This window comes from Mus caroli, unplaced genomic scaffold, assembly GCF_978045245.1.
Source record: "Mus caroli unplaced genomic scaffold, Mus_caroli_1 scaffold_10, whole genome shotgun sequence".
Classification (NCBI taxonomy): Eukaryota; Metazoa; Chordata; class Mammalia; order Rodentia; family Muridae; genus Mus; species Mus caroli.
The window spans coordinates 34,565,028-34,624,746 of record NW_028227265.1 but is presented as its reverse complement, the minus strand read 5'-3'; the positions used below and the strand labels follow the sequence as shown (position 1 = coordinate 34,624,746).

At 50.5% G+C, this 59,719-nt stretch overlaps 2 protein-coding genes across 3 annotated transcripts; one reads left to right on the top strand and one right to left on the bottom strand.

Annotated features, from left to right (window-relative positions):
• Positions 1-20,039: 20,039 nt before the first annotated feature.
• On the bottom strand, positions 20,040-35,299 carry Ccdc102a (coiled-coil domain containing 102A). Of its 2 annotated transcripts, none has more exons than XM_021170791.2 (9): positions 35,218-35,299; positions 30,317-31,042; positions 28,682-28,908; positions 26,980-27,088; positions 25,477-25,593; positions 24,911-25,120; positions 23,152-23,322; positions 22,473-22,576; positions 20,040-20,561 (listed from the first exon to the last, which is right to left on the bottom strand). In XM_021170791.2, the coding sequence occupies exons 2-9, from the start codon at positions 30,896-30,898 to the stop codon at positions 20,432-20,434; spliced, it is 1,650 nt and encodes a 549-aa protein (XP_021026450.1). In that variant the 5' UTR covers positions 30,899-31,042; positions 35,218-35,299; the 3' UTR covers positions 20,040-20,431. The 2 variants fall into 2 exon arrangements, with proteins under 2 accessions (XP_021026450.1, XP_029336646.1); XM_029480786.2 differs by lacking the exon at positions 35,218-35,299 and adding an exon at positions 34,556-34,731.
• Positions 35,300-40,862: 5,563 nt separating this feature from the next.
• Adgrg5 (adhesion G protein-coupled receptor G5) lies at positions 40,863-59,351 on the top strand. Its single transcript, XM_021170722.3, has 12 exons — positions 40,863-40,982; positions 50,609-50,695; positions 50,762-50,837; positions 51,141-51,297; positions 51,729-51,848; positions 52,316-52,432; positions 53,618-53,770; positions 54,467-54,588; positions 54,840-55,108; positions 55,793-55,910; positions 58,685-58,962; positions 59,215-59,351. The coding sequence occupies exons 2-12, from the start codon at positions 50,632-50,634 to the stop codon at positions 59,313-59,315; spliced, it is 1,575 nt and encodes a 524-aa protein (XP_021026381.1). The 5' UTR covers positions 40,863-40,982; positions 50,609-50,631; the 3' UTR covers positions 59,316-59,351.
• The last annotated feature ends 368 nt before the right edge of the window (positions 59,352-59,719 follow it).

Below are 59,719 nucleotides of genomic sequence, written 5' to 3'. Positions count from 1 at the left end.
CGCCTTCTGGCTTTTGAAGGATACTTCATATACATGGTGCGCATATACACTTGTAAGTTAAACACCCATATGCATAAAATAAAAATAAAAAAGTCTTTAAAAATAATTATATTGTAAACGAGTCTCTTCAAGATAGCATATAGTTACAGTGTATTTTTGACCTGAATATGCTGGTCTCTATCTTTTTTTTTTTTTTTCTTTTCCTGAGAGACAGGGTTCCTTTTTGTGGCCTTGGCTGTCCCAGAACTAGCTCTGTAGACCAGGCTGGCCTTGAAGTCAGAGATCCACCTGCCTCTGCCTCCCCAGTATTGGGATTAAAGGTAGGCACCACCACTACTCAGCCTCTATTTTTTTTTTTTAAGATTTATTTATTTTATGTTGTGAGTACACTGTAGCTGTACAGTGTAGGTTGTGAGCCACCATGTGGGTGCTGAGAATTGAACTCAGGACCTTCGGAAGAGCAGTCAGTGCTCTTAACTGCTGAGCCACCTCACCAGCTCCCCAGTCTCTATTTTTCAATTGACAAGATTAAATCACCTGTATTTAATTACTGATGTACTAGGGTTCTGGTTCACTGCTTGTTGTGTTTTGGGATTTTGTCCATGTTCTTCATTTCTGCGCTTCCTTTTGTGGCCTTCCTGTGGACAACTGGAACTTTTCTATTTCAGTTACCTATTATCCTCTTCTTTTTTCAATGCTGGGAATCTGACCCAGAGCCCTGTGGATGCTACGAAGGTCCTCTGTGTTAGAGTTATAGGCCTAGTCTTAGTTTTATGTGTGTGGTGTATATGCGTGTATATGTGTTCCCATGTGTGGTTTTTCATGTTTATGGAAGGCTGGGGTCCACGTTTGATGTCCTCCTCAGTCACTCTCTGCCTTATGTGTTAAGACAGGACCTCCCACGGGACCCTAAGCGCCCTGTTCCGCTAGTCTGTTCTGGAGATCTCCTGTCTCTGCCTACTGCCCACTGGGATTATAGAAGGGCGGCCACTCTCAGCAGCCCTTGTTACATCCATTCTGTCAACTTGACCACATCTGGAATCAACTCCAGTGCAAACCACTCAGCACTACTATGAGGGATTTTCTCCAGATTGTTTGAAGCAGGAAGACCCACCCTCCATTCGGGCAGCACTTTCTGGTAGCAGCTCAGATAAAAGGACACGGAAGAAGAAAACTGCTGTTTGCCTGCTTGCTCACACTCTGCCTGGCAAGTTCATCTATTCCGTTGCTGAAGCATCTTCCTCTGGTATTAAAGTCAACTTCTTCGAGATTCCAATACAGACTATAAAGATCAGCAGCTGTCCGAGAATCCTCCCGAACTCATACATAGAAAATAAACAAATCTTTAAAAAGGTTTTTGTGAAGTTATAAAACCTGGTGTTGGAGAGATGTCTCAACGTTAAGAGTGTTTGCCGTTCTCCCAAAGTGTCAGAGTTCAGTTGTCCACATGTACAAGTAGGTGGCTTACAACTCCCTGAAACTCCAGCTGCAGGGGATTCAATGCCCTCGTTCCTGGCACCTCCAACAAGACCTGTACACATGTATGGGTGAGCCCACGTGTACACACACAGAGATAAGTGGTCTAGGTATGCTGGCACATACCTTTAATCCTAACTCTCCAGAGGCAGAGGCAGGTGGATTTCTCTGAGGTGTGAGGCCAGCCCGGCCTACACAGTGAGTAGCTGGGACTACATAGTGAGACCTTCTTCTAAAATGAGATTAAAAACAAGAGGAAATATTAATATATAACAATACATATTTGTAACTTTAATTCAGTCAATACCTACTTTTAATGATGGTTCTTAAATGCTTTAAGCTCCCTTGTAGCCCACCACCTGCGAGAGGAATTGGAAAGGAAAGGATACAGGGGAAGTGGATCTGTCTAAAAATGGTTCTTTGGAGCAATTGCCATTAGTGTTGTCTGGAAATCAGCAGTTCAGTTCATAGGTTAGCAGCGGCAGCTCCATCCACTCACAAACATTTCACGGATACACCAGCAGTCCAGTTCCAGTAGTATTGGGATAGCAGCAGTGGTGTCAGGATGTAGCAGAGACAGCCAGGCCTCAGTCGAATCAGCACAAGTCAGCAGGAAGCCAGGACCAGCAGGGATGCCAAGAGAAGTTCTCTGTGGTGCCTTTCTTGACAAAGGGGAGATCAGCAAAGATGTGGGACCAAGAAGCATTGCAGAGCTCTACCAGCAAGTCCAGCCTCTGTCACTGTCTGTTGACTCCTATTTATACTGCCTCTAAACACCATGTGTCCTCCACCGGTCTTAGCAAAACTCCACATGAGTCTGTAGCAGCTGACATCACTCTGCCAATCACCCAGAGTCTGTGGAAGTGGCAAGAAGCCACAGCACACCACCAGGAGTTTTGGGGTTTTTTTTTTGTGCATTTCTCTCTGTGGAGTCCTGACAAATGGAGCTCAACTATGCAATGTAAAGTGGACCAATACATACGTGTTGTTAGCAAAGAATCCTTCATCATGTGTCCTTTCACGTGCTTGCTCTAGCAGAACATCCTGTCTCCTGTGTCTGCTTCAGTGAAACGGTCCTTCATGAGTCTGTCTTAGTGAAACATTCTTTCACCCGTGTCCCACTCAGGAGAAAACTCCTTCACGTGTTTGCTCCAGCAAAACACCATCAGACACAACTGACTTTCCAAAGGACTCTTAAGTTTCCACTTCACACATCATTGTATATTATTACTATATGCTAACATATAATATGTAAGAGTAGGAAAGCCATTCCTTTTCCCATGTTAGTCCCCATGCTCTGTGCACCTCCTGTTGTCTATAGCACGCTATTTCCTTGCTTGTTTGGAGAATGGTAATGATGGATAGAAGTTGTTAGTTTACGTTTATGGTAAAAACATGAGATTTGCTTTGTACTCTGGAAGATCACTCTCCCTGGACGTAGGATTCCGGGCTGACAGCTCTTTTCTTTCCCCATTAGGAAAACTATTATTCCATTTCTTTCTGGCCGCCATGGTTTCTGGTAAGAGATCTTCTGTCGCTGGCACTGCGCCCCATAGGTAATACATCCATTTTATTTTCCCGGCTGTCTTCGAGGTTTTCTTCTTTGGCTTTGAGTCGTTTAATTCTGTTGAGTGATAGATTTAGCACTGTCCTAGTTGAGGTCCACTTGGCCTCCTGAATCTGGAGGTTTGTCTCCTTTAGCAAAGCCCAAGGTTTGCCATCAGCCCCCTGTTCTGCATTTTGCCAGGGGACTCTACTGACACAGTTATCAGATCGTTGCTCTCCTAAAGATCTCTGAAGCTGTGTTCACTGTTATTTTATGTTTTATGGTGAGTCCTGCTGTTCTCTCTTCCAGTTCAGAGAGTTTTCTCTTTAGCTCCTGGTTTCTGCAGCTCAGCCACCCGCAGGGCTGTCAGTTGCAGTCACTGTATCTTTTCCATTCTGAAATTTCCATCTGGAGCTTTTTTGTTTCTTCCGTTTCTTTAAAAGAATTTTTTGAAGAAAAAAAAAAGTGTGGGTTGCCTATGTAAATGTCTGTGCATTACATGTGTGGCTGGTGCTTGCAGGGGCCCAAAGAGAGCAGATACTGATCCTTTAGAAACTGGAGTTATAACTGCGAGCCACCACATGGGTGCTGGGAATCGAACCCGGGTTCTCTGGAAGAAGAGCCAGTGCTCTTTGCAGCTCTTTACTGAGACTTTCTACTTTTGCGCTTGTCTCCAGCACCTCTGTAGTTGCGCACTGGATCATCTCATGATGACCACTTCTGCTTCCTTAATAAAGAATAATGACAATTCTGTCATTTTAGCATTGGAATTTATTGATTGTGTTTTTAAAAACTCAGTTCAGGGGTCTTTGGTTCTCTAGATAGGTGCTTTGAGGGGGGGGGGAATCCTGCTTTTTTTTTTTTTTTTTTTTTTTGAGACTCCAGGTGTCACTTATGCATTCCTAGTCAGCTGACATTCCCTGCTCTGCTCTGGTAGGGCAAACCTGAGCCTGGTGGAGCACAAGCTCCTCACTTGCCTATGCTGTCACCTACCCGTTGCTCATCCCTGTAGGCCAGGGCAGTACAGTCCCATTGACACCACTGTGGGTGCATGGATACCTTCTGACCCCTGGGTCACAGGAAAGTACCCCCATCCACTGTGCATCCTCTGACAATGACTACAGAGGGGAAGAACTGAGACAGCTCATAACTGCCAGGTTGGACAGCTCCACATACATAGATGCCTCTGTTTCCGCAGCAGGAGGACTTCATTATTAGCTGGTAAAAAGTTGGGGTGCTTCAAGGATAGCCTCGCAAGTACAGAAAACTATAGGGTTCCTTGCTAAGGTCTACTAAGGATGGAAAATCAACTCCAGATTTTTCTTTCCTGTGCTTTTTGTCCAGAGTAAGGTGATGTTAAGTAAGACATGTTGTCTCGTGAGGAAGCCTCTTTCCTGGGACTTAGATTAGAGACAGGCTTTGTGTATTTGCTCTGTTTGTTCTTGCTCTTATCCGGGCCCACAGCACCTCGGGGTTGTTGGTATCATCAGCTCCACGTGCAGTACAGAAGACAGAACAAAAGCCAGGGAACTCCCTGATGTGCCATTCCCTAGCCTGGGAGCCTTCTCTCTGCCTTTCAGCATCTTCTTAGGGTTGTTCACATATCGCTTCTGGTGTTATTAATTGCACTTAGTGGAAGGTATAATGGAAACACGGGTCTGTCCACCTCCCCAGAAACCGCTCACTCGGGGGTGGGGGGGTGAATGGGAACACCATCAGTGATCTGACCTTGAATCAAGCAATTAGTGTCTATTAAATCATGAACCTAAAAAAAAAATCATGAGTCTAATGGTGCTGGATTGAGTGTGTGTGTGTGCTAGTGGTTGTCATTGTTGTATCATTGACGTATAAGAATTGACATTTCAAATGTGTTGAGTTTGACATAGGTATACACTCATGAAACTATCAACACATTCAACATGGTGAACAACATCTTCTTTTCCTCTGTTCCCTTGTTTGGCACTCCCCCGGCCTTGCCATGTCCCAAGTATCCACATGTTTGTAATATTGAAAAACCGAGCCAGGTAGTGGTGGTGCATACCTTTAATCCCAGCACTTGGGAGGCAGAGGCAGGTGGATCTCTGAGTTTGAGGCCAGCCTGGTGTTCAGAGTGAGTTATAGGACAGCCAGGGCTACACAGAGAAACCCTGTTTCCAGAAAGAGAGAGAGAGTCAGAAGTTCAAGGCCAGCCTCAACTGTGTAGCAAGGTCATGGTCAATCTGTGCTCTCAGTAAAATCATCAACAAAGGTGACTATTTCTAAATAATTATGAAAGGTAAACATGAAAGAAACGAGTCCAAAAAAACAACAACAACATAAACTGAATAATTTCATACACATGTGTACAGACAGGTATACGCATACACAATGCATAGGTACACACATGTATAACCTATTTTGTATATACATATACATAGCATATCTCCATATGGAACTGTTTCATTCCTATACCATCTAACATTAAGTATTTCCAAACAGCTATTTGAAAAATCTCCCAACAGGGCAGGTGAGATGGCTCAGCAAGCAAAGTCACTTGTCAAGGCTGGTGACTTGAATTCTCTCCCCAGGACCCACATAGAAGGAGAGAATGATCCTGACATTTGTTCTCTGACAATAAACAAACAAGTGTTAAAAAAAACTGTCTTTAAAAAATCTTGTCCAGACATGGCACGTGTACAACTTTAATATTAGCACTTGGGAGGCAGGGACAGCAGGTTCATGTCCCTGAATTCCAGCCAGTGGGGCTACATAAGTGTGACTCTGTCTCAAAAGAAATAATCTCCCCAAGGTCCACCTTCAGTCTGCACTCTGAAGTTGCACACCCTAAGTGAACTCGTAGGGACTGGAGAGATGATGAAGGCTACTGTGGATGACTAAGGATAGACTTCAAAGGAGACCAGAGGGTGTGTCCAGCCTCAGCCGGCTCATCCTCTGCTTACAAGGCCATTGGCAAGTCTTTGCCTGCCTCAGAACCCCAGGCACTCTTGTTTACAATCACAGGTGAAAACAGGGCTGAGATTGTTAACAGCCCCAGAGCTGAGCAGGGGAGGACGGTGCGTGCTCACGGGGTTGGGTAGTCCATGCTAGTTTCAGTTCAGCGCCAGTGCCGTCAGTGCCGGGTTGGGCTGGGGCTGAGCTAAACGCTTGGGTCCTGGGTAGCTCATGGAGCCACTCAGCCCCCGTATGCCCCTTTTGGAGGTCTATCCGCCCCACCAGACTGACCAGCTCTATTGTACATATTTCACTCCTGCCTCGGTTCCCTTCAGGCCCTGTAGCTCTCCTCTCTAGCTCCCCCAGCCCACTTTGGCGGGAAGAGACCCTAGAGTTAGAAAGCAATGCCCAGGGGGACTGAGGTGGTGAAGACTCTCAGCTTTGTGCCTCTATTCTCCTCTGAGTCCGTGGAGAATGAGCTCTTGTGGTCCGAAGAGAAGCTGTGCTCAGGAAGCCAGGAGAACCCATGAAGAATAGGGTTGTGTTCAAGCGCATGGAGTTGGGGAGTCAGGGCACGGTTCTACTCCTGAAGACTCCCCTTCCCTTCTGCACTTCATCTGTGAAGTTTGTCATCTGTGAAACAGAGGGATGATGACGACAACGACGATGATGATGATGACATTGACGATGACGACAACGATGAGGATGGAGTATTCTCTTGGAATGCTGAGAAAATATAATCAAAAGCCTTGGGATAGGACCTGGCACTTGTAAGAGACTCACCCCCACCAAATACTTATTTTATTATTTTTATTTATGAGTGGTGAGTGAATGCCACTTGTACACAGGGCCCACGGGAGATGTTTTCAGATCTCTTGGAGACAGTTACAGGTGCTGTGTACTGTCTGATAATGGGTGGTGGGAACTGAACTTGGGTCCTCTTCAAGAGTGGCAAGGCTCTCCGCCTCTGAGCCATCTGTCTCACCTGTGTTACTTTATTTTTTAAATTTTATTCTGCTTTTTAATCATGTATGTGTGTGCCTGTGTGAGTGTAGATGTTGGATCCCCCGGAGCTGCAGTAATAGGTGTTATGAGGCTCTGATGTGGGTTCTGGGAACTGAACTCTAGTTCTCTGGACTTTGGGAAGGACAAGCTCTTAACCTTTGACCCATTTCCCCACCCCGCTTTGGCTTTGAACTTGTGTCAGTTACTTGCCTTTGCTGAGTGCTGAGATTGCAGATCTAGACCACCATATCCCGCGGAAATGTGCTCTTTCACCCCAATACATCCTCCCGCTCCTTGCCATGGATTATTTGGGGGTTGGGGTGGGGAGAGTGCCCAATGAGGGACTGCTTACCAGATCCTGAGCAGCCATGTGTGCAGTAGGCAGCCCACACCTGGGGCTAAGCCAGGTGTTGTGCTGTGACAGGGTGAGGAGAGGCATCAGCCTTGGGCACTGGGAAGTATCCTTGAGAACGGATGGAGGTGATCAGGGCCAATCCAGCACCATTTGGAATGGACACCATTGGGAGCTCAAAGGGGGTTTCTCACCCTGCTGTGGCAGTCCTGAAGTCACCAAACAACTGTTAAGAATGTGTGGTGCCTGCATGTGCTGTGAGGGCAGTCATTTTTATCATTTGTAATTCTCTCTGGGCATTTGTGAGATTCCCCCACCACTCAGGACCTGGAAGCCTTTCTCTGAAGCCTACCCTTCAGCTCCCAGACCTCACTCCACATTTGTTCCTCTCAAGACAGCTAGTGAAGACTCTTTCCCCACCTCACGCCAGTGGGTATTCCCCAAGCTCCAGACACTCTGGCCATGCACAGTTTTGCCAGATTCTAGCACCTCCCACCATTCACTCGGGTTCTAACTTCTGTTGCTTCCTCTTCCCTCTATTACCCTCCTCCTCTCTCCTCTCCTCTTCTTTCAGTACCCAGGCAAGCAACCTACCACTGAGCCACATCCCTAGCCTCTGTCTAAAACCAATCTTTGGACGGGCAGTGGTGGCACACGCCTTTAATCCCAGCACTCGAGAGGCAGAGGCAGGCCGATTTCTGAGTTCGAGGCCAGCCTGGTCTACAAAGTGAGTTCCAGGACAGCCAGGGCTACACAGAGAAACCCTGTCTCGGAAAAAAAAAAAAAAAAAGAAAAGAAAGACAAAACCAATCTGTCTCTCTCTCCGTCCTTTCTCCCTCCTCTCTCTTCCTTTTTCTTCTTTTCTTCCTCCTCTTTCACTTAAAAAAATTTATCTTTGCATTTGTTTTTGAGACAGGGTCTATCTGTGTAGCCTGGGCTGGCTTGGAACTCACTCTGTAGATCTGGCTGGCCTTGAACTCAGAGATCAGTCAATCAGCTGGGATTAAAGATACGTGCCACCACAGTTTGGCTCTTCTTTCTAAACATTTGTGTGTGTGTGTGTTCATCTGTGTGTCACAGCATATGTGGGGGAGGTCAGAAGACAGCCTGTAGAATTTAGCTCTCTCTTTCCTCAATGTGGGCCTGGGGTGTTCAGGCTTGGTAACAAACCCCTTTACCCACAGCGCCATGAGCCAGCCCCATGCTCAGTTCATTCTCCTTGTTTTTTTTGTTTTTTTGTTTTTTTTTGTTAAAGGATTTTATTTAATTTTGTGTTCTGCCTGCATACATGTAAGTACATCTTGTGTGTGCAGTGCCTGAAAAGGTCAGAAGAGAGCATGGCCCTCTGGGGACTGGAGTTGCAGAGCATCCAGTGGTGTTCATAACTATTTGTAACATCAGTTTCAGAGGCTCTGACCCCTCTTCTGCTCTCCATCAGCCCCAGACGTGCCTGTGGTGCTTATACATACATCATACATACACAGACACATACATGTGTACATGTAAAACACTCATACATTAAAAGAAAAAAGACTACAGCAAGAATTAGAGAAGTGTGAAATCTTCCCAAGATTTTCTCCTTGAAAACAGTCCAGAGAAAGGGAGAGAAGGAAGTGAAAAAACCAGGTGTGGTGGTGAAGGCTTGTAACCTGCTAACAAGGAGGCTGAGGCAGGAGGATTATGAACTTGAGGCCATTCTACATGGCACAAAGAATTGAAGGCCAGCTTGTGCAACTTAGCACAGAACTCCTCCTCCACTTTCTTTTAAACTCACTATATAGGCCAGGCTGGTCTTGAACTCACAAAGATCTGCTGCCTCTGTTTCCTAAAGGATGGGATTAAAGGTATGTACCGCCATGCATGGCCAGACCATATCTGAAAATAATTCTCTGTTTTTAAAGGACCGGGGCTTATAGCACAGTGAGAGCACTTGCCAAAAACAAGTCCTGGATTCAAACTTCAGTACTGCAAGGGGAGAACACAAGAGAACAGCAAAAATCTTTTCAGGACTTGGACCTGCTGATGGATGCTGTGTCTCCCCAGGCAGTTAGGAGTTCACTGTGAAACATGGCTCCGGTGTCCTGGGCCTCCCAGCCTCTACCCTGAAGAGGCAGGGCTGGTCCCATTTCACACAGAGAAAGTGAGGCCCAAGAGTAGAAGAATCTACCCAAAGAGAAACGGCTCAGTCAGTAAGGGGATCATGGTCTAGGAGGATCATGTGATCCCTAGAACCCACCTGAAGAAAGCCAAGGCAGGTGTGGTGGCACAATGCTTGTAATCCTGGTGCTAGAGAGGCAAAGACGGGAAGCTCCCTGGGGCGTGCTGGCCAGCCAGTCCAGACTGCTTACTAAGACCCTGGTCAATGAGGTGTCCTGTCTCAAAAAACAAGGTGGACGGTGTTCTTGGGGAAAGATACCTGAGTTTGACCTGTAGCCTAGATGTGTGCTTACATTTACACACCCACACATGAAACACACACACACGCACACACACACACACACACACACACAAGAACGCGCCTAAAATAATAGTTGCTCAGAAAGTGAACCGGTGAGCATGAAGACTAGTTCTCCAGGCCCCAACATAGTCTAGAAGTATGGAAGTTCTTGCTTGAGTCACTCCCACACATGGGCCCTCCTGCAAGGCCCTTACTCTCTCCCAACAGCCCAGTTCTACCATTGGGCAAAGAGCAGGCTTGGCAGAGCCACACCTAAGAGATGAAACTGGGAGCCACGCAGGAATCTCCAGCTCCCAGCCACCTAGCACAGCCCCTAGCTTGCTGAACTCCTTTAAGTGGAGCTGGTGAACGGCCAGTGTCTTTGAGATCCCAGGCTCCTCTGGGCAGGAAAGCTGACATTCCTGTCCCTTGGCCAGTTCAGACGAAGCCCCTTGTGTTCCCCAACCCCAGCTGACAGTGACACAAGCCAGTCTCCTCAGGAAACTTTACATCAAAGGAGCCAGACCAGGAGGGGTGGAGAGGAAAGACGTGGGCCCCTAGCTGCTTCTGCTTCCTTCCTCCAGGAATGCTGGTGAGGGGCCATTTCTATTTCTGATGGGGCCAGGAAAGCAGTCCTCAGGAAGGAGGCTCAAGACAACAGCCCATCCCTCCCCCAGCCCAGAGCTCTCAGATCAGCCTCCCAAGATTACTGACTTGAGCATATGTGTGAACGGAACAGCAGGAGGGACAAGCTGGGGTGAACATAGCCAGCAGTCAATGCACACCTGAGCACTGGTTTGTAGGCTAGGTGCGGGGTCCTAAGGCCATTGTGGTCCACAAGTACAACACATATTCTGAGTCCATAGTCTAGGGCAAGAAATAAGCCTTGATCTCAGCACCTACTAATCACAGGCATAACTCAAAGAAGGGTGAAGAGAAGAGAGGAGTGTGGTGTTGATAGAGGTACAGGGAGGCCAGACTTACAGTGGAAGAATCTATTAATGGGAAAGGAGAGCAGTTAGTGACCCACGTGAAGAGAGAGGTGTTCTGGCTTGAAGGAACAGCACAGGTAAAGGCCCTGTGTCAGATATAAGCATGGCCTGCCCCGTAGCATGAGAAGAAGCCTGAGCATGGAGCTTGGTAAGCCTGGCCATACAGGATCTCAAAGGCCGGTTTAGGGATCCATCTGAAGAGTAATAGATTGCTCGCCAAGCTGTTCCATAGAGAAGAGGAACAGACTCCACTAGCATCTTGGAAGACAACCCTGTGGCTGCTTATAGAGAAGATGCAGAGGGGCCTGCGGTGAGCAAGACAGGAAGTGGAGACAAGCCCGTGGAGAAGGTGTGTTGGGAGGGCACAGCAGGAAGATCTCACCTCTTCAGGAAGACAAGTATCCTGATCGTGGAGACTGGCTCCTGCAAGCCAAGAGATTAAAAAAGAGGTCAGAAAAGCAATGACCTCAAGACTTCTATTGAGTGTTGATCTCTGTGTCTCTGCGTCTGTCTCTCTGTCTCTGTCCGTCTCTTCCTCTCTCATACACACACACACACACACACACACACACACCACACACCACACACACACACACACACACACACACACACACACACACAGAGCCCAGCTGTATGCTTCAAGCCTAACTTGTCCCTCTGGCCTTCCTCCTCCTCCTTCAAAAGGAGTCTTTGTGAGTGTCCGAGTGCCCCACAGAGGACACCAACACCCCATTTCTCCACCTCCTTGTGGTCTTTTTGCTTTTGTAAACACCACCACAGTGAGCACTTGTGTGGCTGAATATTTGCTCCCACAATTATAGACGGTAACTGCTCACACATGTCCTGGGGTGATATGCCCGAAAGTGAATGGTCTTTGTTCTTGCTGCATTCTGCCAGACTGCCTTGTTGCCATCTAAGGATAGGTATCACCACTGAAGGAAACCTCTCCAATGCCTAAGGTCAAAGCCCTTATACCTTTAATATGAATTCCTGGATGATAAAGAGCCCAAACCCAACAAGTTGACCAAAGGCCACTGTGCTATTCCTGGGCCATTTAAATTCCTTCATACTCCTACTCTACATTTCACACGTGCCTTGGCCAACGGTTGAGTGGATGAAGGTAAAATGACGTGTATTTGGTTCACAACCGAGTCTTATGAACATGGGGATTTGGGAGCACCTACAAAGGACTCTCCCCATTAGTTAGCAATTACATGGACTCTTCGGGTTTCTATTCCTGCATGAAGCATTATGACCAAGAAGCAAGTTGGGGAGGAAAGGGTTTATTCAGCTTACACTTCCACATTGCTCTTCATCACCAAAGGAAGGCAGGACAGGAACTCACACAGGGCAAGAACCAGGAGGCAGGAGCTGATGCAGAGGCCATGGAGGGTTGCTGCTTACTGGATTGCTTTCCCGGGCTTGCCCAGCCTGCTGTCTTATAGAACCCAGGACCACCAGCCCAGGGATGGCACCACCCACAATGGGCCCTCCCACCTTTGATCACTAATTGAGAAAATGCCTTACAGCTGGATCTCATGGAGGCATTTCCTCAACAGAGGCTCCTTTCTCTGCGATAACTCCAGCTTGTGTCAAGTTGACACACAAAACCAGCCAGTACAGATTAGCCTTAGAGGGCTGTGTATGGGGAATTGTTTGATTGATTGTTTGGTTGCCTGGTTGATTGATTGGAGGCTCTCTGTAGAGCCAGCAGAACCATGTTGGCATCGCCCCAAAGCTGTTTTGCACATAGGTTCAGTCCTAGTGAATCTGGGATCAGCCCTCAGAGCCAACCCACCCTCTCGGTACTAGAGCAGTGCTAACCATTGGACCTGTGACCAGCAGAGGTCTGGGGAGGTGGGAGGGGCAGAAGCTGCTTTCACCTCTCAGCCCAGCAGCCAAGGAAGGCAGGGGAAGGGAACAGGTGCCAGGAGTGGGTGTGGCCACGACCATCAGTGTGGCTGGGGAGGATCCAGGGTCTCTATTTAACCTATTCCTTGGGGCTTTCTGCTGCTCCTGCCTTCACGGAGCTTGGCTAGGTCTGGGAGAAATGTGTGAGAGCAGTGTGCTGGCCTCACGGGGACTTCCCACCACCTTTTAGAGAGTCAGCCCCAGCCAGCTAGCATCCAGAGCTAAAGCTGGCATCATGGCCATGGCCGCCAGCTGTGCCCCCCTGGCGCCTTGGCTGGTGCATCTGCATCACTGTGTGGCAGCCCTTCCACTTTACGAGGGTGTGCTTATCCATAAAAAAATTAATGGTCCCTGCGAATAAAGAGGTACGACAGCAGTGGAAGGCTTTTTAGACAATCAATTAAAAGCCTAGGAGAGAGATTATCTCATTGAAATATCAATTTTTAATAGCCCTGCATCTTTGAGTTTCCTCTAAAAAAACTTTGCCCAGGCCATTAGCCTGCTTGCGTCTGACTTTGACTTCTGCTGCCTTGAGAGAGCAGGGGGCACTCCCCATAGCTGGGCCCGAGCAGAATGCAAGTGCTGGCTCACTTGTTCAATAGCTCGTTCGCTTATTTACCCACCCGTTCATCCTGGGGAGTGAACTCAGATGGCCTGGGGGTAACCTGGTGAACCAAGAGAAGGAATCACAGGTGAGTGAGGGACCAGGAGGTCAGCACAAGCCAGGTGACCATGTCAACAGTCACAGAAGGTGAAGCCAGCTGGAAAAATGATTATCAAGGAGAAGAAGAGGAGGAGACATGGAAGACTGGAGCAGGAGTCTGGGTGGCTGGTGTAGCTGGAAACACTTGTTACCTCCTTGTCCTTGGGAAGTGGCATTTGAATGAGACTAGAAGCAGTTGAGGAAGGAAATGTCCTGTGCAGAAGGAATAACATGCCTAGTGGCTCTTAGACAGAAAGGGGTTTGGGGTGTTGCAGGTCCCCGAAAGGAAAGGAGGCTGAGGCTGGAGTGATGAGGGGTTGGGGTGGAGCAGGAAACCTGGAAAGGGAGATTATGAACCTCCTGGCTCTGCAGGTCCACGAAGGTGTGTGTGGTACACTCAAGTGCCCCATGAGCCTCTGGGACTGTGATGTGCACACACCTGCTTTGAAACCCAAGTTTGAGTTGTGCTTCCAGCTGCTAAGACGCCCCAGGAGGTTGCTAAAAGCATTGACTTGAGTTCTTCACCTGCAAGGTCGAAGAACAACTTGATTGTCCCCTTGGGCAGTCGGGGTGTGGCAGATGACCGAGACAGATGGCCCCACCCAGCACCTCCTCTCTTCTGCCCATCTTCTCTTGGCAGCCTCTTCAGTTTACCCCTCAGGGGTTTTGGGATCAGATAAGCTCTGTGTGATGACGGGTTCCCACCAACCAAGTTCCCAAGAAGATAGCTACATCCCCAAACTCCAGCACTCCAACCGGCAAAGGGGGCCACAAATAGTCAAAACTGATTGCTCCCGTCCTTCTTCATGGAACTAACCTCCAGACACCTAAGTAACCATCAGGTTGGGGGTCTGAGATTGCACTGAGAGGGAGAGATTGGGTGGGGCTGGGTGGGGTGGGTCTGTTTTTGCTCCTGGTCAGGACTCCAACCCTAATATGGACACTTGCATGTTCCCTTTCTGGACAACTGACTTTCCACACAAAGGGGACAAAGGTTGAGAGGAGACACACTGCTGAAGGCTTGGCACATGCGTCTTCTCTTTTCCTATAGGCTGTCGCCAATGTGGAAACCGAGGCTCGGAGACTTGAAGTTTCTTGCTTAGTTAGTAGTGTAGGCAATCCTCATCTACTTGATTGCTATCTTCCTAGTTTATTCCCCACCACCCCTAACCCGTTTGTGTGTGTGTGTGTGTGTGTGTGTGTGTGTGTGTGTGTGTACATGCACATGCGTAGTACAAGGTCATGTACATGAAGACCGAAGATCAACATCAGGTGTCATCTTCAATCACCCTTCATCTTTTTTTGTTTGTTTTTGTTTGAGACAGGGTTTCTCTGTGTAGCTCTGGCTGTCCTGGAACTTGCTCTGTAGAACAAGCTGGCCTAGAACTCGGAGATCTGCCTGCCTCTGCCTCCTGAATGCTGGGATCAAAGGTGTACACTACCCCTACCAGGCTCCATCTTATTTTTTGAGACAGGGTCTCTCACTGAGTTAAGAACTCACTTGTTTAACGACTCTGGCTGGCCAGTAAGTCATTAGATCCTTCTGCCACCCAAAGCTAGAAGTGCAGTCATACCTGTTTGTTTTGGATTGTTTATTTGGTGTGTGTGTGTGTTTTGTTTGTTTAAATACAACATCTGATTATGTAGCTCAGGCTGGTCTTGAATTTTCAGCGTGAGCTCTGGAGTACAGGAATTACAGCCTGGAACCCCCATACCTAGCTTGCCCGCTATCCCTTTCTAGCTGCTTTTATGTCAACTTGACACAAGCTAGAGTCATCAGAGAGGAAGGAGCCTCCGTTGAGGAAATGCCTCCGTAAGATCCAACTAAAAGGCATTTTCTTAATTAGTGACCAATATCGGAGGGCCCAGTCCATTGTGGGTTGGGACATCCCAGGGCTGGTGGTCCTGGGTTCTGTAAGAAAGCAGGCTGAACAAGCCATGGGAAGCAAGCCAGTAAGCACCACTCCTCCATGGCCTCTGCATCACCTTCTGCCTCCAAGTTCCTGACCTGCTTGAGTTCCTGTCCTGACTTTCTTCAGTGATGTGGAAGTGGAATCCAAATCGACTCTTTCCTTCCCAATTTGCTTTGGTCATGGTATTTTGTTCAGCACAGCAGTACAGGTGTGAATCCCCATCCCTAGCTCCCCCTGTCTAAGACAGTCTCTCCCTTCTTTGTGGTGCTGAGGGTGGAACCCAGGGCCTTGCACAAGCCAAGCAAGTGCTCTACCACTGAGCTCAACCCCTTGAGTTAATTGAATGCAGGAGGAGAAATCAAGGATCAGGGGCTATTGGAAGGATCTGTGATTCTCAGGATGGAGCCACAGGGTTAGGGATAACCACGCTAGACCTCAGCTTCTAGATGATGAAGTTCCTAACTCAACGTTTCTAAGTGAGAGGGTGGAGTCAGGCTTGGGATGAGAAAGGACTCTGCAGCATACCCAAAGCCTGGTTGGTGGCTGTGGTGGCATCCTTAGCTCAGTCCTCCTCCCCTCCTCATCCTTGCCTCCCTTCAGGAAGAAGTTAACCAACAACTCAGAATCAGGCCTCGGAATCTCCTGGATCCTAGTCCTGACCTGTCACTCACTGGCTGGCCCCTCCCTTCACGGTCTCAGTTTTCCCATCATACCCACCTTCCAGGCGCTTGTGAAGGTTAAGATTCAACAGCACAGGTGGGAAGGAGCATGATTGCAAAGCCTCCCTCTCCTCTGCTGGGGCTGACCCAGGAGTCCTGTAGTCAGGACCCCCTCGGAGATTGAAGTCCAGTCCAGCTAAGGATAGATAGTTCCTAAGCCCTTGTGGTTCAGTCTGGAATCCAGCATCCAGGCTGACCTGCATCAAGGTTACTCTGGCCACAAGGCTAGTTCAGAGATGGTCTTTGGGAAGTCAGCAGGGGAGGGGGAAAGAGGGACGTCCAGCAGGAGGGCTGTCTAGACTAAGTGTCAGGGTACTAAGAATACTTAGAAGACGTGCTCAAGGTGAGAGCTGGTTCCCGGGTGTGTGGATGCAGCGGTGGACAGCCATGGCTAATTAATTCTTGGGTGGGGAGGGAGCCCTGTCCCTGTGAACCAGCAGCTCTGTTTACACCACGGAGATCACCAAGTGCAGCGGTGGCTCTGGACTGGAGGAGGGCTGGAAGGCCTTTCCAGGGAGCCCCTGCTCCCTTGAGAGGCACCTCCCTGGGGCCAGGGAGGCAGCTGGCATCTCACAACCCTGCAATTAGTAGATAAGGTCGCAGTCTTCTGCTGATGGTGGCGGGGAGAGCGGTGGGAGCGGCAGGTCGAGCTGCAGCTGGCTCCTGGGCGCTACCTCTACCTCTGCCTCCAGGCTCCACCCCATGCTTCAGAATGATTGGCTGGAATGGCTGTCTGTCAGCCTCCCAGGTGGGCTAGGCACTAGGCTCTTGGATGGCTGTGCAGAACAGTGGAGGAAGGTGGAAAGAACGTGGGCAGTGGTCTCATAAGAGGTAGGCTTGGCCAGCCCATGGGTGTGTTCCCCTTTGTACAGAGAAACTACGAGAAGACACATAGCCAGTGGAAGTATGGGATGGACCATACATATGTCGTGCAAATCTGGGGGTATTCCAGGGAGAATGCCTAATAAAGTCTTGGCTGGAGAGCAAGGGCAGACTCTGGGGTTCCACACACAATGTAGACGGATGAACCAGACCTAGGATGCAAGCTCAGCCTGTCGAAGAATGCCAAGGCCTTGGATGAGGGGTGTTGAGGGTCTGGGTAGCTGCTGCACAGAGTCCCTGGGCTGCCTGCTCTCTCCAGCAGATACCCCCCCCCCATAACAAAACAAAACAAAAACCAAGTAGCCGTGGTGGGCCAGATTCTGGCTTCAGTTTTCTGTTACTTAGTTCTCCATTCTCCCCCACCCCACCCCACCTCCACCACCACCACCACATTTTTCAAGATAGGGTCTCACTATGTAGCTCTGGGTATCCTGGAATTCACTGTGTCAAGCAGGCTTGCTTTGAACTCATAGGTCTGCCTCCCTCTAGGAATAAATGCTTGCAGCCCTACACTCAGTTTATCCTTCCTTTCTTATCCCTACGTCCTTCCTTCCTCCCATCATCCCAGGACACTGTGGTTGGTGGGATGCAGTGAGGGTACCAGACAAAACAACCATTAGCACTAAGAGAGAAACAGGGAGACTGAGGCTGTGAAGGGCTGTTGGGGGACGGTAATTCTGGGCGGTGTTGGGAATTCAGCCTGGCAAGAACTAGGTAAGACAGCAGGCTCCTTATCCTGGATGGGTAGCCTGGGCAGACTCTGCACTGAGACTGCCCAAATCAGGATGAGACCGTGGCTACTCAGCTGTGTGGTTGCGATTGCTCCCTCTGAGCCCCTGGATTCCGGCATAAATGGGACAGGGATAGTGGTATACCTGTCTCACTGGCTGGTAGGGAAGCCTGGGGAAAGCTGCCTGTAAAACTTTTGGCAGTCACCCTTCCAGCAACCCAAGTGACAAGTGTTCTTGGCATGGCTGCACCTCACACTGGCTGCCTTCTGGCTCCCCCTTGTAATGTTCAAAAGGTACCCTGCCCTCAAATGGCCTCCCTAAGAGATAAGGCTGCAGGAGCTGGTGGGGTCTGAGGCACAGAAATGCCTCTTACCTCCTGAGAGCAGCTGTAGTAGCCACATGGGAGCAGAGGGGACGGTGTGGTCAAAGGTGCTGACAGCTCAGGAGAGGGAAATCCACATTTGGATGGGCAGACTTCCCATGACTAATATTAGCAGCACATTAAAGATTTTCCTTAAGGCACCATGTGAGCCAAGGCTAATGCTTCGGTGCGCCACGACCCCTGGATGACTTTCACTTTAAGTAGCAGTGACCCATGAAAGGCCGTGAGCAGCGCCCAGCCCCCAGCCCACCATTCCCCAAGCCTTGCTCCGCAGGCTTCCCTTTCCCAGACCAGATCCTCTGTGCACCAACACTTCTCTGAGAGCAGCCTGGTGGAGAGATACAAACACTGTGAGGAGGCCCCTGTTCCACACTATCTCTCTGGAGGTGCCAGGGAGTCTGGGGGAGCCAGGCTCTGCTCTGTGTCTGGGAATGGCAGCTGTCAGTGAGGGCCTGGCTTCTAGCTCCTGGGGGGTCAAAGGGCAGCACTCTCAGTCTTTTCTTGGCCTATTTCCTGTTTGAGAGAGGAAGAAGAAACCTCCCTGGCAGGAGAGGGTCCTTTCCTGCTGGGCTGCCTCCTGAGGACTGATTTCTGGCCCAGGGTGGGGGTGGGGTCGGCCTCTTCTTTTCCTTTCCTCCTTCACCTGCGAGTCCAGGAGGGGCCTGGAGCCTCTGACACCCCACCAACACCGTCAGCTAAGCCTGGGGATGACGCTGGGCTCTGGCTCCCTGCTGGGCCCCTTAGCACCTTAGTCCCCAGGGTTCAAGGCACCTTCCTAACCAGATGACACAGTGTAGCCTGCAGGGACCTTCCTAACCAGATGACACAGAGATAAAGTCTTTATGGCAGTGAACCCTTTCCTGAACTCAGTTTAACTTCTCTTTGTGCATGGCCTGAGCTTCTCTGACAACCTCCCTTCCCCCCGCCCCCCGCCCCCCAATACAAGAAGCTACCACCTGCCTGATGGAGCAATCCTCACATCTCCAGAGCCTATCAGGAGAGCAAGATCCCTGAATTCCCCTTGACTTTAGAAAAACAAAACAAAATTGGGGGTGAGTAGTGGAGGTGGATTCAAGATGGGGTTTTCTGTATAACCCTGGCTGCCCTGTAGAGCAGGCTGGCCGTGAACTCAAGAGATCCGCCTGCCTCTGCCTCCAGAGTACTGGGGTTAAAGGCATGCGCCACCACTGCCTGGCTAACTTTAATAAATTTAAGTGTCTGCTGCTGTGTCTCCAGTCGCCATCTCCTTCAAATTCTATATAAATTTGCTAATTAGGTTTGGGAAATTAGATGTCCAAACTGCAAGTGCAGCCTGGCTGTGGTGGGGCATGCCTGGAATCCTGTTACTTGGAGACCCGAGGGAGGAGGACTAAGTTCAAGGCCAGTCTGCCATTCAGGTTCAGGCTAGCCCAACGCTACAAAAGACCCTACCTCAAATAAACAACCAAAGAAGAGGGTTTCTTGCATCTCCTGTGAGTGAATTTCCGCCAGTCTCCTAATCCTGCTGCAATCAGCTCCCCACCCTGCTGGCAAATCCTCCTGCGATCCAGGGAGAGTAACAAAGTTTTGCATTTACAAAATCGATTATTACTATTATTACTAGGGTGTGTGCACCTGTGGAGGTCAGAGGCCTTTCCATGGAGTTCATTCTCTCGGTCCACCTTAACTCGGGCTCCGAGGATCAAACCCAGGTTGTCGGGCTTGCATTACAAGTGTTTTTACCCAGTGAGCTACAGAACACTAACTTCCAGATGGGAAACCTGAGGCTCAGAGAAGGTGAGTGATGTCCCTGCGGTTGCACAGTCCGTCAAAGGTAGAGCAGAGGTTTGAACCTATGGACTGAAGTCTCTTCTTATCCAGATAAGAAGGGTACCACATTTTCTTGTTTCCGGACAGACTGGACACCAGACCCCTCAGCTGAACTGGTACTCAGTCATTCCTTCAACAATCTTGGACTCTGGTTCAATGTTAGATGCAGGATGATGCTGACCTCCCCACCCCCACCCCTGCCTCCTTCCCGAGTCTCCTACACTTTCAGAACTCTGCCTTGAGAGCTTGAAGTCCATTTATTACAAAAGTCTGAGTTCATATTCATGGTATCTTACTATGAATAGCCCCTTCCAGACCACCAAGCCTCCCTCACCATGTTCCATCTCTGCACGAAATCCTGTGCAGGTGGGGTCTTAAGATCTGGGTGCTGGGCTGTCAGTTGGGTCCAAACAACCCTGGGCATATATACAATATACATATCCAACAGGCTCCCCCTTCACAGGGGTGTGAGGAGGTGAAACTCCCGCCTTCCTGGGAGAGAAGGAAGTGGTTTGAAGCAGGGGGGTGGAACCCAAGTGAGTACAGACAGCGAAGATGGCTGTCAGGGTTTGAGAGGATGCTCCGCTGGGCATCTGTGCTTTGGGGTCCGTCCGGGGTCGGTCCTGTTCCACCCTGGATGTCCTAGGCCACCTGGATTTGCAGGTCCTCATCCTCATCCAGGTCGCTGGCTCCGTCTCCGGCTTCCTCCGTGCCAAATCGGGTACTACGAATCTTCCCAAAAAGGGGTGCGTTTTGCTGCTGCCTGCGGAGCCTGAGGGGGTGGGGGGTGGGGTGAGAGGTCAGAACAGGCATCATAGCGCTTCTGTGCTGGCGGTGGCTGTGCCCTTCTGAGCTGCAATGTACTCTGAGGTACCCGTGCTCAGGTGGGGAAACACTATCGTCAGTCACCTTAATTTATGTATGAGGAGCACGAGGGAGTTAAATGACTTTCCCAAAGTTGCTCAGACAGGAGTCAGTGGGGATTGGGCTCTGAGCTACAGTCCCAGTTCTGGTATAGACTGCAGACTCAGAGAACTAACTGAGATGGGTCTGATTCCTCACACGGATGCAAGAGATCAAGGAATAGAGCGCTGAGCACACTACGTTCTAGTGTCTGCTCAGACAGACCTTGCCCGTTTGAGGAGGAGGAGGAGGGGATGGAGGAAACACACTGCCCCCAACAAGGCAGTAGCTCCGCGCATCTTACTGGAAGGCATGAATTATTAACGCGGCAGGGAGGGGTGGGAGTGCGGCTCCATTACTGCACGGTGATTTAGTGCCCTGTCCCGGAACATTAAAGCAAGAAAAGTTACAAACTAAAATGAGGCAGCAATCCTGGGTGGCCCTGCCCGCCCCCGACAGAGGTGCTGGCGAGGCTGAACAGAGCCAGGCTGCCCATTTTGGGAGTTTATGGCTCCCCAGGAATGTGGCTGAGACTTCTGGAAAGCCCCAGGCTTAGTGAGTGGCCTGCTGAGGGGGGAGGGGGCGATTGACTGCAAGGGTTGGACCTTGCGGAGCTGGGCATCCAATAATCCTGACTCAGGTCCAGGTCCGTGCCTGGGCCCTGTATAAATTTCAGATGTCACTTAAGCTATGGGGAAACTGAGACCCTATAGATTATGCCACACGACCATGAGGCCTGGCTCCAAAGTCCATCCTAACCACAAGCTCTCAGCACACAGCAGCACTAAGTAGATGCTCAATAAACCCATTGCTGATAACCAGGAGATCCCACCAGTATATCCCCAGTCAAGTGCAAATGATGTCCCGGCTTCTGTTGGCTCAGGTGCCTTTTAAAGATTCAATAAACTCTCTCCACTTTCACAGTGACTGATCTCCATTTTACAGATGGGGGAAGCTGACCCAGAAGCGTTCAGAGACCTAAGGTCACTCAGCCTTTCCACCTACCCAAAAAAATCTGGCTGCAGGCCCCAGGTCCCTCCACCCACAGGTTAGAAGGCAGGTATGGGTGTAGCCACGCTGGCCCAGTGGCCCTTGGGGCTTCCCAGCTATGACTGTGAGGGGCTCTGCCTGAGTGCTTTGCCATGACCAGGTCGTCTTGGAAGTGGAAAGTGTGTGGAGAAGACAGGATTTAGAGCTGGGACAGTGGGACGGGGAGAGGAGAGGTGGCAGTGGGGCGGGGACAGGAGAGGTGGCAGTGCACCATGAGGGAGGATCTAAGTGCCTCTCAGAGGCTGAGGGTTCCAGCCATAGCAGAGGGATTTGGCCCATCACTATGCTATTTCCAACCCTTCAACTTTTCATATTCCTGTTGTCCCTGGGGTTATCCATCCCGAAGACCGGGGAAGATGGTTCTGTTTCTTGCCAAGGACTCCCAACATTCACTAGCCCTCTCCAGAGCCTGGCCTCCTTGGCAGTTGGCCCAGAGCCTTCCTCCTTGGCAGCCCTCCACATACTCACACCACTGCTAGCCCGCCCGCCCAACTGAAGGAGACAATTCCAGAGCCCACAGCTGAGCTGTCTTCCTGCAGCCACTCCCCTCCAGCTTCCTGGCCCTGGCCCTGGCCCTTCCTGTTTGGAGGGGACAGGATTCTTGCCCCAAGAGCTCTTCCTTCTTGTTCTCCCCCGCCCCCCCCCCCCCCGCTCTCCTGAGGGTTCTGGCCCTTGCCCCGTGTGTGCCTTTAGGATCCCTCCCCTCCCCCAGCAGAGCATCCTTGCCTACCTGGACTGCAGGTGTTCCAGCTGCACCTGTAGGTTTTCGCTCTGTTCTGTCTGCTCGTCCAGGGACCGTTGCAGCTTCCGTGCCTGATTGTGGGCCTCGTCCAGCTGGGGTGAGCAGGACAGAGGACATGAGGAATGGCTCGGGCCTGGCTCAGCCACTTCCCCTGTTCTGTTCTGGAACCGTGTCTGATCCCACTCTTGTGCTTGAAGCCTTGCCTTAGGACCACTTCCATTCTGATTTCCATCCTTGCAGGCCACCAGCCTCCAAATCTACCGAGCATGCAGCAATCTACCCAGCACCCACCCAAATGCCCGGCCACATAGCCTTTCACCCATACTCACCTGCTTCTCATCAGATGCCCTTCCTCCTGTCCACTGACCCACCCAGTTACCAATCTGTGTGTGTACCCGCCATCCACTAGACACCTGCCGCTCTACCTCATTCATCCACTCTGCTCTCCATCCATCTGTCCATCTAGTCCTCTGTGCATAGGGGAGTCCTCCTGCCTTCTACCTAACCATTTACACCACCACTCACCTCCCTGGCTCATTTACTCAGCTCACCCACTTTCCTTTCTCTCCAGCTGCCCTCACTTCCTGTCTCAGGTGCCAGGGCCCCAGCATACAGGAGCACAGGTGGGGGTGAATGGCCCGTTCTTCTCAGGCCTATTCATACTTACCTCATCCTCTGCCTGGGCCAGCTCTTTCTTGAGCTCTTCCACCCGCAGCCGCAGCTTCTTGACCTCTGTCTCGTGCTGCTCCACGCGCCGATTGGCGTGTGCCAGCTCGGCCACCTTCTCTTGAAACTGCTTCTTGAGTTTGCCATGCACGTGCTTCAGATCTGCCAGTTCCTGCAGGGGTGGGGAGGCTCAGGCTATCAGGCCACATGCTCACTCACCCATGGGGCCTCATGTCTCCTCTGAAGGGATGTCCCACTTGCTGGGACATTCTGAGCTCCAAGGCTTAGTGATCGACTGGGAGCTGGCAGTGCCACCTAGTGAGGTGGGTGTGTGACTCAGTGGCTCTACCTGCGTGTGGAACTGTAATGAGCCAGGAGGGTGTCCAGTGGACTGTGGAACTTCAGGTCAGGGTTTGGGGGAGCAGTGAAGTCTACAGTCTTAGTGACAAGCATGTGGCAGGAAACTTCTGGCTCTGGGGATGAGCTAGACAGAGGAGTGTGGCACGGGAGAAGAGCAGAGGTCAAAAGCAGAGGGACAGACAGGAAAAGAGAGGGCCGCCCTACTCTGGGGTGTCTCATTTCCTACTAAAGGGCTCATTGGTCCTGTCCAGTCCACCAACCCCAGCAGGGTCCAATGTCTGGCATCCCTTGTAGCCTTGGGAACTGCAATGGCCTCCCATCCTCTGTCCTACCACGGCCTGCCACCTGGCAGCTTCTCGCTTCACCCCTGCTGGCTGCTCTCACACTGCAGCCATGGATCCTGTTTCATCTGCCTGGGCCTCCTTGTCACCCCTACCCAGACAGAGTCCTCATTTCTTCTGGGACTCCCTTGTTCTCGATCTACCCTCTGGAAGGTGAGTTTACCACCAGTTAACTAACTTCTGCTTCTCTGGCAGACCTCCGCTCAAAGTCGCAGTCTCCCACCGACCCCTATCCCACCCCCAAGGGAAACCTTTTCAGGATCAGGCCTGACCATGTGATGGAGGCAGCACTTTTGTTCCTTTAAACCATCATTTGTGAAACAGGTAGACACACCTGTCTGCTCATTGCTGCCAGGATCGCACAGTAGGTGTTCAGCATATGGAGCTACTATAATTATCAACTGCTTTATCTTATAGGAGTTTAGTCAATGCAGTTACAGGTTGAGTATCTTTTATCTGAAGAGCCTAGGCTCAAGTATTTTGATTTATAATAATAATAAAAAAAAGAGTTTCATGTAGCCCAGGCTGGCATTGAATTCTCTCTGTAGCCAAGTATGACTTTGAACTTGTGATCCTCCTGGCTCTACCTCCTGAGCACTGGGACTACAGGTGTGAGACATCACACTATGTTATAGGATGCTGGGGATGGGACCCGGGGCTCTGTGCATGATTGGCAGGTACCCTATCAAACTTTATCTTCAGCCTAGATTCCACAGTTTTTTTGGACCTTTGGGGGTATTCACACATACATCATGAGGTCTCTTGGGGACAGGTCCTGAGTGTAAACATAGAATCCACTAGTTGAATGCATATGTCACCAGGGCTTGAGGGCAATTTTCTTCAGCATCTTTTCTGCCCTCACATTTTGATTGGTACTGACCACATGTAGGTGTGAAATTTTCTGCTCTTTTAAGGCATTGAGTGGATGCTCAAAGTCGGGGGCTTGGAAGAGTTTTGGATGTTTGGTTTGGGGGGGATCAGAGGCTCAGCCTGTACTGTGTGGTCATTCACATGCAGGCCATACAGTAGTGTGCTGACTAGCCGGATGGCCTGTCCCACCTTGTTCTTCTCGAAAAGAGCAGCTTGGCTGGCCCTCAGGTCACAGTCCAGGGCACTGGCATTCTGCCGCCGTCTGCGGGCCAGAGCCTCCTCCAGGTCTCCAACCTGCGCACGCAGCTTCTTGTTCTCCCGTTCCAGGCCCAGCTTCTCTGTCTCCAGTCGCTCTCTGCGGCCCCACTCGGCCGCATTCTCTGCCTGGAGCCTTTCCATCTGCAGCAGCAAGGGAGGCAGTGAGACTCCGGGGGGGTTGGGGTGGGGTGGGGTGGGGGGGACAGGAGTGGAGAGACAAGCTGGATGCACACCCTCCCCTCCTGAAGCCAAAAATGGCACCAGGAAGCAGATCCAGCTGCAGCAGCTATAATTACGCCAGGCTTTTATTTTTTTCACGGTGTGCAGGATGTGGGGGCGCTTCTGGGTTTTGTGTGGGAAAGGGGGTGCCTCCTGCAGGCTAGGCCCCTGGGGTGTGGACGGGCCCCCTCACGGCACAGCTGGGACTTTTATCCTTTTCCTACGGACTGCTCGATCAAACCCCTGAGCACTGCCCCTCCATCCTGCCCACCACTGACCTCACCCCTCAGCTCAGCCATCTTGCGATCCATGCTAGAGCGTGCGCCCAGCTCATCCTCCAGGTCTTCCGACATGCGGCCCAACTCATCCTGGTGCGTCTCCTTTAGGATGCTGAGCTGCAAGGACATCAGCCAGCCTGGTCATGAGAACCACCGGGATAGATCCCAGAGGCCATACTAGAGGCAAGCACCAGCCAAGGTAATGAAGGACGTTTCAGAGTAGGCTCCTCTGAGAGTTCTTGGTGCCTCGAGATAGCACCCAACTCCTATGTTCTCACAAAGCCCTGCAACATCTTGCTCCCGTGTGCTACACCCATCCACCTGGCCTCTTCCCACTGCCCACAAGACTGCACACCCAGAGGGCAGAGAGCTTGTCTGTCTGCCTTCCCCATGGCTCTCAACACCAGTGTGTATGCACAGACATCAGAACCACTGTGGGCACTTCTCCCAAGCTGCTGGTCCACACAAGTACACAGTGGGCATCTAAGACAATACTGTGGAAGGAAGCCAGGCACAAGAGCATTTTCTGCGGGGATGCATATCGGCTCTCTGTTGGTGTCCTTCTGGCAACTACAGTTGGCAGTCTGAATAATGTGGGGCCAGATTCCCAGATCCCCAAAAGAAGAAGGGAGATTCAAGTAGGTAGGCAGGGGTTCTGGGACTCTTTATGAACTTGAAGAGATTCCCAGGTCTGGGCAAATTTCCAATGCAAGTTTCTGGTCTTTGACCTCCATGAACCCAGAGGATCCAGCAAGGCTTTCCCAGGATGGCTGCGCCCCCTGGTGGCCATACCCAATCTGTACAAGAGGGAGAAGAGGTAGCCTGCTTTGAGCACCTCATGGCTGAGATGGGACCGTGAGGTTGCATCTTCTTTTCACTGCCAAGAGTCTTCAGTTTCACTGAACACACACTAAATGTCACATCTGACACTTCTGTTATGGTCACAAACCCTCTGAAATGTAGCCTCTTGACCCTCCCTCTCACAGGATTCTCCAGCCACACTACCTTCTGTGTCCAGCACACACCAGTTGTCTGCCTACTCCAGGACTGCTGATGTGAGCCGCCAAATGCCCTATATGCTCAAGAATGGCTCCATCTGGCTCCTTTAGGTCTTGATTCAAACAAGGTCATGTAGGGAGTGGAGGAGGGATGCTGAGTCAGGGTGTCCAAACTGGCCTCGAACTCAAGGCAATCCTCCAGTCTCTGCCTTCCAAGGGCTGGGATTCCAGGTGTGTCCCACCAGACCCGGCTCATATGTCATCTTATAGAGGCCCTCCTTGGCCTCCATCCCATCTCCTTCATGCTCTTTTGATGCCTTCAGAGCTCACAGATCTTACCTGCTGGGCTACCATTAACCACCTGTCCTGGTACTTGGAACTACTGTGGCTGAGTGTGTGAATTCCATCCTAACTTGTCCCCTAGGCTGGAAGCCCCCAGCGTGCAGCCACCCCCCAGCGTGCAGCCACCCCCACCAGAATGTCCCAGCCCCACACCCAGCCTTACTTGTTTGAGCATCTCCTGCTTGGTCTTGCTCAACTCCTCGTATTTGATCTTCCATTGGCTAAGCTCCCCCTCCAGCTTCTCAATGTTTTTGCTCAGAGCCAGCTTATCCCTGGGGAGTGGGGATAGGCAAGCACAAAGACATTATTAGACTTCTTTTGTTTTGACTTCATATTTCAGGGAATATATTAGCTTGGCTTTGCTGTTGTTGTTGTTTAAACAATAGACCGTGTTCTCCCATGTTCTGTGGCTAGAAGTCTGAGATGAGGCGTGGGCAGGGGATGCGGTCAGGAAGAACCTATGTCATCCTCTCCCCAGCTTCTGCTGGCTACCTGGTCCCTTCGGCTTTCCTTAGCCAAAGATGTGATACCCACAGAAGTATTAGTCAACTGTCGTCAGAGGTACGCTTTCTTCCTTCCTCCCTTTCCTCCCCTGTCCCATGGAACCAGGACTTGATTCATGACAGGCAAGCACTCTACCATTGAGCAAATCCCCTCTTGCCCAGTCCTTATATGATTTTTTTTAAAGTAAAATCACACATGTGAACCAAGTATATCATCTATACACTCATTTCCTAGACACCAGAGCTGTAGAATATTCACGAACATGATCAGGTCAGACCCTCTAATCGCCCTCCCCTAAGCCCATAATGACCTCCATGTTCTAAATCCATCTGTCAACTAAGTCTCAGTCCAGCCACCCACTCTCCTGTGAAACAGTCTCTCTTGCCTCCTTTGCACTGCAAATGGCTCTCCTTCCCCTTCACTGTCCACTTCCTCTGCCAGCCTCTGAACTTGACAGAACCAGGACCCCACCCCATAACCTTCTCCTTGCCCATCCATGCCACTGAGTCTTACATTTCTATTTTTCAAGGCCACCTGTTCATGACCCCTGCCTTTGCCCCTCTCACCCAGACTCCTCTGGACCTCCAGACCCACCTGTTCACAAACTGTTACTTTGCTGAGCCAAACACAACTCTTCTAACCCTAAACTTCCTAACCCCTCTCAAATTCCTGCTTTCTCTGAGCCTGCTACCCTCTCTACCACCAGAAGTAAGCTGGAGGTCACCGTAGGCTACACACAGTCAGCATGGGTTCATGTACTGAGGCCCTATTTTAAAAACGAAAGGATGGGGAACTGAGAGATAGCTCAGAGGTAAAAGTACTCGCTGCTCTTACAATAGACCTAGGGTTGATTCCTGGCATCCAAAATGGCAGTTTATAAACATCTGTAATTCCAGTTCCAGGGGATCCAATACCCTCCTCTTCCAATACCCATGGGCACCAGACACACACATGGTATACACATACACATATAGACACAAACATACACTCACAGACAGAAGGATGGACAGACAGATAACATACACACGCACACATCACACACATAATATTTAAAAATCTTTACTAAAAAATGAAAAAGAATGTAGTGGGTTCACTGTTCTAAAATCTTAGATAGTAGGGTTTGGGATTTAGCTCAATGGTAGATAGAGACTTCCCTAGTAAGCACATGCCCTGGGTTCAGTCCTGTAGTGGGAGGCTGCAGGGGGGAGGGGAGAAAAATGACCAAAAGGACCAAAACAAAAATCCACCCTGAGGTAAGTAAAACCTGAGATCGTGCCTCAACGGCTTTCATGTGTTATCACTTAGGATTCTGGGGGTGCCAGGCTCCAGCCCCCCACCGGACCCTACCGCCCATAACTCACTCTCGCTCCTTGAGAAGCACCTTCTGGGACTCATCTAGCCGTAGCCGCAGAGCAGTCAACTTGGAGGCATCCTCCTCTGTACTGGCCGTGTCCTCCCAGGGCAGGCGGTTGCGATCCTGGCGTCCTGAGCTGACCCGAGGGCCCCCTGCTGCTACACTGCAGGCATCCCAGCAGCCCTCGGGCTCCTCTGGTCTGCTCTTCAGCAGGCTCTCTACCAGGTCCAGCTCCTGTGGGGACCAAGGTAAGGGACTGCCTGGTCCAGGGCCTTGCTCTGGCCACCATCCTCATGGCTAGCTGAGGCCCTGCTCTGGAAGGAGCTTGCTAAGTGACCCGAGGCAGGTGATAATAGTGCCTCCTGGATCTGGTTTTGTCTTTTGCATTTCATTTCATTCTCCTCTGGGCCTCTGCCTTCACATCCTGAAAGAACATTGCCAGCTACCAGGGTTTCCTGTTTCCTGGAACATTCCCCGGGAGGGCCCCCATCATCCCAAGTATGCAAACACTGGGTGCAATGGTTGGAACTAGTGAGGCATCCCACCAAGGCTCAGGATTCCGATTTAGGGGCAAACCTGGGCACAGGGAGGCTGGTGGCTCTGAGAACTTATGAAGGACTGACCTCCCATTCCCCTGACCTCAGATGGTCCTGTGGTGCACTCTGGCTGCCACCTGGGACAGATGGGAATGACAGAAAGGGTCACACCTGAGCTGGCGTGTAAACTCAGACTGTAGACCTGGGGCTCTAAACTGTCCCTGGGGACTCTGGGGCTGTGATGACTGCCAAACAAGAGGGCAAAGAGAACACGAGGCCCTGGTAGCTAGGTTAGAAAAATGTCTCCAAATACTAGGCCATAGGGAGAGGGTTAGGTCAGAGAGGAGGGGAGCAGCTAAGAGAACCATTGCTGGGGTCTGGTCTTCTGGGGACCAAAGCTGGGTCCTTGCCTGTGTGGCCCACCCTTGTACCTGTCATTCTGACCAACTATAGTGTTAGCATTCACCACCAGGGTACAAACCCAGCTGCCGGAGGAACCAACACAGAGCTCAGTTCTGAACCTTCCTGTGCCTCAGGGTCTGCTGTAGGAGATAATGTAACTGTAGACCCTGAGTGATGGGAACAGCTACCGCCACTGCCCAGGCTCAGCAGGCCCCCAGCCTCTGGGCTTCTGCAATGACCATAGATTATGGATTCTGGCACTTCCTGCAGCTAATTTGTATGCCTCCTCTCAGTCCCAGCTTAACTAACTTTTTGTTTTGTTTAGGCAGTTTTTCTGCCACCCCTCCCAAAGGCTTGGCTCAGGGACCACATCCCTTCAGGATGAAAGAATGAGGAGTCAGCTCTATCACTAATCTAAGCCAAGTTCAAGGATCTCTCCTGTGCTTATTATGGAAGATTCTTTGATTTTGATGACTTCTAAATGGGGAGGAGGGACGGCTAGAACTTGGGAATCTCCAAAGCAAGGTGACCTTTACCTGCCCCAGATCCCCACCACCACCACCATTAAGTGGACGTGGGGCTGACCAGCACCGCACTGGAAACCAGATCCTTACTAGCTCTTGTCACTGCTCCCTCCCATCTGGGCCCCTGTGCAACACTGGCCCGAATGCCAGCCTTCTTCCAAGCCGTGTAGTAGGGCGCACCTGGCTGCCAGGCGGCCTCTCCGCCCCGATGTCGCGCACCGGCTCCTGCTCGCGTTCGGGCTCCGGACCGTCGTGAGTCTTGTCGGCCGCACTGTGCACTCCCCGCAGCCGGGCCAGCTCGCGGCCGCGCGCCTCGCACTCGCCCTGAGCCTCCTGGCGCTCGCGGCGCGCGCCCGCCAACTCCTTGGTGAGCGTATCCAAGCGCTGGCGCAGCTGGCGCACCTCTTCCCGCGCACGGTTGCGCTCGGCGCGCACCTTGCTCCACTTCTCGCGCCAGTTCGCCGTGCAGTCCGACCACCAGCGCATTGTTTTCTCCATCTGCAAGGCTCGCGCGCGCGCCTCCTCCAGCTCCCGCAGCCGCAACTCCTCGCGGCTCTCCCAGTCGCCGTCGGCCAGCAGAGCGGGGGCAGTCAAGGGTAGTGAGGGTGGCGGTCCTGGTGACGGGGTGCCGCTAGGCGGCGTGGGTGGCAGCGAGTCGGCCGGGCCCATGCGCTCCGGGGACGGGCTGCCCAGGATGGTGAGCAGACTGCTCTTGGACAGCTGCGGGGACTCAGCCAGCCGCGGGCTCGGACCGTGGCTCATAGTGAGGCTGGGCTGGCTTTGGGTGCGAACTTGCGGCTAGGCTCAAGGACGGCGCGTAGGACAGAGATTTAACATGATCTCACTGCGTGTGATGGACGCCTCGATCCACTGCTCTCTAAGATACTCTGGGATGCCTCTTCAGACCTGCGGAAGAACAGGACCATTACTGGGCTGTACCCACCACCAACAGTCACCCGAATCAGCCCTGTGCATGCTCAGGGGATGAAGGGGGCAGTACTGGCGGAAGCAGGAGTAGGTGTGCTCCAGGGTGAATCTAAGTCCAGTAGGGACCTTCAGCCCTGGCTCCAAAGCCCCTCATACTTTCAAGACTGCTTGTTGTGCCACTGGGCCTTTCTGGGCTTCTGTCTCTCCACCTGTACATCGGGGGCTGGCAAGGAAGCCCAGGATTCCTTCATCAGGGTGTGCTTCAGATTCACCTGGACCCTCGCTTAATTAACAATTAACAGTTCTATGGGCCAGGATGTCTGGCAGGGACACAGCAGAGATTACATTTCAGAAGTCCATGATTGGGGCATATGAGTATTCAAGTAACATCAGCGAGACTTCAAGTCTCTCGGGCTCCCCATCCCCTCCGGGCAAAGCCACCAACAAGCCCTCTACCACTGAGCCCAAACCAACCACCCTCATTACTTACAGTACCATACATATCTCAACCCCAAAGATGCTTGCGTAGACAGTCACCATCCAGCCACATAGACCCTGGCTCTAGTTCCTAACAGGCAATGTGTCTGTCCTCTCTGACTCAGAGTCTCGGCCCGTGTGATGACTTGGTAGCCTTGGCGCCCACAAGCATCTAGACATTTCTGCACACACAGACACATCTGGGAACATACACGCCATCTCATCCACACAAAACAGGGATAAATGACACAGTCAGAGATGGACCTATAGGCACCATGTGGCTATACAAATAGATATATATTTGCACCAGCACACGGATGGGACCCTAAACATACACTCTTAAGAGAACTCTGAACACACACGTACACGCACACATGCACATACTCCTCCTTCCCCATTTTCCTGGCCCAGTTCCATCAAAACAGACCTAAGAGAAGCAGTACCAGCATCTGCAGGGGAGAGGAGAGGGGTGGGGATTGGCAGGAAGCCCAAGTACCAGTCCTGAGGGCAGGCCTTTCCACAGCCCCACAGAAGTGTGACAGCAGGCGCTGTTGCCATATCCACTGGCTTGGAGCTGCCAGGCCTGGCAAAGGGCTCTGCTTGGCTTAGAGAAGACTCCAACTGGCTCCTTCGAGAAAGGCCAAGCCCATGAAACAGGAGCAGGGCAGACATTATCCAGGCCCCTAATGGCTTCCAGGTTGGGGCCTCCAAAGTCAGCCCTGGCCAGTCTGGGTTGCTGAGGAGGTAGGGGGAGGTGAGGAAGGCTGTGAACACCCTCTGCTTTTCTCCTCAGGCCTGGGACAGGTATGCACATGCATAGGTGGGGGAGGTGAGGCGCATCCACCCCTCCCCCACAAGCACACCTGTGCAGACCCCAGTGCAGCTGGCCTCTGCCTAACAACTCCCCCTCACCCCCATTCCCACCCTACTCACATAACAGCCTTGGAAACACTCAAGTAGCTTCAGTAACCCGGGTACACATGCCTCATGCTATAGATAGGCAGACAGGGCCCAGCTGCCGGTCACTTGCCCCTTCCTGCCCAGGTTCAGTGCCTTCTTTGTTTGAAGACATTATAGGGGGTGGGCTCCTGATTTATCACAATGCTGCCACTGCACTCCAAGCTCAGTGGGGAGAGGAGTAGCCCCCACAGACCCAGAGAGTTCCTTTCTGTCTTCATCTTTCCTAAAGTCAGGCAGCCCATCCTTCTAACTCAGGTGCCACTACTAGGAGGAAATGCCCTAGATGCCCTGTCCCATCCCACAGCCAGCCATACCTGGCCAGGGGCCTCTCTTATAGCACAGCCTCCCACTCAATGAGACATGTGTGCCACTTATAACTTGTGTATAGTACTTGCTTAAAGTTGGCTGGAGGGATGGAGGATGGAGAGCTGTACCCTTGTATCTGAGCTGAGCTGCAGGTCTCAGAGCTCCTGAACTCCAGCTGTCACTCCCTGTTCTCAGAAACAAGGATGTTTTGACTGGACACTCATTTCAGGCCACAGATTCAGTGCTGCCCGTAGGAAGTGACCAACGTCGTCTTTTGTTCACAGACTCATTGGGAACGTCTCCCTTTCCTTCTACATCTGTAAACTCCTACACACCCTGCAAGATGGACCTGCAACATCTCCTCGCTTGAGAAGACTTTCCTAACCTCTGGATACTTCGCGCTAGTTTCCCGAAAACACCAGCACCTCCTCCTTTGGGGGCAGCAGTTCACAACCTGTGGGTCACGACCCCTTTGGGGGGTGTGTCACAAATCAGACATCCTGCATATCAGATATTTACATTATGATTCATAACAGCAGCAAACTTGGCTATGAAGTAAAAAAAATAATTTTCTGGCTTGGGGGGGGAGTGTCACCAAAGCATGAGGAACTGAATTAAAGGGTTGAGGCATTAGTGAGGTTGTGAACCTCTACTTTAGGGAGTGTGCATTCTAGAAAGCTCTCAAAGGCTTCTTGATCTTGTTAGCTATGTGAACAGGGCTGAACAATGTGCTGTGTGAATGTGTCCTGAGCCTATGGGAGATGGATAAAGCAATTAGGGGGACCTCCTGTGACCAGACAGAGTTTGGGAGAGCTGTGTCATCCTAAAAATCAGAAGTTGGTTTTCAGCCAGGTGCTAATACAGGTAGGTGTCTAAGCCCATCTGTGGCCAAGGCCAGAGTCCGGTGTCTGAGCTCTTGCCGGAGGAACTCTCTGATGGGGAGAGGGAGGAGATATGCAGCATTGTATTCTGCCCTCGAGGTCCGGTTGGTTTTCTCAGAAGCCACTGCAAGGAATGAGAAACACTAAACTCTGGATGGGGACCAGCTGAGGGAATGGGGAACCCAGGACCTCCACAGCTCAGAATTCTCCCGTGTATCTTCTTAGAATCTTTCAGGTGGACTCTGGGGTAAGCCCAGGGCCACAGGCCTAGCTGTGGGTAGGGATTAGAGCCCAGCAGGAAACCACAAGGGGACTGCCTGATTGGATAAGTGCAGGGCCCAAGGCTGGTCAGCCCGCAGACTGTGGGCTGTCTGTCCCTCTGACCATGGATACTGAGAGAGCCCAGCTTACAGCTGCTGGACCTCCAGGAAAGAAACGGAGGGGTGGGGTAGGGAGGAGAGCAGGCTTTCTATGCTAGAACAGAGCTTGTGGCTGGGTCGTGCGTGACTACCTGAAGAGCACCATGCCCCTGGAAGCGCCTACTAGGGAGATCTTCAGATACTAGGCCCGTCAAACAAACATGACTTGGAAAAGTGGAAGCCTTCACCTACTCCAGCCCCAGGACTCTTAACAACTCTTGGCATCGCACATTCGTATAGAACAGACATTAACCCTAGCGTTGCTATTACACACCGTGTGGTATGTGCAGGTCCCTGGCCTTTCTGAGCATCAGTTTTCCTATGTATTGAGAGGCACTAACAAGATTCTTAATTCCTCCAGCAGGTGGGTAAGACTCTGTACCAATAAGAACTCATCGTACTCCTACAAAAGCTCAGTAATCTGGGCCGAATAAGGGACATTCACTTACGCAAACTGAAGTCCCGGGATGGAGAAGAGTGCTACCCCTCGGCACAACCAGGGCAGTGGGCTGCTGAGGCCCTTCCCTTCTCTTAGCGTCAATCCCTTGCCCCACTTGCCCGCATTCCTTCCCGAAATTAAGTTTTCAGCTTTCCAGGGCCCAGTCCCTACTTGGTAGCCCCTTCGCGGGCCACCAGCCCCGCTCCCCCTAGCGGCTGGAGGGGGTGCGGGGGTCCGGTCCTTCAAGACGCGGTCCCGCCCACCCCACCGCTTGGTTTCCATTGGTAGCGCAAACGGGTCTGGGCGTAAAGCCGTGCTCCGATTGGCCAGTGCCACCCGTCCGTCCGGCACTCGCCATGGTGACCACGTTGGGTCCCCCGGGAGAGTTCCACATTCCGCCCCCGCCTGCCACCTCCCCCCCCTCCTGGCCCTGCCGGCATTCCACGGGCGCCCCCTCCCCCACTGTCCCGCCACGGGACCCGGCTTCCACGGGGATGGAGATGGGCCGGGGGACTCCAAGGGGGACTAAAAAGTTGGACTCAAGTTTGGGGTGCGGCGGGCGCCGCCCCGGCTCCTGTCCCTCGCTGCAAAGTTCTTCCCTCGCGTGAGCGGCTCCGAGACCGCAGCGAGTACCCTGTCGCGATGACCTCCCGCCCTGCCGTCCCCACTCACCTCGGGCCGGGGCTGGGATTCCGGACGTCCGAACTGCTGCTCTGGGTGGAGCGGGCGCGGGGCTGGCTGCGGCGGCCGTCGGGAGGCCGGGGGAGGGCCGCCAAGTCTCCTCCTCCTGCCAGGGGAGGGGAAGGGGAGCGGGCGGGGGCCCCTCGTGGGGCGCGGTTTGCTGCGGGCTGGGGCCAGGCAGCCGGACCCCCCTGGTCCGCCCAAGCATGGGGTCGCCCAGGCAGGATCCGCGTCCTCGGCTTTCCCGCCAACCACGGTCTAGGTGACCCAGGACAGGAGTGGGCACCATGACCCACGAGGAGCTTCACTTTGGTTAACTGCTTACTCCCGGTGCTAGCGCTGACACCGACTGGACCTGGGCCAGAGTCCATGTCTTCACTGGGCCTCAGTTTCCCTCTTTTGGTACAAAGCGACTTCAGGCCTATAAAGGCGAGTGATGGGGACCTACTCCCACTGTGGAGATTTTCCCTCTGGTGTGCGATGGTGCTTGGCAGAACCCTCTGACCTTCTTGTACACACCCATTGAGGCGCTCTCTCTCTCTCTCTCTCTCTCTCTCTCTCTCTCTCTCTCTCTCTCTCTCTCTCTCTCTCTCTCTCTTTGGGATAAGGTGTCTGTAGTCTTGTCAGGGAAGAAGAAGGTCAAAATGGTATCTCCCTTCACATCCTGCTTCGAGCTCGGTCTGTCTTGCCCACAGGACCAAAAGTCACAAAAACGCGTGGGCAGCTAAGCTGGGTTAGGTTATTGTCCAGAAAAGATAAAGATTATGAAGATAAACGAATCACATACTTCTTGGTTAAGAGTGTTTTAATTCTAATCATGGTCACGAGCATAGTGGTTTGTGAAGAGTGAGTCACATACTGAGTGTTGGAGGTTTTTTCCCCCCCTCACGGAGTTGAGCAGTAGCGTCCTTCCTATTGGTTTGCTGTAAGAGATTGTTTTGTTTGACCAAAATTCTGGGGTTAGCTGGATATGGTGGCGCACACCTTTAATCCCAACACTTGGGACCTCTAATCCCAGCATTAGGGAGGCAGAGGCAGGCAGATGTCTGTGAGTTTGAGGCCAGTCTGGTCTATCTACATAGTGAATTCCAGGAGAACCAGGGCTAGTAGAAAACCCCTGACTTACAAAAATAAATAAACCAACCAACCAACCAAACTAGGGCTTCTTCAAAAACAAGGATCCTTTGACCTTCCCCCCTTTAAGGGGATCCTGTGTGTATTTGGAGGCCTCCAAGGTCAGATCCCTTGAGACTAAAGTTACTGATAGCTGTGAGCCACCATATAGGTGCTGGAAACTAAACTGGGGCCCTTTGAAATAGCATTAAGTGCACTTAACCACTGAGCCAGTTCTTCAGATCTCCCCCCACCCCCAGCCCCCCACTGAGTATTCTGAGAACTCAGTACATCTTTTTTATGTCATACACTTCCCCCACATCCTTCTCTGTGGTCTTCAGCTGCCTTCTCTGCCCCACCCACACCAACTTTGTGAAGTCCCACAGATTTTGCAAGTTTTATAGTTCCACTTGCCCCTTCATGTGCTGGGCAGGTAGTGAGTGGCGCTTGCTTGGCAGCTGTTATAATCTGCAGGAGACCAGTTTGGGTGGGAATGCTTGCACTTTGGTTAGCATCTACAGATCACTAGCCTGCAGGCGCTCCAGTGGCTGTCCTCTGCTTCATGTACAAGGGGAATGTGTGAGATTCACATATTGAGAACTCATGACAAGACAAAAAGAAAAAACAGACTTCCTTCTAGACCTGGGGAAATGAAAGTTTCGATTGGCTTTTGACTCGAATGGGATCTCACAGCAGTGAGATGTCCCAGGGAGAAGGGATGTCCTGGCAGTGACAGCTCTGAACCAAAATCTCAGAGCTCTTTCTCTAGTGTTGGGAGCTGGTAAAGGGTGGGAAAGTGATGGAGGTCCGGCTTATGCTATAGTTAGCCTTTGACTGAACTTCATTGCAACTGAGCCCTCTCTTTGGAGAGGAAGTAGTGTGTGTGTGTGTGTGTGTGTGCGCGAGTGCGTATATGTTTTGCATAGGGTGGATGAGATGAGGGGAGCCACTCACTCTTGGAACTCAGTACATGCTGGCCATATAGGCTAGATGGCTCTCTTAAGTTACCTAGCTGTGCAGCTACTCTGTACTAGGCGTCATTACCACCATTTCATGATGAGCCCAGGGAATATCAGAAACCCATTGGTTGGCTTAAATTCACTCTGGGAAGTGGCAGAGCCTGTATCTCCCAAGTTTGGTCACTGACCCTCTTCTAGGCACCTCTAGTGAAATGGTAATCTGGTTTTAGCCTCCCTCATCTGTGGACAGGGCAAGGGGTTTTGTCTTCGGACTCAAGACACTGGAGATTGAGTGGGGCCTGTGTTAGTATGTCACTTTTATACCCTTGCTGTTACCATTACCATCAGTACATGGGCATTTCTATTTATTTATTTATTTATTTATTTATTTATTTATTTATTTATTTATTTAATGTGCATTGGTGTTTTGCCTACATGTGTTATGTCTGTGTGAGGGTGTCACATCTTGGAGTTACAGCCAAGTGGGAGCTGCCATGTGTTCTCCCAGGTCCTCTTGAATAACAGTCAGTTCTCTTAATCATTGAGCCATCTCTTCAGACCACACTGGCATTTTTTACTTTTTAGAATGTAAGTATATTTCAAGGCAATGCTTCCTATTACTACACTAAATAGGAGATCTGTGAATAAGGTGCTGTAAATAGAAAATATTATTAAAATGAATAGCATTCAAATAAAGTAATGCTATTAAAAATTTAGCTAGATGTGGTATGGTGGCATATGCCTTTAATCCCAAAACTCAGGCGGCAAAGGCAGGCAGATCTCTGAGTTGGAGACCTGTTTAGTTTACTTGGTGAGTTCCAGGCCAGCCAAGGGTTACAGTTAAGACCCTATCTCAGTAAAACAAAATAAAATTTAGCTAGAAACTTAATCAAAACAATGTTGCTGGTACACCCATGCACACTGGGGCCATGAACAGAATTCAGGAGGTAGCAGGAACCCCTGCTCATCAACAGGCGAATGGATAGAAAAAAGGTGGTGTATATACACAGTGGAATAGTTTTAAACATTTTAAAAGGACATTTCCCCCCTGCCCTTCCTCTTGAGACAAGGGTATGTCGCACAGGCTGGCTTGGATCACTTGATCCTACCTCTTTTCTCTCTCAAGTGCAGGAAACAGATTCTGCTGCTTGAGGTAAGGTCTTATGCACCACAGGTTGACCTCAGACTTGGTCTGTAGCTAAGAATGACCTTGAACTCTTGGTTCCTCCTGCCCCAGCTTCCCAATTGCTGGGATTATAGGCACACAACATTGCATCTATCTGGAAGGACTTTCTGACCTATGTACGACATCACTGAGTCTTGAGGGTGTGCATTGTGGGAATCAGCGGGTCAGAAGGACACACACTATATGATCCTGGGTATAGGTGTTCACTACAGTAGCTGCATTGATAGAGACAAGTGGGAAGTGTGGTTACCAGGCCTTTGGGTCTAATGAGAGAGATGTTATGTCTGGGAAAATCAAAGAGGCTTGGTGATAGACAATCAGTGATGGTTACACAACAGTGTGTGTATCTCATGTTGCTGGACTCAATACTTATAAATGGATAAAATAGTAAATTTTGTGATATATACATATGTTACCACCATAAAAAAATTTAAGTTTCTTGTTGTTTTTGTTCTTGTTTTTTTGAAACAAGATCTCACTATGCAGCTGAGGCTAGCCTTGAGCTGAAGGGTCTCCAGTGGAGTCTTGAATGCTCTGTTTGCAGGACTGTGTCTGCAAACCATACTCAGCTCAGGTAACTTGTTTTTAATAAGAACAAAGAATGGGTAGGGGTGGAGGGGTGGGGTGGGGTGGGGGGAGTGGGGTGGGAAGAAGAGGAACAAAAGTCTGGGTTGGAAAGAGGCTAAAGCCTGCCAGGCACAGAGGTAGTTCCAGCTATACCAGAAGGATTGCTGGAGCTCAGAACTCTTGGCCTGTGGTGTGCTGTTCTGACTGAATATCCCCCACCAAGTGCTGTATCAGTATGGCAACTGCCAGATTGCTGTAGGAAGGGGAACTGGCCCAGATCGGCAACACAGAGGGTCGGAACTGAGGGGCTCAAGATGTTTTGTCTCCTCTAATTGGAGGCTTCAGATTGCCATCAAGGCTGGGGAAGCTTTAGAGAGTAGATGACTCCCTCTTGGTATTAGTCCCCTGTTCTAATGTCTAGTCATGCTTGTAGTCCTTCACAGACCTCACACACACACACATACACACACACACACACAAGTGGGGAGACCTTTGTCAAGGGATGGGAATGACATCTTCTCCTCCAAGGGACCGAGGAAGCTACTGATATGGCTTCTGAGCATAAAGTGAAGTGGGTTGTTCGGTGTTGTATGCAGGGGTGACCGGCATCCTAAGCTGAGGCAGGAACAGTGAGGTAGGAAACACAGAGGTTGTGGGGGCTTGGGGATTAGAGCTCTCTACCTAGGCCTTCTGTGAAGCTGCTCACCACGGAGCAGAAAAGAGTTGGTGGTTCAGTCCCCGAGGCAGCCCGGACCCCTCCCCCCCACAGGAAGGGCCAGGAGGTGAACATCTGGTTATAATGGTCACAGTAAACTAAAGCATGGGTGTGTGGGAGCGAGGGCGGTGGTTCAGCCGGTAGATGCTTTCGAGGCATGCACAAGGCCCTGGGGTTGAGGCCAAGCACCATTAAAGACAATAGTCAGGAAAAAAACAACAACGTGCAAAAAGGGCAACTGCTTATCTAAGTCACCCAGTGGGAGTCTGGCCAAGGAGTTGAGACACAATTGTACAGGGGCCCTGCAAAACCTTTGATGGCATCTGGGGTGGGGCCCCCTTTCCCTCTGAGCCCCTTACACCCACTGTGAGCTATGAGGAACTGACTCTGAAGAGGCTGGCTTGAGCGGTGGAGGGCAGGAAGACTGTGCTGGGACCCATGTTTCCTTCCTTTCCCTGCATCTCTGTGCCCCTCAACCCCACTACCGCAGGAGCAGAAGGGCACGTTCTTGAGTTATGATTTTCCGCAGGGGATTTGGGTAGGCTTCCCCTCTCTGAATCACTTCCACAGTCTCTTTAGGACTCTGTAGAGAGAGCATAGCTGGTATTATAGGCTAGGCTCGTGGGACTTCTGACTGAAGGCAAGGCCCGTCTGCTTTCCCTCCCTGCTATTCTGGCCATACTTCCTGAGATCTGCCCTGGACCACCTGGAACTGCGTCCTTGTCCTCTCTAGGCATCTATGACACTTGCAGGTCTGATTGCTGTTATACATGAGGAAATATATATATTAAAAATATAAATTTCCCCTTTCTATAAATGGGGAAACTGAGACTCAGGAAGGAGCTATAGCTTGCCCAAGGGTGCAGAGCTGGACCATCCTGAACCCTCCACAGCACCATGCTGTCTGTCCCTCCTTGGCACTTCTGGGGAGGTTGAGCCCAGTCTCCTCCCCCCCCCCCGCCCCCCCACCCCCAGAGTGTGACCAAGGAGACCTTGATCTAGCCGACAGCTCAGAGGAAACAGAGAGTGCTACCACAAAAGAAGAAGTGAGGCAGGAGCATAGGGTGAAGGGAGGCCAGAAAAGCCAGGGAGTAAGTAGGCCGAGGTGAACAGAAAAGCCACGGCTTTCGACTCCTCTCAACTTCCTTTTCTCCCTGCAGAAGCTAGAGGACCATCTCGAGACAGCAGTGAGGACGTGACTGCCGCCGCTTTACAGGTTAGTCCCCTGGACTCCTCCACCCTCCCACCCATTGGTCCCCATCCACAGGCCCCAATTGCACAGATCTCATGCCATCCCAGGAGTGACAAGCTAGGGACCCACCTCTTCCAACTCCAAAGAAACCTCTACTTTCAGAAGTGAAGTTAAGCCATGATTATATCTGGGGGGTGGGAGGGGTAGCTTTCCCGAATCCCGATTTCTCATATAGAAAATGAGGTGAGTCGTGTGGCACAAGGCTTGAGTGACAGAGGGTAGACTGTAAGATGCTCTGCGTGGGGTTTAGCACTGCGTCTGTGCCCGGCAAATAGGAAGTGAGGAAGTTCCTGTGCAGCCTGGGGGACACAGAGTCTCAGAGAAAGGACCTCCAGACCAGCGGGGCCAGACTCCTTGGCCCCCTTTGCCCACCTCTAAAACAAGCTGACAGTAGCATCTTTCTGGGCTATGACCTGATGCTGATCGACTTGGCCCGTTCCTCATCCCAGCCAGGGGCACCTAGAGAAAGCCAGAGACAGAGCCCCAGCCAGTGGTGAGCAGGGATGGCTGTTTGAGGAGCCCTGTATAAGCAGGAGGACTGTCCTGGGCAGGACCTGGTGTGGCTGGGGTCCGTGATCTGTGCTGGGTGGAAAGCAGGGTCTCCTAAGCCCGATGCACTGAAGATGTGTTCCTAGCCAAGGCCTATAGTTAGAGGACTAGACCTAGGGCAGGGGCTGATTCCCACAGGAAAGAGTCCTAGAAATGGTTGAGTTCCTCTCCCTGGGAAATGGGTCTCTCTGGCCTAGTTTTGCACAAGAGGAAATTGGAGGGTCACTGAGGCCAGTTTCTTAAGCCAGTGCTTTGCAGTCTGGGCACTGAATAGTAGAGCTGGTTATTAAACCCATAGCTTTCTAAGGTCCTTTTCTTGTTCACGGATATCTTAATCTCCCAATTTTAACTGACCTAAAATACTTGCTCGCTTGCCTACCACCACTTGGCTTCTCAGGCACCTTTGGGGAGTTACTGCTGGTGCTGGCTTGGAATTTGAAGCCCAGGTTTGGGTCCCAGCTTGGCTGCTGTTGAGCCCCAAGGAAACCCTTGGCTTTTGTGTATTACGTCATCTTGCCATCTTCCAGAATCACCTGGAAAGTCAGGAAAGGGGTTCCTGTTTCCCAGGGGGTTTCAAGTGATGAACTGCACAGATAGAAACCTGACGGCTGAGAGCTGACAGGTTGATGATGCCTGGGTCCTGATCGGCAGAGACAGGGTGGGTACCAGGAGGTTACAAGCAAAAGCAAAGGTTTGCCCGTGAGAGTGAAGTGGAAGCCACAGCTTCTGTCTGGGGTGTTGGGGTGAGGATGGGGTGAGCTTCAGCTCTGGTCTTTTGATTTTCATAGTTATATATGGGGTCAGGCTGCCTCTCTGTGTGTGTCTGCTTGGGAGCAGCAGGGCTAAGGTCTGGAAACCAGGCTTTAGGGCCCTGATCCTGGAGATCAAATTCTTCTGCCCATTGGGGTTTCAGTTTCTTCACTAAGAGTTCCATCAGCTGGGGTTTTCTGTGTCACCTGGTCCTCTACTGTCATCATAACCCAGGCTGTCTCAATAGAAGCAGTTCATGTTGTCCCTTTGAAGGCTTCCTTGGTCCCCCCAAACTTTGCCCCACATCCATTTTCTGAGACCCCAGGAAGGTAAGTGGATGATGCTCTAGTACCCCAATTCTATCCCTACCTTAAGACTGGCTTATAGGTTAACACACGGGATTAAGGAAAGTGATGGGTTAGGGATACAGCTCAGTGTGTAGAGTGCTTTGCTTAGCAAGCACAGTACCCTAGGTTTGATCCCCAGGGTGACATAAAATGAGGTGTAGAGGTGTGTACCTGTAGTCTCAGAGCATGGGGAGTGAAGGCATAAAGATACTAAGTCTGGGACCAGCCTCAGTTACATGGTGAGCTTGAGGCTAGCTCAGGTTAGGCCTCGGGACCCTGCCTCAAAACCCAACCCAACCCAAACCAAAAGACTAAATATGATGCTTCTACACATAAAAGATCATGTGATGTTTAAAAATAATGTCAAACTAGAAACTATTTGTGCTCATGCACTAGACAGGGGCTGGTTTTCCTATCAGGGAAACTTCTTGGAAAGTAAGAGAAGCAAATGACAGGAATATTGTACCCCAATGTACCACGGGGGAACCCGTACAGGTTGGAAGTGCCGTACATACACTGGGGATACTGGATTTTGTTGCTTGCAGTCCTGGGGATGGAACCCAGGGCCTGGTCATGATCAGCAAGTGCTCCACTGAGTGACATCCTGGCTTGGCTGCAAAATCATAAGACTAGAACTGGCTGAGGGACATTAGGCTCCCTGCTCTGTTAAATGCTGTTAACAGAGAACTGTTAATTCTGACTCACACCTCAGATAGCATTAGCACATGTAGTTGAGGAGGTAGCATCCCTGGATACAGTTAGAGCAGACTCTCCCAGATGTATTTTCAAGACAGAACAGAATGGCCCAGGCTCCACTTTGTGTATTAAATGGCAGAGATCTCCCTTGTCTGTGTTTGCATAAAGAAACTTAGAAGCAAGCTGTAACAGACTCCAAGGAAGGGAATACCCTGCAGGTCAGTGACCCAGGACTGAGCAGCTAGACTTCCAGACTAGAGGACGGCTTTGCCTTTTATAGCATTTTGTATTTATTTCTTTACTTACTGTTTATATTTGAAAGATGTAAATGTCTAAGCTGTCCAAAAAGTAAATAGAAACAGAGATGTGTGCAAATGTAGCATATGAACAAACGTTAGAAACACAGACGGGGTACCAGAGAGGTGACACTGTTCCCACACAGATGTGCACCTTGCTCTTGCATGTGTAAGAAATGTTTGGGAAGAGTTTCAAATTCACAAGTGCTTGCAAAGAAAATCACACATAATAGTTCTGCGTGTCTTCACCCACTTTTCTCCCATTGTGATGTGTTACACACCCATAGCAATGCCTCACACACTTATAGTAATGCCTCACACACCCATAGCAATGCTTTACACACCTATAGCAATGCCTCACACACCTATAGCAATGCCTCACACACCTATAGCAATGCCTCACACACTTATAGTAATGCCTCACACACCCATAGCAATGCTTTACACACCTATAGCAATGCCTCACACACCTATAGCAATGCCTCACACACCTATAGCAATGCTTTACACACCTATAGAAATGCCTCACACACCTATAGCAATGCCTCACACACCTATAGCAATGCCTCACACACCTATAGCAATGCTTTACACACCTATAGAAATGCCTCACACACCTATAGCAATGCCTCACACACCTATAGCAATGCTTTACACACCTATAGCAATGCCTCACACACCTATAGCAATGCCTCACACACCTGTAGTGTAGTGTCAAGCCCAGGAAATTCACTTTGGTGCAGTTCACAGAGATCATCAACTCAGTATGTGTTCCCATACACAATGAATTAGTGTGGGTGAAGAGCAAATGCAATGCATTTTATCACATGGAAATTCCTGAAACAGCCAACACAGTCACGACACAAACTCCTCGATCACCACATAGTCCTCACACTCCCACTTCCTAGATGCTCAGGAACCCGGCCTTGCCTGTGGCAACCGCTGATCTCCTCTGGGTCTCTGTAATTTTCATGTCAAGCATGTCCTGCTGGTCACATCATGCTGTCTTAACATTTTGATTTTTTTCTAGTAGAATCCCTTTGAGGTCCATCTAATTGTGTAGTTTTTTTTCTGTTCTCTCTCTCTCTCTCTCTCTCTCTCTCTCTCTCTCTCTCTCTCTCCCTCCCCCCCCCGCCCCTCTTCTCTTTTGAGACAGGGCTCACTGTGTATCCCCCGTCTAGCCTGGAACTCACTAGGTAGACCAGGCTGGCTCAGAACTCATAGAGATTAACCTACATCAGCTTCTTAAGTGCTGATAAACAGCATGTTCCACCACATCTGGCAAGTATATACATTTAAAAAAATATATTCCTCTAAATTGCTGAGTTACATACATCTCATGGCATGGTCGTATTACAGTTTAACCATTCACCAATTGGAACACTGGGGTTGGTCCCAATTTCAGCCATTGTCATTATTATTCTTGTTATTGTTCTGGTTACTAATTGAATATTATAATGCGTGTGTGTGAGTGTGATGCACATGAGCCACTGAAATAATGCTGATGTCAAAGGACAGCTTCATGGATTCAGTCCTCTGCAACCTTTACAGTGGGTTGCAGGCACTGAACTCAGGTCATCAGGTTTTCGTGGCAAGCACCTTTAACCACTGATACCATCTCGCCAGCCCTCCAACTTAGGGATTTTTTTCTTTTACTTTTGTTTTATTTATTTATTTATTTATTTATTTATTTATTTATTTATTTTTATTAGATATTTTCTTTATATACATTTCACATGCTATCCCCGAAAGTTCTCTATACCCTCCCTCCGCCTTGCTCCCCTACCCACCCACTCCCACTTCTTGGCCCTGGTGTTCCCCTGTACTGGGGCATATAAAGTTTGCAATACCAAGGGGCCTCTCTTCCCAGTGATGGCCGACTAGGCCATCTTCGGCTACATATGCAGCTAAAGATACGAGCTCAGGGATATTATTAATAAAGCCAATGTGAATGTCTGTGTACAGATTTTTTTTGTGTGTGTATGTGAATGTAGGTTTCTATTTCTCAGATGAGCAATTAACAGCAACTTCAGGCTTATATGGTAGAGGCTCAGATGTTTGTTTAGTTTCAGTTTGTGTCTGTGCTGTTGCAATGGAACAGATGAGGCAAGCACTCTGCCACTGAGCTACAAACCCCAGGGCTCAGTTCTCTGTCTCTCTCTCTGTGTCTCCCTCTGTCTTTCTGTCTCCATCTTACTCTCTCTCTCTCTCTCTCTCTCTCTTTCACACACACACACACACACACACACACACACACACACAATTGCCAGGCTGTTCTCATATTCAGCCATCCCTCTATTAATAGACATTTTAAAGTTGTCATTTATTTATTTGTAATTTTTATTTTATGTGTATGAGTGTTTTGTAGGCGAGCGCGCACGCGCGCGCGCGCGCGCGTGTGTGTGTGTGTGTGTGTGTATACACACACATATGCACCAGATATGTGCACACTGCTTGGAGAGGCTAGAAGAAGAGAGGGCATCAGTTCCCCTGAAACTAGAGTGACAGATGGCTGTGAGCCACCATGTAGGTGCTGGGAACTGAACCAAAGTCCTTTGCAAGCAACAAGCACTTTTAACTGCTGAGCCATCTCTCCACAACTTCAACTTTCTTTTTATAAATTAATAATAATAATACCCCCCCACACACACACACACAGGAATCTCACTACATAGCCCTGTGTGATGGTTTGTGTAGGCTTGGCCCAGGGAGTGGCACTACTAGGAGGTGTGGCCTTGTTGGAGTAGGTGTGTCATTGTGGTCTTGGCCTTTAAGACCCTCATCCTAACTGCCTAGAACCCAGTCTTCTCCTGTTTGCCTCCCTTTGGAACAAGATAAAGAACTCTCAGATCCTCCTTCATCATGCCTGCCTGGATGCTGCCATGCTCCCACCTTGATGATAATGGACTGAACCTTTGAACCTGTAAGCCAGCTCTAATTAAATGTTGTCCTCATGAGAGTTGCCATGGTCTTGGTGTCTGTTCACAGCAGTAAACCCTAACTACAACACCCTGGATGGCTTGAACTCCCTAGGTAGATCAGAACCACCTAGACCTCACAGGGGTCTGCTTGTCTCTGCTTGTGTACTGCTCTGAGAATAAAGGTGTGTTCTGCTGAACTAGGCTTTACATTCTTAAATGCATTATTTATTGTGTAGGTGTGCACACGCGTGCACGTCCTTGTGTGCAGTTCATAGTATGTGTTGTGGCAGACTGTTCTCTCTTTCTCCCATGTGGGTCCTGAGGATTAACTCAGGTTGTCAGGCACAGTGGCAAGTGCCTTTACCCAATGAGCCATCTTACTGGCACAATTTTATTACATATATAAAAGGTCTTTTATTTGTGTCTGTGTATGCGAGTTTCTGTATGCACGTACATAGAGGTCAAAAGAGTGTGGGGCATCTTCCATCACTCTTTACCTGTTCATCTTACGCACAGTCTCTTGAACCTGTGTTTATGCCTTGGCTAGGAAGGCAGCCAGACCCCAGCAATCCTCCTGACTCTGTCTACTTGGTGATGGGGCTGGCTACGGGTACTTATAGCAAACAATTGTTTCTTACAGGTTGGATCTGGAATTTGGTCCTCAGGACTGTAGGGCAAGCACCCTGAAATATGTGGCCATCTCTCCATCTCCAAGCTAGCTCACTTTCTCTCTTTTCCTTCCTTCCTTCCTTCCTTCCTTCCTTCCTTCCTTCCTTCCTTCCTTCTTCCCTCTTTTCTTCCTTCCTTTCTTTCTTCCCTCCCTCCCTCCCTTCCTTTTTTCTTTCTTTTTTGTGGTACTGAGGGTTGAACCTAACACCTCATATATGCTAGGTGAATGCTCTACCTTTGAGCTACAGCCTTAGCTCTGTTTATCTTTGTAATCTTTAGAATTTATTTTATTTACTGTCTTAGGGTTTCTATTGTTGTGATAGAATACCATGACCAAAAGCAACCCGCGGAGGAAAGGGCTCATTTTGGCTTACATCTTATAGTCTATTGTGAAGGGAAGTCAGGGCTGGGCTCAAGGAACCTGGAAGTAGGAGCAGAAGCAGAGACCCTGGAACAATGCTGCTTACTGGCTTGTTCTGCTCTTTCTTTCTTCCTTCCTTACGTTCTAAACTTTAATTTAAAAAAAAATGTGTATTGATGCTTTGCTTGCATGTAAGTCTATTCACCATCTATGTGCCTGATGTCCAGGGAAGCCAGAAATGCGTATTAGAAACCCTGGTACTGGTATCGTAGAGGTGGGTGTGGGAATTGAACCCAGGTTCTCTGGAAGAACACTCAGTATGCTTAACAGCTGAGCTATCTCCAGCTCTCAGCCTGCTTTCTTAAAGCACCCAGGGCTACCAACCCTCACCTCTCACGACAAGCTGGAGCCTCTCTCACATCAGTCATCAAAGAAAATGCGCTACAGGTCAGTCTGGTAGGGAAACTTTCTCAGTTGAGATTCCTTCTTCCCAAATGACTCCAGCTTGTATCAAACTGACATAAAACCAGCCAGCACTTTAGTTGATTATCGTGTTGTGCGTGAGGGTGCACGCACCTGTGTGAGTGGAAACACGTGCAGCTTATTTATTTACTGCTACATTTATTTATTTTCGTGTGTGATCATGTTCCTGCACGGCATGTATGTGGAGGTCAGGGGCCAGCCTTTGGGAGTGTGTTCTCTCTTTTTACCATGAGTTCTGAAAAAGGAACTCTGTTAGTTAGGCCTGTGCAGAGTTACTGTTTAGTTGGGTTTTGTTTGTTTGTTTGTTTGTTTTTGTTTGTCGACTTGACCTACGCTAAAGTCATCTTAGGTAGAGGAAACATTTGTTGAGGAATTGCCTCCATCGGAATGTCCTGTTGGGCACTGTTTTGATTAATGAGGATGGGGGAGGGCCCAGCCCACTGTAGGTGGTGCCACCGCTGGACAGGTTGTCCTGGGTTCTATAAGATAGCAGGCTGAAGCCGGGCGTGGTGGCGCACAATTTTAATCCCAGCACTTGGGAGGCAGAGGCAGGCAGATTTCTGAGTTCGAGGCCAGCCTGGTCTACAAAGTGAGTTCCAGGACAGCCAGGGCTACACAGAGAAACCCTGTCTCGAAAAACCGAAAACAACAACAACAACAACAACAACAACAAAAAAGGATAGTAGGCTGAGCAAGTCATGAGGAGCAAGCCAGCAAGCATGTTCCTTCATGGCTTCTGCTTCAGTTCCTGCCCTGACTTCCCTTCATGACGGAATGCAAGCTGTAAGCCGAGCCCCCCCACCCAAATGTTTCAGCCGTGATGTTTATCATGCACAAAGCACCACTACCACCTGAGCCATCTTGCTGGCCCTATTTTTAAAAATTGTTTCCTTAATAGCTTTAATTGACTCCCGAAAGCTGTTTAATGGAAAGTAAGTTGCACCGATCAGGTTAGGCGCATTCTTAACGGATGATTGCATAAACAGACTTTGTATGCTGTGTGCGATGGCGGGGAGGATTGTTTTGCTTATTTTTGCTAAACCGTTTTCCTTTCCAAATTTCTGTCCTTTGGGGCTCATGGCTGCATACTGCTGAATAAAGTAACAACGCAGAAATACAATTTGGGAAATGCTAAGGTCTGACGCTGTGATATATCAAAAGAAGCACATCTGAGCACCAGTCATGGATGTCTGCTTGGATCCTGCTTGCCTGGTGAAAGGACCAAGCAACATTCTTTAGGTTCATTCACAGAGTCCATGGAATTTCTTCTATATTATTTTATTCTTCTGTCAAGCTTTTTACACCAAATAGATAAGTTAGTATGGCTTTGCTTAAATGAATAATGTTGCCATATCACTAAAAACATTGTAAGGCCTGGCTTAGTAGCCATGCTTTTGATCCCAGCACTTCTGAGGCAGAGGCAGGGGAATCTCTATGAGTTTGAGGCCATTGTGAGTTCCAGGACATCCGGAGCTACATAGTGAGACCCTGACTCAAAAAAAAAAATCCCCCAAATTTTTCTATCTATCTATCTATCTATCTATCTATCTATCTATCATCAATCTATTTTCCCTCCCATCCTTATTTAATGAGGCAGGGGCTCTCAATCAAACCCAGAGCTCACCAATATGGTTCATCTCACTAGGCAGTTTGCTCTGGGGGATCCTCTATGTGCACTCTGAGGTTAGAACAACAGATGGTTACTTTGTTCACTCAGCATTTACGTGGGTTCTGGGGATCCGAATTATGTGGCAAGGGCCTACCCACTGAGCTATCTCCCTTCATTCATTTATTCCCTTCTCTCTCTCTCTTTCGCTCTCTCTCTCTCTCTCTCTCTCTCTCTCTCTCTCTCTCTCTCTGGTATTGGTGATTGAACCAGAGCCTTGGTCATGCTAACCAAGGTCTATCAACACAGAGAAACTCAGGAAAGGAGACTATAGATCCTTAAGCATGGAGTTATGACAGGATGGGTCAAGACTATGCATGCTTTGCTTGCTCTTAGTGATGCCCCAACCCAGTGAGGCTGGGGAATCCCCAGGGAGACTCGCAGGCTGGGCTGCTATCGGCAGCTATAGTCAAGCATTCTGGGGTTAGGGACACTTGGCTTCAGCCACCTTCAAGCAAGGACTATTTGGCCTCTGAGCCTGAGTTTCCTTATCCGTGAAATACAGGAGTTGGAGAAGCATTCCGAATTAGGGATGTAGGTCGGTTGGTAGAGTGCTTACCCAGCATGCATGGGGCCCTGGGTTATATCCTCAGCACTGTTGGGTGTTGGGATGAACTGCTGCAATCTCGGCACTTTGCTGGGAGGAAGCAGGGAGATCAGAAGTTCAAGGGTTCCCTCAGTTACATAGCAAGTTTGAAGTCAGCCTAGACTAAAAAGACCCCATCTCAACAATAAAAACAACAACCAACCAAACAAAACAAAACAGAAGGAAAAAACGGTGGAGAAATGCAGAAATGTCTAGAAGGCAGAGGTAGCATCCTTCCTGTAGTGACTGGTTATCTTATCTCCAAGGCCAGGAGAATACTGGCGAGGACATGGATCCACACGGGGCCCTTTTCTTCTACCTGTGCCTTCTGGCTGCTCAAGTTGTCCTAGTAGGTAGGTGACAGTCGATGGGGGAGGAGTGCTGAGAAGCGATCAAGGTCTGAATCCCACTGTCCACAGAAACCCTGTCAGACCTACTTGTCTTGATGAAGCGCCTTGAGCAGCCCGTAGGCCGGGGCTTGTCTTCCAGAGTGAGGTGAGTCAGGTATACCCCAGCCATAGACGCACTCAGCAGGTGGTGACTGAGTACCCACTATGTGCCTGCTACCAAAAGCTGGTGTTGCAGGAGGGGCTTGACCCTGTCTTCCACCAGTCGGTTATCTATTGGGGACCCTTGATGAAGTGTTATAAACCAAAAAGGTCCCTGCATTTCCTAGGCTCTACGACTTGCGTGGGGGACACGGCTTACACAGGGGCTGGGGAGCAGATATGATGCAGGGAGGGCTGGGTTGGAGACCCCACCCCTAGGCTGTTTCCAGATCCTTCTCCCCATTTCTAGGCATATCCACAGCCTGGAGCAGAAGCTGCTCAATGCCAGCTTCGGTGGGCACAACTTGACCTTGCAGACAAACTCCATCCAGTCTCTTGTCTTCAAGCTGAGCTGCGACTTTCCTGGTCTTTCCCTGTCCAGCACCACACTGACAAATGTCTCCCAGGTCAGAGGCAGCCAGGGAAGTCCTGCATGTCCCTGTCCCTGCTCTGCCCCTGTCAGCTGGGAGCGACCTCATCTGCTTTCCTGTGGGAAGATCAGAAAGAGGAAGTGCTCTATGGCCTCTACTGGTCAGGGTCACATCTTGATTTTTGCCTGAAGGTGGAGGGCAGAACCTGGGGGCTGGTAGCAGCTACGGTCACCTGTGTCCTTTTAGGACCCTGGTGTAAACAGGGTGCGATGCTTGGCCAGTGCTGGGATGTGCACTGGAGTGGCTCTGTTCTTAGGGTATGAGGATGGGTGGAGAGAGGTCTGGGGGAAGGTGTCGTCAGAAGGTGGAGGCTCAGGTAAGGCCTGGTTGGTAAGGTTTAATGGGGAGGGAACAGAAAGATATTAGGATTGGATCTGTGATCCCAGCCCATTGGCTGCCATCCACAGGTGCGGGCCCCACATGCCATGCAGTTCCCTGCTGAGCTGACCAAGGGTGCCTGTGTGACCTCCCGGCCTGCTGAGCTTCGACTCATCTGCATCTATTTCTTCACTGCACACCTCTTTCAGGTCAGCAGCGAGTGGCCCAGGAGGTTTCTATATCACAGGTTGGCAGGAGGTGTGGACCAGCTAAGCTCACTGTGCGCTGTAGCGGGTTACTACCTCTCTAGGCCCCACTCACCCCACCTGCTTTAGGGAGAGACAAAAGCAACTTAAGGAAGGAAGAGGTTGTCCTTGCTCATAGTTGCAGGATGCAGTCCATCATGGTGGGAGTCTTGCAGGAGCGTGCAGGCCTAGCCAGGAGCTCAACTCTAGGTGATGTGAGGTCTTGTCAAACTGACAATATATATGAGCCCTCACAGAGAGCGAGGGCTGTGATCTGCAAACGAGACCCAGGACCTTAGGGCATCTGTGTCTGTTCTGGGATGGGAGAGACAGAAGGCAATGGGGAGGAGGGTCTGGGATGAGAATTCTCATCTCACCCAGGGTCTCTCTGACTTCCTCTTGACTTAGCCCCATTTCCATTGCCCTACCAGGATGACCGGAACTCATCACTACTTAATAACTATGTCCTGGGGGCCCAGCTGGATCACAGACCTGTGAACAACCTTCAGAAGCCAGTCAACATCAGCTTCTGGCATAATCGGAGTCTGGTACTGTTGGGTCTGCCCCCACCCCAGCCCAGTCAGCCCTGGCTTGGCCAAACTGAAAACCATGGCGCCATCTGGGAAACAACTTTAAATCTGTTTTTTGAAGATTTATGAAAAGAAATGAGAAAGAAGTTTGACGTGGTGTTTTGTTTTGTTTTCTCAGTTGCTAGGGCTACAGAGCCATCTTAAGCTTGCTTAAGCCCTAATGGGGATGTATATGTTCCTATCAATGGATGCTCAGGGTCGTTCCACCTTCAGGCAGAGCTGGATCCAGGCATGGGATATAATACTGTTAGAGTTCAGTCTTCTCTAGCTTCTGCAATGTTTTCCTGCCTTGGCTTTCATTTCGTTGGTAAGATGGAGACTGAAGACACTGGGTTCCCCCTTCTGTTCTCAGAAGGTTCTTCACCATCAGTTCAAACCAGACTCGTGTCTGTGGCTGAACCAGGCTGCATCCAGATGAGATGTATGGAGTTGCTAGGCTGGGTCATATGGGGTAAGGGTAGCACTGGTGCTGATGCTGGAACAGAAAAAGATGCCCGGGAGGCACAGATCCTGATGCTGGTGCTTCTGGGTCCCGGGTCTGCCTGCATCTGTGAAGAAGCCCAGAGTGCTGTTTTCTGGCTCTGCCTGTCTCCAGGCTTGGCCAAGAAGGCTTGCAGTCTCAACTTCACTGCGACCTTTCCTTCTACCTTCTGAGCTTTGGAATAAGTGTCCTGGTCCACTTCTGTTCAATCCACGTTCCTCTGTCTCTCTTCTGCTGCCTCCCATGGCCTGCCTGTGTCACACCCCTTACCTCCACCATAGGGCTCGACTGCAAATGAGTTTCTCACGATGAGTCTGGGAAGAGACAGCAAACAGCAGTTTGCAGACCTGCAGCACGAAGGGCCAGCACTGCCCTTGAGAATATTGAATAGTCTTTTGTGTTTCTGCCAACTTCAGGACTTGGATATGTATGGTCCATTTTGCAGATGAATAAACTAAGGCTTAGAGAAGATTGCCCACTCGTCCAGGACACTGAGGATTTATGGTGAAGGCAGGGCTGGCATCTGAGATTGTCAAAGCCCAGCCAGACCCCACAAAATGTTGACAGTGGTGCAGTTGACTCTCTCTTGGGCCCCAGTCTCCCAGCACCTAATATAAGATCTTGTCCAGCACCCCTGGACTGACACCCACATTTAATTTCAGGAAGGATATACAGTATCCTGTGTCTTCTGGAAGGAGGGAGCCAGCAAGAGCAGCTGGGGGGCCTGGAGCCCTGAGGGCTGTTATACAGAGCAGCCCTCAGCCACCCAGGTTCTCTGCCATTGCAACCACCTCACCTACTTCGCTGTGCTTATGGTATGGGGGCATTCACCTTGAGGGAGGGGGATGAGAAGTGCAGGGGGTGTGTGGTACAGACTCAAGGCTAAGGACAGCATAATCCAGTAAGCCCAAGCCTCTTAGGCTTAACTCACACAAATAAACGTAGGGACTTGCATTCCTTTAAAAGTTTGTTAGGCTTTAGGCATGGCTTGATCCAGGTGCTAAATCACACTAAGTCAGGATTCCATCTCTAGCCCTTGACTATGCTTGCTCCATCCTGGCATCCTCAGCTAAGGATGCTCAGTGGGATAATGATGCAGCGGCCAGCATCTGCAGGCTCTTGCCTTAGCTGCCTTTCAGACCAGTGGACTCCAAGAGCCTCCCTGCCCCAGCCTCCGTCTTGAGATTGAATCTGGGAAGAGGCTCTTGAGTCAGTCACTGTGGGCGGCAGGAGGAAGGCCCCAGACACACCAGGGTTGGCACACCTGTCCATGCAATGGGAGAAGCCGTTTCCCAGCTGTTGAACGTGGAATGGCTCTAGAGCGCTTTTGGGGAGGGACAGGGATAGCAGTTATAGGTGGCAAAGGCCATGATGCAGGCTACAGCTTCATTCAAGGCAGAACTGGGCTGGGCTGCAGGCTTGGGGCTGAGGTCTGGGAGGCTTCTCTGGCAGAGCTCAGAGAGAGCTGGACATTTCTATGCCTCAGGCTCTCAGCCCTTTTTGCCCTGTAGCAGCTCTCTGGAGACCCCGTGCCCGCTGAGCTGCAGGTGCCTCTTGAGTACATCTCCCTTGTGGGTTGCAGCATCTCCATCGTGGCCTCGCTGCTCACCATGCTGCTGTATTCTCAGTCCAGGTAACGTTTTGTAAGCTCATTGCCTTGCCCAGCCTGCCTGCCCCACTACTGGTCTGGGTCTTCCCTCTTGCCCCAGTGTCTGCTTCCACGCCCCGGGCAGGTGGGTGTGACTCCGAGGGATAGGCCGCCGGAAGTAAGCCAGCCTAACATTGTGGCAGCCATTAGGTCCCTTCCCATTTGCCTCAGTTTCCCCATCGTTGTGCATCTGTGAGCCGGGCCATAGTACTATCTGGGTGATGTCCCACCCACAGGAAGCAAAGCAACTCCACCACACGTATCCACATGAACCTGAATGGCTCTGTTCTGCTCCTGAACGTCACCTTCCTTCTGAGCTCCCAGATGACCCTGCCCACCATGCCCAGGCCTGTCTGCAAGGTGCTGGCTGCCGTCCTACACTACGCACTGCTCAGCAGCCTTACCTGGATGGCCATCGAAGGCTTCAACCTCTACCTTCTCCTGGGGCGTGTCTACAACACCTACATTCGCCGATACTTGCTCAAGCTCTGCATGCTGGGCTGGGGTAAGGGACGCCTATCTCACTGGTCTCTGGAACTTCCGGGGTACAGGGTGCTGACCCCAAGTCCTCCTGCCTTTCACAATGACCATTTCTAACTCCATCTCCATCAATGACATCGGCTCCAGCATCACCTCCACCCCCAGCACCACCATTGCTCCTGCCATCACGGTCATGTCTACTACTTCAGCTTTCAACACTGTCATTGCTCCCAATCCCCTGTCCCCACTATCACCATCATTGTGTCCCCACTCTACTACCCATGCCTGCTTTACTCCCATTTCCACCCACCCCATCTCAACCATCCCCATCACCTTCCTCACCTTCACTACATCCCACCATCCTCTCCGCACTCGACTTTACCACATTAGCACCATCACAGACCCCTCCATCACTGCTTCAGCCCATCTCCATTTCCTTTCAAGTTTCACAACCAATGCCACCTCCTGTTAGCTCCTTACCACCTCTCAGGTCACCATCACCACCACCACCACCACCTCGGCTGCCACTCAGCCGGGCATCTCACTCACACCTTAGAGGGGAGCCTCTTCTGAGACCAACGTCCTGACTCTGAGGCTGGAAGTTGTTTGGAGCTCCAGCTCAGCGCAGCGTGCACCCCTCCTGTCACCAGGCTCAAGGATCAGAGCCGGGTCGTCTTGGGGCCTCCTGAGTCTTTGTCTCACCCCTCAGGGTTTCCAGCCCTCTTGGTGCTACTGCTTCTGATGGTCAAGAGCTCAGTGTATGGACCCTGTGTGACCTCACTCTCCAAAAGCCAGGAAAATGGCACAGGCTTCCAGAATGTGTCCATGTGAGTGCCTGGTGAGGTAGGAGGGCCATGAGGTCCTCTATGGTGAAGTGACTGATGGCCGAGGGGCAAAGAGGCGGTCATGGTTTTGATGGGGGGTGGGGATTCCACAGGGTTCTGCCACCCTTTCTGTGTCCCTGAGGCCTCTGCAGCCATGGAGACCTGCTCTGTGCTGACTGACTAGGAGGCCGTAGAGTGGACACCAATACTCGCTGAGTCTCTAGGACCAGTTAGGAGGGCTTCCTTGCAACATTTGGCTGTATATCACATGGCCAAATGGGTTGGTCCTGTGGTTTGATCCAGTGCAGGCCCCAGAGCTACTTAGTTTGGTTGGCACCTGATTGATTGCTGTGCCTTCAGGCCACCCACCTATCTATCTATCTATCTATCTATCTATCTATCTATCTATCTATCTATCTATCTATCTATGTATCTATCTATCTATCTATCTATCTATCTATCTATCTATCTATCTATCTATCTATCTATCTTGTTTAGCTGCAGGCTCAGCTTAGCTCTCCTTTCCTTGCACAGAACACAAGACATTGCCAGCATCTCAGCTCCCATGCAGCTGGTGTGAGACCCAGGGGAGGTGAATGCTGTGGGGGATGAGTTTAGCCTCTTCAGGGCCTGTGGGGAGCCAGCAGAGGTGGAGACAAACTCTACTGTGGCTTTCTATATCCAAGGACATCAGGCTTATCATTACAGAACACTTCTAAAAGCTGGGTGCAATATTGTAGTGTAAAAGGCAATCATGGACGTGTGTGTGTGTGTGTGTGTGTGAGAGAGAGAGAGAGAGAGAGAGAGAGAGAGAGAGAGAGAGAGAGAAAGAGAGAGCGCTGTGGATAAAGGCAGAAAGCTCCCAAGCTAAGTTTTATCCCCAGAACCTATGGTGGGAGGAGAGAACCAACTCCCAAAAGCTGTCTTCTGACCACATCTGTGCATGCCCTGGCACACATGCCTGCACACACCACACACATACAAACAATAAATAAAATAATAAGTAAGACCCTCATGAAGCTATCTGGAGAGTTGAGTATCCCACCTCTGTGGCTCTCCCTGGCAGCTCAGAATGGCTGATGGTGTGGGGGGTAGGCTCAGTGGATGGGTATATGTTCAATGGTCACAGTGAGGGTTCAGCCTCTCTGCCAGCCCCATATGGCCACTGAGGCATGGACAGCTCATGAACTCATCCATGAGGTCCCAGGCTGTCAACTAAGAGCCGGGACTCAGCCCACCAGCAGCTTCAGGGTGGTCCCCTAGGACATTGCCCATCTCTAACTCCTGGCTGCCACCAGGAGTTCGGAAACCTTTGTACTACAACCAGCTTCCCTGTGTCATTCCTTTCTGTCCTTCAGATTATTATCCTGCTTTGGTGACATTTATCTTCCATTAAAAGCCCATAGAACTAACTCTATGTATGTATGTATGTGTATGTATGTATGTATGTATCTATCTATCTATCTATAATCTATCCATTCATCCACGCATCTATCTATCTATCTATCTATCTATCTATCTATCTATCTATCATCTATTAATCTGTGTATCTATCTATTCATCTATCTATCTATGTGTGTATTCATCTATCTATCTATCCATGTATGTATGTATTACATACATACGTGTCTGTCTGTCTGTCTGTCCATCCATCCATTTATTCATGTATGTATGTATGCATGTATGCATCTATCTATCTATCTATCTATCTATCTATCTATCTATCTATCTATCGTCTATTTACCCATCTACCCACCTTTTATCTGTCTGCATCCTTAAACTGAAATGACATTTTAAAAAGCACCCCTTAGATACAGTCTGGTCATGCAGCAGCAGAGGTGCTGAAGTAGTGAGCAGAGGTAGAGCCTTCATGCTAGAATATTCTGTAGCAGCAAAAACAAAGGGTGCTCACTGCTGGCCTCAAATGATGTTCAAGGACACTGTGAGTCTAGTGTCAGGGCCCCAGGATGGAGTCAGGGGGATCTAAATACATGATTGTAACAGGAATCCAGACTCAGTGTCCAGACCAAGGGGCTTCAAGTCCTACCCTTGCCCCTAACCAGGATGTGCTCCTGAGCAGAAACCTCAGTTTCCCTAACTGTAGAATGGAGATGATTAGATGCCTGCCACTGGCCTACCACGAGGATTGCCTGGGGCGACCCACGTTGGCCATGGGGTGTGGTCTCTGACCTGAGCACCTGTCCTGAAGATGTCCTAGAGAGGTCAGGGCCCAGGGGACCCCAGTTTCAGTACCCCCTGTGGGATTTCCCACCTGCTCATCTGTTCCACCATTCTTACACCTACCCACCAATCCATGGGTGGTGCTTCACACACTGCTCAGGTCTAGGTGGGTCAAAGGTCAAAGATTACCACTGCACAAAGGTGGGGTTGAGATGACGACAATGGTGGGTGTAGGCTAGAAGAGGAAGCTTCTAGAACAAGAGCCCAGGCTAGCCATCCACTAGAACGTTGCTCAGGTTGGCGTGGAGGACGTGAGGCAGCAGGAGTAGGGGAGGAGGTTCAGTTGGGTCAGATTTGAGGCTGAAGGCATCCTGGTTGAAAGGAGTGGGCAGGGGTGACAGGTGATCCTGCCGTGGTGGCTGATGGGAAGCTGGGCAGAGGAGCTGTGGCATATATATGAACTATCTGGCAAGTTACAATTGATGGGACATCAAAACCAGACAGGGACAAGAGCTGGTCCCAAGGCTCAGGTGCACTTGGCCTCCTGAAGGTCTTGGGGGCCATGCTAATCCTGGCCTTCTCCCCACCTCCTGCAGGTGCTGGATCCAAAGTGCCATGGTACACAGCATCCTGGTCATGGGCTATGGTGGCCTCACATCTGTGTTCAACCTGGTGGTGCTGGCCTGGGCTCTGTGGATCTTGTACAGGCTTCGGGCACAGGAGAAGGCGCTGAGTCCCTGGGCCTACCGGGACACTGCCACGGTGTTGGGTCTCACTGTGCTGCTGGGCACCACCTGGACCCTGGCCTTCTTCTCCTTCGGTGTGTTCCTGCTGCCTCAGCTCTTCCTCTTTACCATCTTCAACTCGCTCTATGGTATGTCTGCAGAAGCTCACAGGGCCACAGACGCTGGGACAGGTCTAGTCACTGAGGTCCAGGGGTGGGTGATGACTGAGCCCACAGCTCCATTTAAGCTGGTCTAGGGGCACATTTACCTAGAAGAGAGGCTTGCCTCTGAACTGCATGGAGGTACAGTTCCTGGTACCCTCTAGGTCTGGCTGTCCCTGTGTTGCCAGTGGGAGGTTGCTGGGTTCTAGTGACCTTCTCACTAACCAGCCTGCCTTGCAGGTTTCTTCCTCTTCCTGTGGTTCTGCTCACAGAAGCGTTACTCGGATGCCGAAGCCAAGGCGGGGATGGAGGCAGTCAGCTCCTCCCAGATGACACACTGACCCAGCTCCCGCCCTGCAGCCTCCGCCCTCACTACTTCCAGCAGCCCATGGTCTTGGCTTATCCAGGGGAGGTGGTAGGCTGGCGGCGGGACAACAGAGTCTACTGTACCCTTCAGGGATCTTTTCCATCTCTCCGAATTACCTGGGATGGAAGGCAGCGTGTGGCTCTTCATCCTGGTCCTTCATGTCTGGATGCAGCTCCATTGGCCAGGCTATGGACAGAGAACTAGCTTGGAAGTCAGGAAGCTAGACTAGACTGAACTACACCTTGCACCCTGCTCAGCACTGACAGATACTTACAGGATCGTGGCCTATACTTGGGGCCACTCTTTCTTTTACCAGTCCCAGGTGTTGATGACTTCAACCTTCTGTTTTTCCAACGGTCAGGAAATCTAGTCCTTCTT

Excerpts from the sequence above, each read along its gene's own strand:
- Adgrg5 (XM_021170722.3), top strand. The coding sequence starts at position 50,632 with ATGGATCCACACGGGGCCCTTTTCTTCTACCTGTGCCTTCTGGCTGCT. Across the intron at positions 50,696-50,761 it reads TGCTCAAGTTGTCCTAGTAG|AAACCCTGTCAGACCTACTT; the intron begins GTAGGTGACAGT and ends CACTGTCCACAG. Across the intron at positions 55,109-55,792 it reads GCTCTGCATGCTGGGCTGGG|GGTTTCCAGCCCTCTTGGTG; the intron begins GTAAGGGACGCC and ends CTCACCCCTCAG.
- Ccdc102a (XM_021170791.2), bottom strand. The coding sequence starts at position 30,898 with ATGAGCCACGGTCCGAGCCCGCGGCTGGCTGAGTCCCCGCAGCTGTCC. Across the intron at positions 25,121-25,476 it reads TGGCTGAGCTGAGGGGTGAG|ATGGAAAGGCTCCAGGCAGA; the intron begins GTCAGTGGTGGG and ends TTGCTGCTGCAG. Across the intron at positions 22,577-23,151 it reads TGGCCCAGGCAGAGGATGAG|CTGGACGAGGCCCACAATCA; the intron begins GTAAGTATGAAT and ends TGCTCACCCCAG.